At 38.8% G+C, this 71809-nt stretch overlaps 5 protein-coding genes and 1 long non-coding RNA gene across 8 annotated transcripts in view; 3 read left to right on the top strand and 3 right to left on the bottom strand.

Annotated features, from left to right (window-relative positions):
- Positions 1-23230: 23230 nt before the first annotated feature.
- LOC137102599 (uncharacterized) lies at positions 23231-27248 on the top strand. The gene is made up of 4 exons (XR_010911245.1): positions 23231-23318; positions 23475-23560; positions 24026-24138; positions 26847-27248. It is a non-coding gene; the product is annotated as an uncharacterized lncRNA (long non-coding RNA).
- Positions 27249-28497: 1249 nt separating this feature from the next.
- Positions 28498-34816, bottom strand: LOC137103060 (poly(A) polymerase type 3-like). Its single transcript, XM_067483072.1, has 12 exons — positions 34319-34816; positions 33239-33403; positions 32940-33006; positions 32758-32839; positions 32399-32508; positions 32265-32318; positions 32055-32166; positions 31870-31959; positions 30482-30620; positions 29913-29985; positions 29669-29789; positions 28498-29421 (listed from the first exon to the last, which is right to left on the bottom strand). The coding sequence occupies exons 1-12, from the start codon at positions 34324-34326 to the stop codon at positions 29303-29305; spliced, it is 1140 nt and encodes a 379-aa protein (XP_067339173.1). The 5' UTR covers positions 34327-34816; the 3' UTR covers positions 28498-29302.
- Positions 34817-39208: 4392 nt separating this feature from the next.
- Positions 39209-51323, top strand: agbl5 (AGBL carboxypeptidase 5). Its single transcript, XM_067481480.1, has 17 exons — positions 39209-39347; positions 40652-40946; positions 41100-41271; positions 41410-41573; positions 41701-41878; positions 42039-42217; positions 42650-43178; positions 43396-43565; positions 43734-43869; positions 44185-44402; positions 44497-44699; positions 45609-45785; positions 49224-49354; positions 49497-49549; positions 49756-49949; positions 50305-50438; positions 50554-51323. Exons 2-17 carry the CDS (start codon positions 40732-40734, stop codon positions 50629-50631), a joined length of 2931 nt encoding a protein of 976 aa, XP_067337581.1. The 5' UTR covers positions 39209-39347; positions 40652-40731; the 3' UTR covers positions 50632-51323.
- Positions 51324-52229: 906 nt separating this feature from the next.
- ost4 (oligosaccharyltransferase complex subunit 4 (non-catalytic)) lies at positions 52230-54244 on the bottom strand. Its single transcript, XM_067481484.1, has 4 exons — positions 54214-54244; positions 53495-53583; positions 52704-52841; positions 52230-52357 (listed from the first exon to the last, which is right to left on the bottom strand). Exon 3 carries the CDS (start codon positions 52838-52840, stop codon positions 52727-52729), a length of 114 nt encoding a protein of 37 aa, XP_067337585.1. The 5' UTR covers position 52841; positions 53495-53583; positions 54214-54244; the 3' UTR covers positions 52230-52357; positions 52704-52726.
- selenoi (selenoprotein I) lies at positions 53854-63736 on the top strand. Of its 3 annotated transcripts, none has more exons than XM_067481482.1 (10): positions 53854-54040; positions 55764-55832; positions 56333-56441; positions 57058-57129; positions 57836-58098; positions 59047-59155; positions 59246-59294; positions 59382-59610; positions 59716-59895; positions 60682-63736. In XM_067481482.1, exons 1-10 carry the CDS (start codon positions 53984-53986, stop codon positions 60787-60789), a joined length of 1245 nt encoding a protein of 414 aa, XP_067337583.1. In that variant the 5' UTR covers positions 53854-53983; the 3' UTR covers positions 60790-63736. The 3 variants fall into 3 exon arrangements, with proteins under 3 accessions (XP_067337583.1, XP_067337584.1, XP_067337582.1); XM_067481483.1 differs by having other exon boundaries at positions 57055-57129; positions 59382-59562; XM_067481481.1 differs by having other exon boundaries at positions 57055-57129.
- Positions 63737-71065: 7329 nt separating this feature from the next.
- Positions 71066-71809, bottom strand: part of LOC137102876 (hormonally up-regulated neu tumor-associated kinase homolog) — a 10238-nt gene continuing 9494 nt past the window's right edge. Inside the window, exon 12 of the mRNA XM_067482810.1 lies at positions 71066-71809. This exon is cut by the window's right edge and continues 515 nt beyond it. Coding sequence (XP_067338911.1) covers positions 71552-71809 — 258 coding nt within the window. The 3' untranslated portion in view covers positions 71066-71551.

The raw sequence follows: 71809 nt of genomic DNA, 5'->3' as shown, positions 1-71809 counted from the left end.
AAGTCAGCATTATTTTGTGCGTTCATTTAAAGTTTTGCCCAATTCCCCTTTCTCACACCTGGTGGTTGTTTTTGAAAATGTGCTGTGTGGAGTTCAAAGTCATTACCTTTTGGTTGTGTTTTTCTCAATGATTAAGGTGATACTAATAATTTGGTTTCCGTGCAAAACAGGAAACCACAACATTTGATTCGGAAAATTCTAGTGAAATTCTTACACGGCATATAATATGCATACCTTGTCAGCGGTGCAATATAATACCTCACTGTGAACGAGTGAGTAATTTTTCACCGCGTGAGTCTGTGAGTCTGAGCAGGGGAGTTATTCTCTGCCTGATAACTGCCAAAATAACAGCAGATAATTAGGCCCTTTAGAGCACTGGGTGTCTCTTAACAAAGGCACCTGCGTTTCCTGTGGTGTTTGCCGTGCACCCCGAGTGATTGTCATTTTTAATCTAGCACTCCCGCTGCGACTTCTCCAGCAGCAGCCTAGTCTGTAGGGTGCCAGAGGTACCTGCGTGGCAAGCGTGCATGTGCACAATGCACGCATGTGTGCAAGTGTATCCAGTTAGCCAAGCATGTGTCAGTGCATGCACATGAAAGCAGGCGTGTGTTTAAAAATGAACACCCAGGTGTAAGATACCTTTACACCAGTGTGTATGTACGTGTACATTTGTGCAAAGGTGCTGATGTACATCCAGTGTGAAACTATGGGGTGTTCTGGCGTCATTCTCATAATAGTTACCACAAGTTAAAATGGTTGACATTAAAAGTGACACCACAGCACAGGTTAACAGTCAGTCTCTGCAAAGGAAATCAGCTTTGTGGATGTGGCTCATAACATTCAGGACTGGCACCTTCACTGGCAAATGTTTGCAAATGTACAAAAGTGATTTTCATTTCATCTGAATGAAATAATTTCTTCTCAACATCCTCCCTCATCTGACTGCTCTGACAAGAAACAGACTCCCTCCTTCCTCTCTTCTTTTTGCTCTCTCTCTCTCTCTCTCTCTCTCTCTCTCTCTCTCTCTCTTTCTCTCCTCCCAATAAAGAAACAAACAGAGAGCCAAATAAACCCGTTGCAATTCCTCTCCAGTGCAGCCATCCACATCCTGGACTGTGCCAGGTTGGGGAAATTATTGGAATTGTTTACCCCCACCCTCCCAAACACCCAACCACCCACCACCACCTTCACACCACCCTCAAAACCACCACCAATCATACACACACACACACACACCTTCCATCTTCAACTCCCACTCCTCCTCCTTCTCCCCACCCCTCCTTCTTCTTCTCCTCTACAAAATGAGATGCCCGTGTCTGATCGCCTGAGCCAATTTGCAGACCCATGTGGCACCCTTCCCTTCAGACCTGGGCATTGTGCCTCTCGCTCCCTGGCAAAGAGGCGAGGAATTATTTTTATCCCCCAAACACGCGGATATACACCGATGATTTCAAATGCCTGCCTCGCACATTGTCGGGGATGATTTTGGCCATGTGCCAAACCTATTATATTGATCTCTCTTTCTCTGTATTTCAATAGCCACAGACAATGCAAATTTACTGCAGAACATATTAGGAAAATAAAAATCAGTCTCAGGCACGAAACTCACTGAAACTGATGGTATGCCTGTGAATGTGTGTGTGTGTGTGTGTGTGTGTGTGTGTGTGTGTGTGTATCTCAGTGTGTGATTGTGCAAAAAGATTTTCTCTACATTTTTCTAAACGTTTTAATGTGTGGGTCTATCTCCACGGTACAGTAGCATACAGTGTTTTAACTATTTAACCTAATACTAATACACTTCTAACCAAATGTCTAATTACTCTCTGAAATATCCTCATTATATCATTGGGTATCATAACGTTTGAGCCATTTTTTTTTTTTTACCTCAGATTATTGCGTTGGCATCTAGATCTTTCTCCTTGGAGTGCGTTGTTGGCATGTCAGCTCTGGCTTTGGTTGGAAACGATGAGACCTCCGATGTTTGCTGAGGTACACACGGGAATATTCAAATGTTGAAACTGGCAGGGAACGGTGCTGTCAGCTAATGAGCGTGTCTATGAGAAAATGATTTGGTTCTTTCCTGAGAGGGAAATCACAGAGAATGGCTAAATGGGAGCTCTCCGAAGAGACTGTGCCGAAGCTCGGCGTACAGCAATGAGACCATGTTGGGAGGCCGGTGGATTGGATGAACACTGCCTATCTGCCTCTGTGCCAATGTCATTATTGCTGAGGACTAAGAACGACCACCGTGTCCCTTTTGATTGCCATTAGAGAGAGCAGCCAAACAAAGAAGCAAACAAAAGGCCATGAATAGACTTGGAGTGGAGGTCATGCCAGCCACAGTGAGAGTTCAGTACAGGAGCTTTTGGTGTCCTCTAAACCAGCAATATGCCGCTTGTTTGGCAGCATGGTGTGCTTTAACAAGACAAAACATACTGTATCAATCACACACATTAAATGGATTGATCACACACAGCTGAATGTTTTCAATGAAGCCCTCTTGGCTGAACATACGAAGAGAGAATATCAAATGTAAATAGCTGCTTGAAACAGCTCTTCTGTGGGGAAACAATGTGGAATTGTGAAAAAAAATTCATTCCTACATGGATAATAATTGTATGGATGCTGGATTAGACACCTTGCAGACATTTTGATCACTGGGGGGAGTGTAGAGCAATGCTGTCATGATTAGGTCCTAATATTGTTTCCATGCTTATGCTCCTCGACATTCTCACTAACATGGAGATCAGACCAAATTTACACATTCCTTGTAATAACTTAACATGTTTTTGTATAATTCTATTATATTTATATTCATTTCTGACACCATTGGCTTATTACCAGTGGTTTTCCAAATAGTCGTAGTGAATATTCTGAACAAGAAAGGCAACACTTTTATCACTACAACAGCATCAGAATCAATATGAGGTGTTAAGAACAATTTACCTGCTTATGTGTCGCACTGACCTGGTTGACAGACCAGCCATGATGTCAAACAAATGTCTATTATTCTCTTTAGTGTCACCTAATTTGCTATAACAAGTTGAAAGCTTCAGCAAAGTGAGGAAATCATTCCCAAAGCAAAATACATGCATTACACGTATGCACGCACTACTCACTGTTTTAAAGAATTGGAAATATTTCTATAATTTATATCTAACCAAACTATTTAAATATAATAAATAGCTCGCCACCAATTGAGATCTAGATTAAAAAATTGCTTGGATCAATTAAAGGCCTCTTTTACAGTGTACATGATTTATTTTGCACCTTGTCTCCGTAGCTTTTCACTGTGTGTGACCCCAGCCACTGCTAGATTAGAGGGGTCACCTTCATCTCATTGCAGCAATGTTTTAAATGTGAAACATTTACAGCCTGGAATAAAGAAACAGTTAATGAGGGTTTTTGCTGACCTCTGAGGGTCTCTGACAAGAGTAACACCTCATTGTTTGGCCTTGAGTTTTCATTCGCTTGTTTAGAGAGATGCCATGTGGTAATTGAGGCCAAAATGTCTGTGGAATAGGAAACATCGCACAATGCACTGATTTCGCGTTCATATGTCTTTCTTTCATAAAAGATGACCAGGTGCAATAATAGCCTTTTAGAGTGTGAATGTAATTGGCAAGAGGTTGTTTTTGCATGTGTCATGGTAGTGCCAAGGTGTTCCTAGTTTGAATACACATATTTATCATACAAAGCACTTCATTTCTCCAGAGATTCAGCATCTGTCCTAGGGAAAAAGACTTTCTAGGATCAAGACAAGAAGAGGCTTATAAAATAGCCCTAAAAGAGCCATTTAATGCCATGTTAATTTATCCTTGAAGTACAGCTATTATTAAGAACAGTCATGGTGATAATAGCAGAGCTAGCAAACCAGGCTGCTTAATAGTCATAGATATTTACATATTTGACAATTATCAAGCAAAAACACAGTTTAATACAGCAATTTCTGTACAATATTTGTGTTTGTGTGCCGTTTCTTGCATCTGTTCTGGCCCAGAATCTCTTTGCTGATCCCACAAGACTCCTCTGGCTGGCGTCCCATCAGAACTTGTCTCTTGAATGAGAGACGGCTTGATGGTGCTCAAATGGAAAGAGTATTGTCAGAGGAGTGGCATGTGACTAATCAGGACTGGGCTCGGCTCCCTGCCTCCCAAACCATATTCTGCTGATTCAAAAGACCACTGAGACTCCATGGTAATGGAAAAGCATGATGGGGCCATCAGAGAAAGTCAAGAAATATTGTGGCTGATATTGCCTTGGTTGATGTCCAACACAATACACTGTAATATATCAGCAGAACTGTTGAAAGCCATTATGGGATTCATTATATGATGTAGATAAACAATTGATTGATCCACCCTGGTGTCAATAATCAGCAACAAACCAAGTCCCAGATCAAACATAGCCTTTGGGTTACTCATATCTAACCAGCAGTCTGTGATGCTGTTGTTTGTGCCTTCTGCCATATGCCACCCATCTCCCTTGTCTGTGTCTTTTTCTCACTCCTGTTTTATCTCTTCCTTTTCTCTCTCTGGTCATTCTCTGCCTTGCTCCGTGCCTCCACACACATAAAATGGAGGGCAGCGGTGAGGTTCCAATTCAGAACTCATTTGTGGTGCTGCCGGCCCCCTACCCGCTCAGCAGTTGCCGAGGGGACCCAGGGGAGCCCTATCACAGCTCTATATGCAAATGTCCTTGCACCTGGGCAACAGCGTGGGCATGCTGGGACTGGGAGCTTATTTATGCAAATCTCAGGGAGACAGTCACAGCACAACACAGAGCCGGCCACAGACACTGGTGGCCATATCTCCCCGCCAGCACAACAACTAGTGGAAAAACGTGGAAAACATGAAAGATATAGACTGAGTGGCAAAAGGGGGAGTGAGGAGCGAGGGTGTCAAGGAGATTGGGAAAATGTAAAGGCTGTGGTAAATAAAATGTATGCATGCTGCAGATGGATGCTGTATACAGGGATTTGATAGGCTGCTCTTGATAAATTTGAAGGCCATTAAAATATGAGGTCTTGACTGGATATGTGACAACAATGTAACTATTAAAAAAATCTAAACCGTTACCAAGTAAGAAACACTCATAGTACAAAGCTGCATCTTTTTAGTTTATGGTTTTTTGTTTAAACAGGTATAAATGAGCAGACACAGAAACCTTGCACACATACACAAGCAATACAAAGGTGTGTGTTTACTGCCACAACACCACTGACGAGAGGCAATAACGCTGAATGTGTTAAAGCACTCTACGGCGAAAGGAGAACAAAACCAATCTTTGTGTCTCAGCTGGCCCTGCCTCCCGACTGGGCCGCACCACTGTGTGAGACATCACACAGGAAAACGCACCCTCTCCGCACACAACAGGCCAAATTAATGTGCAAATGTATGCACAAAATTTTCAGGAAAGCTGAAATTACTTAGCCAAATGAGGTAGCAACACTCAAATTGTTGGGATTATGAATAATTACCACATGTTTTTCTGGAACTTTTCTCACTTTTCTGGGAAACAATTACTTTATTGTTTTGGCTGAAAAAAAATTCTAAGTTAAGTTACTGTTTTACAGTGGCTGTAGATATGGTGCTACAGTACTAAGGCCTGCTGTCATATGCTGAATCAGTGGATATACAGAAGTTGAAGAAGTTGCAAAACACACCCTTGGATTCATGATCTCACACCTGCAAGCTCTGACAAAAAGACTTGTTGATAACTTTTAACAAGGTCTTTCAAATAAAGGATTGCAGTCAAGCTATAAATCGAAGTAATGCCCCTTACTTCCATAAATGAGGTGTTTATTCATGGTCCTCCAGCCCTAGTTTGTTTGTCCCTACCGTTGTGCAGATTGTTGAAATGACAAATTTTGTTCTGTTGTTGAATTTACGAATGCTGTCTCTTGCAGTGGCCCTAAACAGTCAGAAATGCTTCATTAGAGTTGTGCAAACATAGCAGTTAGGTTTGGGTTAGGTACCTAATAAACAGTGACATTATTAGGTTTTGTGGTTTCCCTTTGTCACAAGATGTACATCACAGGATTCATGTGATGTAGCTTCAAAAAGCAACAGAAAGTTGTCCGCCACACCCACGTCCTGCTAAAAGTTTTCTGCGACTACATACTGCTATGTTCTGCTATGTTCACTACAGCCACTATGCGTCCTGGTAATTTTTCCTGCTCATACAAATGATCTACGTTGTTAGATTTTCAGGAGGACAGTGGACTTGTTTCTCTGCATTTAGTGGTAGGACTGGTTAGGTACTTCTTGATATCCCTGATGTCACCTGATTTCCACAATGTGTTGTTTTAAAGGGCAACCAATTTTCAACTTGCTTTCTATGGCTTTACTTTAGGGTGTAAATATACATTAATGCTTTTAAACGTCCCTCTGGCTTCATTGTATTAAAATTTTTCTCAGCTTCTAGCTAAAAAACTCCAGAATGACATTCTCTGGAGGAATTTTTCATTATTAGGAGTTCAGATGATGCCATCTGGAGGAGCTCTGGAAAAGCAGGCCATTACCATCATTACAACCTCCACAGTACAAGCAACGAGATTTTCTTATCTGAATTGAAGGTTCCTCCGAGTGATGTCATCTGGAGCCATTTATCAGCTAGCAAAATAGGGTCTGAGGTTCGCGCCCCGCTCTTCCCGACCACTTGTTGGAGTGTCCCCGCGCAAAACACAAATTAGGGCATCCGCCGTAAATCAACGAGCAGACAAATGATCCGCTGTGGCGACGCTGAACTCACAGGATAAGCTGAAAGGACAAAAAAAAAGTTTACATATACAACTCAAACTAGATCCAAAAGAAGCAAGTTCAATATCATTGAAGGTGTCCTTCAATGTTCTTATTGATGATACCTAACGATAAAGTTACATTCAGTCAGTGATCAGTAAATCCGATAGCTTGTTAGACCATATTAGTAACTTGCCTTATGCTTTTAATGAACAATGAAATCCAAAACACACAAGTTCAAGGGAAGCAGTTGTAAAACATAGCAATCCCCCTTTAATTTGGAGGATTAGAAAGGGCAAACCTGGCAACAGTGGGATGGCTTCATGATAATTATACCAGTGACTGGCATCGTGTGCTTTAAACGGCAGTGGACATGGAGGTAGGGGGGTCTCATAGCAATGTAGTTCTCCCAGAGAAGGATGCACCTGCCTGGGGGCTGACTGGCAGCTTTGATGCTCCAATCACCAGGATGCTGCCTCTCACCTTCTGGTTCAAAACCAGAAAAGTAGGAGAGAAAAAGGACTAGAGACAAGGTGGTTAAGAATGATGGCTTACAACTCTTTGTGGTTTGATTGAGAGCAACAACAACTCGGATATGACGTAAAGTGCATTAAAAAATGTAGATGAGTCCTTCATGAAAAGCAGATGAAAGGAGTCTTTGGTGATGTGGACCAAGAAAAAAAAAATGTCAGAGACGAAAATGACTTAAAGAAAGAGCTAGAAAGGGGAGAGGAGGGGAAGAAGGAGGGCTAGGATGGCTGTTGTTATTGTGTTTGATGTAGTGCTTGACAAGAGAGAGAGTTTAGAAATGCTTGTGTAGTGCGAGGCAGAGGAAGAGAGGGTTCATTTAAATGCATGCTCACTCAGGGCCCGTACGGAGTGGGTGTCTGCTGAGAATTCATCATGGCTTCACTGATAAAGCCTGAGCCTCTTAGCAAGGGGAAAGGAGAGACAGATCACTCTTTTGAGGTGAGATAGTTTCGTGGATGGACACTTGTTATGTAGAAATACATAACACTGACGAATATTACTATGGCACCTTCAGACCAGCTATCCCTCCTTCCTCTATCCATCCCTGCCACCATTTCCCCAGGTTGAATTCAACGAACTCTCTGGGGAACTTAAGATGCAGACTGCATCAGTGATTACAACTACACAACAATTATAGGTGGAAGGACTAAAAGAAATGCATCCATGTTGTCTTTATAAAGAACTGAATTCTTAAAATACATTTTTAAAGATATACACCTGAGAGTACGGCAGGAATAGAAGTCCAGTATGGGCAGGGATGATGTAATGGAAAAAGTAAAACTGTAATCAAACAGTAAACTGCGGGTCAAAATTAGAAAACAATAAGTTAAAGACTGGTAAAAATGCTTTCGAAAATGGGAAACTGCAAACTCAGATTTTAATTCTTTGTGGATTTGTCACTATGACCCATATTAAATTGCACACAGTCATTTGATCCATTGTTATTTCTTAGAGCCGATTTTAACAAATGAAACCATTAGCGAGAAGACTTGCGAAGTCTACTGGCTTTAATTGACACTATGTTTTATATTGTGTGACAACAGCTATTGTTAAAATCTATTTGATTACTTTAATGCACAAAGGGAGAATGATATATAGCACAAAACAGATGCTTACCAGTTCATCTGAGAGTGCACAAATTGAGCTTCTGGTAATCAGACATAAATGTTAGAAATGGGGAAAAAATATCTATATATTTTTCACTTGATGAAACCAAAGCGTTACAGTTTATTTCAAAGCAGTATTGTTAATTGTTGTATATTCAAAAGTCATAATTAGGGGGACATTTTCTTAATATCTGTACAGAATAGTGTACATACATGTACTGGCACACAATGTTTGATTCAGAGTGCATTAATCTGGACCAACATAATTTACCGATCTATCATTCCGCTTTCAATTAGCACTGATTTGCAAACCTATGCAAAAGAACAACGACACTATGTGATAAGTATTGAGTATGTGTGTTATTGGAATGTAAGATTGCATAGGAGTTATATAATGACAAATTCTGGTTTGAATATCCATATTTGAAATATCAGCAAAGGTTTCTCTGATAATACCTACTTTTATTAACATTTAGCATTTAATATAATTTTCTATGAAGTGTAGAAATGGGGACTTGGTGGCTCAGTGGTAGAGCATTGGGTTGGGATGCAGAAGGCTGCGGGCGTATCCAGCATAAAAAAAATATCCATATAAAAACCCATGCCAAATCGACACGTTCTGCTGTGGCAACACCCAGAGCGACAAGCCGAAAGCAGTTGATCATCTATGAAGTGTAGAAATGTATGAAATTTGTATTAAAATTCAGGTTCTTGTGTCAGGGATAATTACAGTGATTTAATACCTGAATTACAATCATGTTTGTTGTAAGCACACCCAAGTTACAACATGTGTAATGGCTTGCAGATTGCCCTCAATAGTAGAAATAAAACTCATCAAGAGTTGAAACTGAGAATTTGTTAAAAACCTATTTGGTGTTGGGCAATGAACTTAGGGACTCAGGAAAACTAAGTATGCAGTGACAAAATTTGTCAGTGCATATTCAAATGAAATTTAAACATCTATTATGCAAAAAAAACAACATTTAGAAAGAACATCAAGAAATGCAGCCTTCTTTTTGAGCCTGAGCACATTTAGAATGGACTAAGGCAAAATGGAATAGTGTCCTGTGGTGTCATGAGCCCAGCAGATGTTTCAAAAGTATCTGTGATGGTGTGAGGATGCATTAATGCACCTGACATGGGTAACTTACACATCTGTGAAGGCTTTATTTAATGCTGAAACAGGGTTTCGTCCAGATTTTTTTTTCTCTGTCTTGCTTATTGTTGGTAAAGGCAGTCGTCCACGGACCACAGGGTGAGTGGTTCGATCCCTGGCCCTGGCTATATGTCGAAGTGTCCCTGGGCAAGACATTGAACCCCTAACAGCCCATTCCCCTCCCCACCTGTTCAGTGCCGGTCCAAGCCCGGTAGAAATTGGGGAGGGTTGTGTCCAGCATGAAAAAAAACTGTGCATGCGGACAATGATCCGCTGTGGTGACCCTGAACTCACGGGATAAGCTGAAAAAAAAAAAAAACAGCAGGGCAGCTTTGTAGTAAAACTGTCTGGCCTGCCTGCAGCCTTGGTTTGGACCACTATGAACTGATACAACAAAGGAGACCCTGAACTACTGAGCAGCTGAAATCCTATATCAAGTAAGAATATGAAAGAAAATTGACTTTCAACACTAAGCTAACTGCTCTCTTCAGTTTCCAGACCCATACAAGTGTTGTTAAAATAGGTGTGACACAGTGGTTAACATGCTTCTGCCCAAACTTTTTGAAATGTCAATCCAGCATCAAATTCATACATTTTTCATAAAAACAATACAATTCCTCACTTTTAAAATGTGATATATTATACAACTTTCAGTCAAATATGGCTTTCAAATGATTTGCAAATTATTGTATTTTGTTTTCATTTACATTTTACACTGTGCCTCAATTCTTTTGCAAAAGGAAATACTGCTGTCTTTTTCTTATATCACATATTTTATGTGTTTCTATAAATGGATGTTTTTCCACGCACACATAATTTGTTGTAAAGTGTAAACAATAGATTGTGGTGTCTGTGGTGATGCAGAGCACGCAGACAAGGTTTTTAAGCAAGGATGCTTTGTTTTATCTTGTTTGCCTGTTTTTGCAATTAGCTTTTGAACTTCCATCATGTCCTTGGACAGAACTATGTACCGAAATGCATCTGGTCCTCTTTGCAGAAGGCTCCTGCCGCTGATCCCAGTGACATTTCACCACCAAAACAGTTCTTCCTTTCCTGTGTTTCTTTCCCCTTTTGTCATACAGACTAAAATAAGTCAAAACTAATCCAAAACCAATCTTCCATCTGCTTCCACTCCAATCTCCCAAAAAGGTTACTGATTTTTATGTTTTTTTTTTTTTTCCATCTCTAATGTGATAGACGGAAAAACTTTTGTAAAGTGCATGGGGTTTGGGGGCTGGCGTGGTGGTGGTGATGGTGAAGTAGGCAGCAATTAGTGTGGTGCTAATGAACTCCCTCTCATTATCAGTGAATCAACAGGCCCGTGCTAATTACGGTTAGCAGGACAGACTCCTCTCTCCCACTGCGACGGGCTTCAAGGTCCCTCCGGAGCTGCAACACACCGGATGGTCTGCCAGCAGCCACAGGTGCAAAACGCTCACTGCCAATGTGACAGAACATAACGCATACACACACAAACATGGGACCTAACAAATGCATACACGCAGACACCAGGGCTCTCTCTGTCATGTTGTGGTCATCTCATGCAGATGGCCCCACCACACAGCCTTTTTTTAAATATTTGTTCGAAAAGAAACCGCTGATAGCCCTTTATGATCCAATCATAACCAAATGAGAGAGGGACGACACAAACCTCCTAGGTGTTTTTACCTGTTTTTCCTTAAGTGAACCCGTTTTTCCTATATTTATGGTACTTTTAAAGTTTAGTAAAGCTTATTTACATTTTATAGCTATGATTAAATGCCGAAGGGACTACATACGGGAGGTTATGGGGCTCCATTAATCAAACATTTCATGTTATTACAATGTGTTGTGTGTCACAGATAATGACACAGAAGTACCCCCACATCTGCAAGAAGGACTTGGCTGCAGACAGTTGCATGTCAAGATGGACGACTTTTAATCTCAGCGAGAAGTTGTCGAATCTTTCCAGAAATTTGTCGTATCATTATCGCCTGGATCAATTGCTTTCCCTAACCTTAATCACTTGTCCTGATTTCCTAACCCATCTTCATCGCAAAGGTCCATCTTCTGCTGAAATTAGAAACTAATTCAGATACCAATATTGTATCTACTAGATTCTGTCGTGGTTTTTAGTCTGCCATCTTTGTCTTCAACCAGATACTCCAGCGTATTCCTTTCATAATTACTGGGCAGCTTAGCATCTTTAAGCTCATTGATTTGACATTATGATACATACTTTTAAAGTTTAGCTTTAACTTAACCACTCTCCTCAAGTAGGTTTGTAGCGCTATAAACATAGAGTACTTTTTTGGTTCAATATGGGTAATCCATTTAAATGAAACTCTGAAACTCTGATTATTTATATTTATAACACTGAGCAAATATAACATTAACACCGGTGGTCTTAAAAAGCTCAGTGTGGTCACTCTGAGCAGTCTGCAGCTACACAGCCCCACACACAGCAAAATGTGTAGAATTACACAAATCTTTTACTCAAGTAAAAGTATTAACCAGATTATCTACATTTTAGCTAAAGTACAAAAGTAAAAGTACCCCAGTAACAAAACGGATGTATTTTAAACAATACTGATTAGTAATTATGGTAAAACATGTACAGTAATAAATACAAAATAAGGGTCAAAGATCATCATAACCCATAATGGTACATTAGCATTTATTAGTTCATAATATTTTATTTATTACAAAAACCATATCATATTTTTATATTAGAACAAGGACGTGGTTTTAATGTTGTGGCTGATCTGTGTATACTAATGTTTCCCACATCTTAAAAATTACTTGCACTTGCAAGTCAATCATAACTGCTGAAATGTACATCCAAAACTGGAAAAACAAAAAGTTATAATAAACTGGCATCATCCTTCAGGCAGTACAGGTACTGCTCTGGACCTTTTAACTGGCATATTACAACAAATTCTGTCATCCTTCTTGCAACAGCGTCCCTACATTCTCTTGCTCTGAAAACAAGTGTTTTACAATAGACACAGCAAGATCCATTAATCAAATGCCACTTGTAAGCCAGCAGTGGCCCTCGCCTATCAAACGCTCTACTTACTGAAAAGCAGTTCTAACTGCAGTTCTAACTCCATTGATAAAGGGAGTAAACGCTTTTCAGTGAAAAGGCGAGCAAATACTAAAAAGATTCTTGGTGTCAGCCCACAGCATGAGCCATAAGATGGGACCTGGGCATGTAAAATAGACCCCCCCCCCTCCCTTTCCATCCATAACTTAAGCAGAGATCAGTGGCTAACACTCTTAATCCCAAGGGGGTGCTTTCTGAGCTGTAATTTAAAAATAGCGTTTTAATAACACACCACTGCTACAGTACATTAATCTCAGAATTAATTATCTACCCCACCCCCAGCCTATTTGCTTGAAAGAGGTTCTTTGCTGCATTTCTTGTGTTTTAGTTCTATTTATTCCATGAGTGAGCGGATAAAGAGATGCATGTGGAGCGTCTTGTGAAGAGTGCAGTAATTATGCTGTAGCTAGTATATTACCAGTACGTATATGAAAACAGCTGAATGAGTTAGAGCTGCAGGGTGTCATCGGCGTAAATGGTCAGTAAGGTGAGATATTCTTATGCAGCGCACACAATCTAACTCAAACATAAAGGAGAAACAATTCAATTAAGGAGTGCATTAAATCAAAATGTGAGTGTAATCTAAAGTTATTGTAGCAAACAGCTGCAGTATGTAGAATAACTTAATGTTCGTTTACATTTTTATGTGAGAAAGGGTTTTTAATCAAACGTCACTTCTAGCAATAGAGAATCAATTCCAAAGAGAAATTAAAAAGCATAACATGACTGGAAGCCAGGCCTAAAGGCACTGCAAATATTCAAAAACAATATTAAACTGTGATAAATAAAATATGAGCTTTCTTTGGCAATATAGCATTCAAGCGTCAGGGGACGTGGGCACTTAATGCAAGTTAATGAAACACAAGAATCATGTTTAAAGGCACAGCAATCAGTCTTTGTCGAAGGTGATGATCATGTTGCTGAGCCCTCTGGCAGAAGTTGCAGACTGACAAGAGATCAAGTTGAGCACTGACAGTGATTATTAGTATATGATTTGGGGATGTTAATAAAAACAAGACAAGTCCTTCTTGTTCTCTTCCCCTTTTGCTTCCTGTTTCGCTGATTGACTGACTGACTGACCTCTGTTGTCATAGCTTCACAGCTGACAGCGATCTCCGTGCATACATCACTTTGAACGTTCTCGGCTTAACAGCGGCAACGGGCGTGAACTCTGCAAGAGGCAGGTGCCCCCTGGTCTGTGTATCACAGATAACCTTTACGGCCCCTGCACCTTCCTGCTATCGCATCAGAGGATCGGAATGTGGTTAAATTCAGACACTGGAGAGACAGTCGGGGCTTGGCATACATGATTGATGTGGAGTTTGTAACATTAGGTATCATAAGGTGTAATATAGGAGATAGCGTGAAGTGTAAGATTGCGTTTGAGTGTGTTGAGGGAAATGGGAAACTGTTTGACACCTCTGGGTGTTTTATGGTTTCCTGCCAGTCTTTTTCTGCTCTGGATATCGGACCGTAGCTATAAAAACGAAGACCCGCTGTTAGTTTGTGTTATGCAATGTGTTAATTCAGTCCTCCTCTGTATCTACTGTATCTGTCTGCTGCACCTTTTGTCTGTGTGCTTTGTCTTCTCTGCTCTTAAAGAAATTCACACATGGAGAGTCCCTCTCAGACTTTCATGTTTCAATTAAGGTTTGATTGAGTTGGGAAATATACATGTCTTAGAACCAAACCATGACAACATGACATACATTTTTGTTGTTTGTGACATGACTCTACTAAGATTTCTGTGTCTCCTACATGACATCCTATTAATTTTGTTTATATCAAGGCAGGTGGTTGTCAGTAAAAGTCATTTCGTCAATCAATTTTTTTCGGACTGACTATTTTTCAAATGAAAAAATAAGTTGCTAATTTTGTCAGTGCTCTTTCTAGACACTGCAGGTTTAATTGCTAATTGTTAACTGGGAATGAATGCATTTGCATATTAATTAGTTAGCCCATTTGCATTTTTAATTTGCTGCCTTCAAAGGGGGTGAGATAAAAGGTCGCACAATTCTGAATAATTTAAATAATTTATGCTCCATTGGTGAAAAGAAGCTGAACAGAAGTGTTCTGCGGATATTAACCCCTGAGAGCTTTTACCGAATAAAGCACTCCAAAAATTGTTTTAACAAATCTAATTAAACGGAAAAAGGTCTGAATACACAACCACCCAGAGCACTAGGAGCTAGAGTGTGTCCTCGGGAACCAAAAACGCTCAGGAGAGAATGATGGAGGGTGTATGGATATGGAGGACGAGACTTCCAGCCCTCCATCCTGATATGAAGGCCTCTCATAGTCTTTTCATCATTCAGATTGATCAAATACCCCTACAGGAATGCTGATGGAGTCAGTGCTTGGTAATAGTAATTCTCTCTCTGAAGTTAAGCTGCTCTTTGCAACGTGTCCTACTCTATAAGCAATCAAAGAGATGCATGTACTGTGGTGGGCCCTTGAAAGTTAGACTAATTTTAACTGCGCATCCAAGTTGTCATTTTAATGAATGGACGTCAGCAGCACAAGTGCATTTATCAGATCATCACAGGGAACAACAAATAGACAGTATTTGTAGCCGCGCGTCTCTAACTTTAACTTTCTTTTTCTTATCTAATTGCTCAGGTGTCCATTGGAAAAAAAAAAAAATCTTTCCATTTTTGGGTCTAAGGAGCTGATATTTTTGCTCTTTCTTCTTCAACCAGGTCCCGACTGTATTGTGAGACTGTCTCCTCTCTTTTGTCCCAGTGATCTTAATTACAGGCCCTGGGCCCTGAGCAGAGAAGCCCATTTAAATCAGAACACATCCAGCTTCCATTATGGGCTTGGCATTTGGTCTTTGTGCCCATGCTCTTAAATTACATGCTGCCAATCCTAGTGGGCACGGGCAAGATGAGGAGCGGAGGATGGGTGAGAGATGAGGTGAAAGGGGGACGAGAGAAAGGAGAGAGGGGGCTGAGAGTAATAGCGGTGGGGGCCACAGGCTGCACTTGTCAACAGAAGACCCCCCCCCCATCACCACCGCATCCCTCACCACCATCCTCCCCTCTTCTTCTGCCTTCTTTATCACCAGATAACTTATGTAAAGTAGCAGATGAAACCCATTCCCATTCACGTCGGCCTGATTGTCAGAATAAGCTTGCATTCCTTTGAAAAGTGATTGACCGCCTGAAAGGGTACAAATTAGGGGCCTGTTCGTCTTTTCTTCTCCGGTCGTGGGGTTTATTTGCGGCAGATTCACCCAGGCCCAAAATTAAGTGAACTCAGGCAGGGATGAATGGGAGAGTTCTGATTGAATAATTGATTTCCTTTGTGTGGCCTGTGTTTAAGAGGGATAACTAGACATCCTTTGGAGTGTAATGATTGTAATTACTGCGATGACTGGTCATGTCAAATATGACACAGGAAAGGACTGTTATTAACCTTTATTCTCCACATTGAAAAAAAAAAAATAACCCGATATCCTCTTGTCTCTCCCATCTGCATATGGGTTTCACCTCTGGTGGAGGCATGGCTGCCGTAGGTTGAATGCATGGATGAACTCATTCCCTGTCATCTACTCCTGGTCCATGAAAGGTAGATGGGTAATTGACTGTGCAGTCAGAGTCACTGGTGTGTCGATGACTCACATGGCTAGTGAGCCTTGGGGTAACTCTCACAGTACAGCGCATTATGTTCCCAGAATTTAAGTGTAAAAGACAGGAGTTATAGCCATGTTCATGATATCTGTCAGATTCCCATATGCCTTGACCTCTCAAGCAGCACAGCCCGGATTGTGCTTTAAAGCACTTGACACATTTGAGGGACTCAGCGGAACAGACATTCATCACATAGTGATAAGACACAGTCTGCTGAAGTTACTGGACATGTGGTGGGGTCCATATGAATCATAAACCCCACCACTCATCTAGTGTCATTTTGCAACAGTGAGGGCTAAAGCCCAGCTTTACAGCTGCACACGCAAACTATACTGGTAGCAGATATTCTCACCTCCAAGCCTAAGGTTCGATGCAAACACTCTCAGTCTATCTGTCATTTGTAAAAATCAATCTTGTATATAGACGCTGTATTCAAAGATGATTTTCCTTCCCACTATCACATTTAAAGCCGAGGTAATTGATATTTTCTTGGCTACCACGTGCACGGGAATAAGATGTAAACACAACTTTGCCTATTAATGCACCTCCACATGCTTGCTGCCAAGGGTTGACCTATCTTCACATTAAGCAGCCATGAAACAACATCATCATTCAGTTTCGGTGAGTTGAAGATGTCTGTGGTAACTGACAACTAGCTGAGATAGTTCTCTCTATGGGTCCCGCAGTACAAGTGACCCCTTTCACGTTACACATTGTCATTTGAGGGATTGTTCATATATGAGCATGTAATTGTGCAGCTTCAAATTGGTTCTGGTCATCTGGTTGAGAGAGTTAAGAGTAAAAGGGAAACCCTACTTCAAAATTTAACTTGCAAGCAACTTGCTTGTTTAATTATATAGTGCAGCTCATTTTAAATTAGTAATTAAAAAGAAGTTTTTGTTTAATCTTAACTGCAGAGAGTCAATGTTTTACTTTTGATGTCACGTCAAGATAAATCCTGCTCTACAGATTATTGAACAAACTACTGAACTTTACTGAATGAACTAAAAGGCCCCTGTGGCAGCACCAGTTGTAATTCACAGGATCGAAGCCTAAATTCAAATAAAACCTATCTGGAAGTAAAAGCTCAAATGTTTAGAGTCTAGAGACATTGGAGTTTTTAGTTCCTAAGCAGTCACAGGCCTTAGTGCCCTGCTGTTGAACCTTTTGAATCAGCGCCGCCAGCATTGCCAGCTGTGGAGACGACTAAAAAACTTCATTTGCAACTTCATTTGAAGCTTTTAATTAGGTACCACAAGCACTACAGGGAAGTGTGACCAGTGAGTACCAGACAGATGGTAGCAGGGAAAGAGTAATACATTCTCCACATGACTGGGGTAGGGCATGCCATATCTATGTGTGGCTCTAATAGTTCATTTTAATAAACTGAAATCATTATTAACAGTATGGTTTTAGGGATGGTGATGTCACTCTGTGTGTCAGTCAGCTGGTTCACCACTTTGGTCCAGAACATAGGAGGTGTATCTCCTCAGGGAGGGGCACAGGAGAGCTGAAAGTGGGGGGAGAGACGTACAGTGGAGACGTGAGGCTAATGCTGTGCATCAGCTGAAAGGGACAGGTGCATGCTGATGTGTTCACTGCAGATGTTATGGCTTGTCAATAAAGGAAAAGCACAGATGAAACCCTTCCCATCAAGCATCCCAGTAAGCCACGCACAGGCTGTGCAACCTACATGGAAAGCAGTCGTTTGTAATGATATCAAATACACCTGTGCTTTACTGAAGCTGCCTTTTTAAATTTAAAATGGAATTTGCCCAGTTGTTTTGGTTTATGGCTGTAAAACAAATAGTATTTCTTTCAGTCTCATTGTACTATGTGATTAGTGCTAATTAGCAAAGTTGGCTTGCTAAGATGCTGGACTAAGAAGGTGATGGGGTTACATATTAAACACGTTGGTCCTCAGGCAATGTGTAGCTCAATGTGCCCCCTAAGTACAGCTCAACAGAAATTGTTCTTTAATTTAATATAATCATTAAAAATGCGATCCACCAATCACTAAAAGCCTAATCCCGTCAGAGAACTTTTAAATATGATTTGCAAATACAATCAATAATGAGCAAAAAAAGTTTGCCTTTTCCCCTCTTCACTCTGTAAATTAAGACACAAATTTAGTCTTGAGTTTGTTGCAACTGTGCCATCCTGCTGTTTGTGTTCCTTAATGACTTTCTAATTCCTCATCTGTGGGTAGCAACCCTCCACAGCAGACAGACAGAGAGCAATGGCAGGGTGCCATCCAGGAACAGGTGCTCCTCCATGTTGTGCTTATGGTGTCCGTAGGCCTCAATTACATCCTTTAGGTTGCTCTTAAATTGGGAGTGTTTCGGTGGCTTCAACGCTTCACTTCTGAGCTTAACTTTTTCTGCTCACAAACATGAGTAATGATTTACTTTGACAGATTTGGGCCAGATTTCTTTTTAACATGTTGGCAAAGTTAACTGTTTGCAACAATAGCAGGAAAGAGCAGCTGTGGGGAAGCTGGGGCTCAGGGGTTAAAGAAGGTTTCAGTTTAATCCCCAGCTCATCCTGCCTGTATGTTGAAGTGTCGTTAAAGGTCTTCCTGTGTGTCCCTCTTTTGATAAAAGCATCAGATAAATGACTAATTATAAATAGATCACATTTACCTGAAACCACTAACAGACTGTAATACTTGGACACTTGACCTTTCAAAAGTATTATGATTGATCTTCAGTCTACTGGAGACTATATAAGCAGCTTATGAGTTGCTTTCACAAGGTGTAATTATTTTGTTGGGCTTGTGATTAAAACTCAGTGATCTCAACCAGTTTTAGGTGACAACATCACCTCGTGTTGGTGGGTGTTTTACTCTATGAGCTGTGAAAGAGCATAGCACTGAATTTTAATTAGGTTGGTATTATTATATGATGGTGTTAAGGTTCCAAGAAAAAAAAAAAATATGTGTGTGTTTGTGTTTTGTGTCAGGATTTCTCTCCACTATAACTCTATAACTTCCTCCTGTATGTTCTCACAAAAGTAGTACATTTTCAGCTATTGACATATATCAGTCGAAACTAAGTGACTTCTTTAACCGTTAACATATCTTCATTTAAAGTTATATCAAGTACTTATCAAATGAAATGTACTCTTCACTGACATATCAAGCCAAAGCTAGTTACTATACAAATTCTCTCAATGTCGGCCTGTCATATAGCAGACCGCACTTGCAGTTAAGTAACAGTGACATTTTTATTTGTCAAATAATGTAGTTTTTTTTTTTTTTTTTTATCTTTTGCCCTGATTCATCACAGGCTATTTTGCAAGAAATGTTCTTGTGCATTGGCTACTCTCACCACTGGCCCCAGTGACCGTGTCTGTAACTGACAGACATATTTTTTCTAAGCAGGATTTTAAGGAGGTTTGGTGGATGCCTTAAATAGAGATGTTTTTCTTGCTATGTTGTCATAAAAGCTCTTGGGTTATTAACTGAATATTACATGTAATATTGTAGAGGCATTGAACAAAAAAAATTGCATTATCCATGTTCCACAAAAGTATAGTTTTACCAAAATGTAAATCTAGCAACTCTTATTGAAAGCCTGCTTGGTGGATTTCACATTTTAAAGTTGTATTTAAAAACTAGTTCATTTTTTCCGTCATGATGATATCCTCTGCCATCTCTCCTCGAATCAATCCCTGACCAGCTGAAATATGGCAACACAATAACTGAACAGTAGCAATGTTTGCAAATTTATTCACAGACAAAACACAACAAAGATTTTAAAAATACACAATGCACACAATAATCGAGGTTATGGAGTTTTTCCCTTGGTCAGCAGAAAGAAAGGGACAGGGTTGTCTTCAGGCTCATAAATCAATCAGGGTTACCTGCTGTAAGTGAAACATGGTTGTAAGAACTAATGTGACATTTACCAGAAGTGCCTTCAAAAAAGCAAGTCGAAAAGATACTGCATTTTCTATACAGTGCTAGATTTTAAAAAGAATTACTTTAAGGCATGTGCAGCCTGAAAACTAACTTCTCTACCACATGTCACATCTTCATTGTTAACATTGATTGTGTTGCTGTTTTTCAGAAATGTTACCAGGAATTAAAAGTAATTTATATCACAACTGTTTGATTTTTGCAAAAGTCACATGAAGGAAGAAAAAAAAAACAACCAAAATAAACTGACAACTGGAAGCCTTTTCCAAATGGATTATGCCAAGTTCCTGCAAGAAAGAACTGACACAGACACCCATCCCAGTAGCCACGCTGGTCAGATCACTCAGAGCAACATAACAGTACACATCCACTAGGCCTCCTCTGATCTCACCCGGGAAGAAGACAACACTTTCGTATCAATACCCTGTCATCATACAATGTGGCATCTTCCCCTTTGAAGGTACTGTATGAATTCTTGCAGTTGCTCAGATGTGAAACTCTAGCTTTTATCATCCTGTTTTGGGCAAGGAAGAGAAGAGTGGGAGATGAAGGAAGCGATTTCTTTTTAACTTGGACCCACCAAAGTGGAAAGAAACAGCGTGTTGACAGGTGTGTGAAAGGAGCACTGCTGGGTCAACTGGGGAACTTCAGAGACCAGTTTAAAAGGCTTCATAAAATCTCTGAGAAGGGAAGAGTAATAGGTTCCCAGGCAGCACAGCAACTATCAACACTTTTACAAATCAGAAGTTAGCTCCGAAGGCCAGTTTCTATGGATGCCTGCACATGCTTTTACCATTTATTAGTGTTTGCTGAGATTCAGTTACATAGTGTAAGGCTTGCTAATGTGCACCGGTGCCAAGTCTCCACCATAGAGTCTGAAGACAGAAGCCAGAGAGATTTGCTCCTTGTCCTAAATTACAAGCCAGCAGGAAACTACAAGTCCAATTCCACAGCAGGTGAATCACTCCTCCCATTAGCGTTGGCATAGTGCCGACTACAAATGCAAGATCTGTGGTCGTCAGGAGGCCCAGTTGGGACGAGACCCTCTGTCACTCACCGCGACACATGTCATAAACTCATTGTCTTGCCATCAATCCAGGGACCTAACCACATCCACAGCAGATGGAGGCCCAGCAGGAAGACAGAGGGCCATGCCCTGAGCCCCTGCCCACACAGAGTGCATGCAGTGGGAGTGCGATGGGCCACAACTAGAGGGGAGCCCCATACCCTATACCAGACCTCCTATTGATACACCTCTGGATGGAGTCCCAGTGTTATCTATGATTAATTAGAGACAAATGTACTCGTTTTGTACAGCGTTGCTGCCCTGTGAATGCAGACATTTAACCCACTGAATATCTATTTATCAGTTTCAAATCACAGGCTGCCTCCCAATACAGCCTCAGCATTATGTCAGCAATTACTCTGCATCACAACCGCATTGATCAGTCACGATGTAACATCTAAAACCACAGTGGGCAAAAACATTTCTCCCAAATTTAGCAGGGAAAATAGCAGTAAACATGGTCTACAAGGGGTAAAGATGTCTTGCCTTCCCTGAATGGGGATATATAATAATATTCATAAAGAGACCACCTACTGGGGGCACAGGAAAAACTGTTCCTTAGCAACAACATACACGCTCTTACAAGCTACATCTTGGGAAATTTTGACCGGATTGGGATGCAAACAACAGAAAAGCTTTAACTAGGCCATGTTATCAGGCTGCTCCCTATGGCTGAGTATCTGGGTGTCTCGTCTGGCACAAATCCCCCCTCCCAACTAATGACACATACTGCATTTTAACACAATAAAGAGAAATACAAATACGCTTGTATGCTAAAGCAAATCTCAATCCCTTTCACTTTAGGTGGTGAATGAGAGTTGTGTGAGTCATATAACGGATGCTCTAAACTCTATCAAGGCTAAAGGTCACATCTCATTTTCACACAAAGGTACCTTCTAAGATATTTAAAAAATCACGACAGTTGTACAAGTTACTGTAAAATAGATAGTGTGTATTCTTCAAAGGTCATAAATTGGTCAACCCTGCAATTTAATTCCTGTTTTCCCTCCAGTATTCAGAAACCATTTCTCATTAATGGCTGATGAGAAACATCTGATAGCTCAGGTGCATTAAAGAGGTCTTACACCTTTTTAATGTGATTTATTGCAAGGTCCTGTCTCTGACAATGCATTACTAAATGCCAGACATGTTACTTTAGAAAAAGATCGCAAAGTCAATGATGCAGGCAGAAGTCTATTTGAAACAAAGGAATTATGTTATATGTTAGCCTGACAATGTTATCTACTCTATCATGGATGATTTTTTTGATGCAGAGCTATATTACAGACACTAATGCATGAGGTCCCCATGGCAGTTGATGTTGTTAGAACGGTGCTGAAATCTAAAGCATAGTTGCTACTATCTTCTTCATCCAAAAAGCCCTAAAACAAATGCGTATGTGTAATGAGGAATGTTTGCTTCTCTATGTCATTAATTATGGTTAATCAAAGACAGCAGAAGACTTAAAAGAATGTTTCTTGCAGACGTCAATGGACGGGACATTATCTTGTGCAGTTCAGGGGAATTACTGACAAAAAACTAGTCATGTTTGAATTTTAAAGCTCAACATGATAGATCAACCTCACGAATCACACAAAATTATTATCCAGCACCTCACTGCTATTTTTTTTACCTTCAAACTAACATATTAAGGTAAAAACTGCAACCATTCAAAACGGTTATTTTCTTTTTTTAAACACCCAGCCATTTGTAAAGAGATTACAGAAAGTGAAGATGTTCCCTTTACCCCAATCTGCACCAGGGTTTGCTGTCACCAAGCGACTACTCTTTGAACAGTGTTGTCTAGAATGTGTATCTGTTGCTTTGCCACGGTCGTGGAAAAGGCCAACAGAATGGCTTCATTGCCCTCTTGTGGTGAAAAATGATGAAATTCCTCTAACTCTCGCAGTCTACCTTGCAACAAGTTTTTTTGTGGAATGTGTGTTGCAATTCTTCACTGTTTACCTGACAAGTTTAAGTGTGATGTGCTGTTTTACAGTATACACATGCTTGGTGGGGCCAGGAGGCATGTCAGACAGTTCAACAGTGGGCTTGTCCTGAAAAAGAAGGAACAGGCAGTGAGGTAAGTAACATTATACAAGTACTACATCTTTAAGCGTGACTGTTTTACTCTAACCGCAAGCTCAAAAGGTTGATAGTGAATGTGAAGTAAATAGAACACCTTAAAGCATAGTGTGGCATACCAGATCATATTTGACTTTCTTGGTCTGTGTCTCAGCCTCAAAAGTGCCAGGTCTGTTGGTGCTTGCAACGGGAGACTGACGTTTAATGAGTGAGACACCAGTAGAGGACTCTTCAGAGCAGGTGTGTTTTGGGTCTGGAGTTAGACTCTCATTGGCTTTGAACCTCTTAGATGATGTTTCTGGATGGGAAGAACCAGGTCTCTTTGTAGCCATTAGAATTATGGAGGGTGAAGCAGGATTGCTGGGTGCAGACACTTGAACAGATGAGCTGTTTGTCACAGGAACTAATTTCTGAAGAGAACAAAGAAAATGTGTTTTTATGTTGTGACTTTCTCTGCAAGGATTCAGTAGTTGCAATTCCTTTTGCACATAACACGTAGACCACATGTAGACATGTTATGTAGTTTTGGAAAATATACTGTGCTATTGTAGATTTTTCTGTGCATATGACACAAACAATAGCTAAAAATAGATAATAAAGTTAAACCAATCAGCAAGCAGGTCGTAGCATTAGATGCAAAAAATTGCTGTTATTTCTTCAGAAAAATTTTACAATTACAACTTGTTTTTCTGTCATTTTACAAAGTTGAGCTGTATATTGCAATGCATGAATAATGCGTCCAGTCCAACCTGCAGACACCAGCTAGAGATTCGAGTCCACCACAACCATCTATGGCAAACCTTTTTAACATTTACCAGGTAAATAGGATTTACATTATAGATAATTACACTATATTTATGATTAGTCAAAACTATAATTTAAGCTATTTATAATTACATTTTGACTAGTTAGAATGTCCCATTGACTTAAATGGGGAAACGTATTTAGGAAATCTATTATTCAGTTCTGACTATCTGTAATTTTAATTTCAGATATCTTTAATTACATTATGACTAGTCAACATTTAAATTTCAATTACAAGATATCATTTTTATGTTTTTGGATGTCTCAAACTAAGATATTATATAATTAAATTGTAGATCTTTAATGACAGTTTTAACTATTCAAAATTGTATTTAAGATATATTGCATTTATGTACTGCAGGGTCCAAATTCCTAAGATATGTACAAGCACATTACAGATATCTTATGAAGGTATTTATTGACGGTGTTTTAACATAAAACATGAAGAGTGACTATCAATAATTGCATTCTAGATATCTCAAATGGCATTTTATTTACTTAAAACTACAATTGTCTGTGAAAGAATTACCTTTAAAAATATTTAAAATTACATTTTGACTAATCAAAATTTCTCTGTCAGTGATGTCATGTGGGAAATCCAGATGACATCACTATTGTCATTGCGCCGTTGGAGCGTTATTGGGAGCATTAATTGGATTAATTGGAATTAAAATGGCAGATATCTGTAATTTTAATTCCAATTAATCTAATTAATGCTGTATATATGACTAGTCAAAACTGTGATTTAGGTTAAGACTCCGGCCTGTGTGTCGAAAGTAATTTTTATTTCATTTGCAGTTAAACCGTTTAGTGTCACACTGCTGCTGCTTTAGTTAACATGACAGTGACTCCACTGCAGGTTAAAGTGCAACATTATGCCCTGTCATATATTTAAAAGAGGCATTTCATAACATGATCTCAGCATGAAAAGAGGAGACAGGAAAAAAATCTAAATCTAAATCCCATTCTATAATGAATCCAGCTATAAAAATATTTAACAGATATTTTAAAATGGAGATAAAAAGTAAATCTCTACTGATTTGCGGAGTCAAAATCTCTACTGTGATTTTCCAAAGGGTAAGTTAGCAATTACTCACCCAAATGCTCTGTTTATCCCACTGCAGAACTACTTCCTTGTATTAGAATGGCCTGGCAGAACTCTTGGAAGTAGTTCTGCAGAAACACAGGTCAATCTAAGCAATTAGATTAATTAACAAAAATACTTTGAAGTGAATGGGCCTGAAATTGACTTTTGTATAAGGTTTGCACTAATATTTGTTTATGGGTTTGGGGAGTTCATCAGGATATTAAGAAGAGTTAGAGCAGTTTTAAAGTAATTATGTTAGAGAATTCCCAACATCTCCACATCAACAAAAAAGCGGCACCAAACAAGGTCAACTGCTGAAGAAAAAAGTTGGAACAGGGTGATGTTTACCATTGTGAAGCATCCCCCTTTTTTTTAACAACTGTCTGTAAACATCTGGGAACTGAAGAGACCACTCCCATTGTGCCGTTCTTGTTTGACGCAGGATTCTAGCTGCTCAACCGTCCTGGGCTTTTGTTGTCAGATTTTTCATAGTATGATGCACCAAATGTTCTCTATTGGCGAAAGGTCTGGACCGCAGGCAGGCCAGTTCAGCACCCAGACTCTTCTGCGAAGCCATGGATGCAGTATGTGGTTTAACATTGTCGTGCTGAAATAAGCAGGGTCTGCTCTGAAAGAGACGTTGTCTGGATGGGAGCATATGTTGCTCTAAAACCTCTATGTACTTTTCAGCATTGATTGTGCCCACACCATAGGCACTAAAGCACCCGGACACCGTCAGAGATACAGGCTTTTTTTAATTGTCCGCTGATAACAAGCTGGATGGTCCCTCTCCTCTTTAGTCCACAGGACAAGGCGTTCCTTTGTTTCCTAAAACAATGTCAAATTTTGATTCATCTGATCACAGAACAGTTTTCCATTTTGCCTCAGACCATTTTAAACGAGCTTCCAGAGAACACGGCGGCGTTTCTTGATCATGCACAGTGAGCTGTGTTCACAAAGCGTGTTTTCTGGAAGTGTTCCTGAGCCCATGGAGTGATGTCATGTAGAGAATCATGGCTGTTTTTAACGCGGTGCTGACTGACGGCCCAGAGATCATGGGCATCCAGTTTTGACCTTCGGCCTTGTGCCTTGCGCGCAGATTCCTCCCGATTCTCTAAATCTTTTGATGATATTATATCCTGTAGATGGTGGAATCTTTCTGAAATTGTTCAAAAAATTGTTGGTGCAATTTGTCCCAGATTTGTGAACCTCTGTCTGTCTTTACATTTAAGAAGCTGTGCATCTTTGAAATGCTCCTTCAATGCCCAGTCTTGTTACTGACCTGTTGCCAATTAACCTAATAAGTTGTCAAATGCTCCTCCATTTGTTTGTGATTTGTGGCAAATACTGTATTTTTCCAACCTTTTGTTGCCCCTGTTCCAACTTTTTTGATATGTGTTGCTGGCATCAAATACAAAATGAGCTAATATTTTCCATGAAATGGTAAAATGTCTCAGTTACAACATCTGATATGTGGTTTATGTTCTATTGTGAATAAAATATGGGTTGAATCATTGAATTCTGCTTTTATTTACATTTTACACATCGTCCCGACTTCTTTGGAGATGGGGTTGTAGAATAGCTGTGATCAGTTTTGTCAGTAACTTTCTCTTTATGTAATTTTGGAATTGTCAGATATTTCCTCGGAACAAATGCAACCAGTGGCTCCAAGACAGCAAAGGAAGTGGGAAAGCGCATAAGAGGAAAACAACAGTCAATCTTTATGTCTCTTTTCTCTCAGATAAGTGGACTTGAATGGCTTTAAACATGTCATATACTGTATGACTCTTTCATTTCAGGTTTTCAAAGCTATGTAAAACTATTCACTTTTATTAAAAGGTATTTTCTTGCAGTTATGACTCCTGTTTTATTTAGCAGGTGAAGAGAAACTAATGCAGCTTTGATTTTGGATTACTTCTGCACTAAGGGCTCATTTAAAACACTTCTTATTTTTTAAAAACAAAAATTACCTGTAAAAACATTTTATAACAACACATTGTTTTGTGAACTATTAACAGCTATTTCCTGGAAGCTTTAGTTGCCAGGTAATTTCTGTAATTTTAACAGAATGCAAGATAAAGTTGTACACTAGATTACGATTATGTTTTTCCTGTCAGAAAACAATACATTGCTAATGTTTTAAATACAATAAAACTCTGTAAAATATATCCAGCTTTATACTGTTATTCTTTTTACAGTAATTAAGTGAAAATTTTACAAGACTTTATTGGCAACTGTTTTGCCATGTACTGTAAACTCTACAGGCAATTCATTACAGTAAGACATTTTAACATAATAATATAATTTAGTTATGAACAAAGCATGAAATAATTTGGCAAACCTTGTCAGCTATATGTGATTTAGGCCAGCCTTTTCTCTGTGAGTCTGCTTGACCAGTGCTGACAGGTTGTGTGTGACAAGGTGGCACTGAGACAGAGACATGGCCATTCGACGCAGGCTTCAGATTTTCATTGAAAACCTTTTTGTGTTCACCATGAGACAGGACCGAGCTGAGGTTTTTCCTCTTCACAAATGTGGCTGATATGTTCATCCCTTCTTCATATATCTCACAACTCTGTGCCAGGCTGTAAACTGCAAATCAGACCAAAATTACAAGTATATGTGTATGTGTATTTTGTTTTATGTCATTAGATATTTATATATTTTGAAATCATATTGCTCCATTTCTAGCAAATTAAAGGGTGTGAAAGGGTAAATAAAACATACTTTTATGAGTAATCCAACTGAGCTCAGAGGTCAAGTCTATTTTGTGTTGTTTAAAAGCCTCTTTATTGAAGAGAAGTCCAATGAGCCAAATTGTGCTCAGTCCCTCTCTAAAACATATATATACAGGGCAATGAGTTGACCGAATGCAATGCACACAACTACTAAATAAGAATTAAGTTTCTATGTTCAGGAAGAAAAACAAAGCTGAATTTAAATGTAACCATGGCCTTGTCTGTCCTTACTTGTTATTGGCCTTATTGGGTCCAGTGAAGAGCTGCAGATTAACATGGGCCAGGGAAATGTTCACATTTGTCTCTAGAATTCCTACCAAGTGTCTGATTTTAGACTCCAACAGGCCAACCCTGATGGGATGGACAAAATAGCATTTTCAGAAAGGGGAAAACAGTGCAATAAAATGTGAATGTTTTATTCGTTCCAGTTTTACTTGAACTTGGCTTCTACTTTTCTTTTATCTGTGCACTCACCATTGCAGATGCTGTTCCTCTGTAGCTGACGTTGCTTGCAGTAAAACATAATCCCTTGAAACAGACCGATGGAATGGAATGGAATTCGTTTTTATTAACAATTAAGGAAAAATCACTACTAACAGTAGGCAACGGGGGGGATACTAGTTTGCATTATACAAGTCTTTTTTTTTTTTAATTTAAGCTTTATTTAACCTGGCAAAATAAATCCACACACAACCAAACCGACTATTCACTTGCTCTAAACAACAAACAGCAAACACAGGATGAAAGGGTCAGAATCCATCAAAATTACAGATGGTGATCTACTTATTAAATTATCTGACCAGGCTTCAGGCTATTTTCAATTAATATATTGTGCACATGAATTATTCAACTCCTAATTAACAATTCAGGGCCAAAAGATGGTCAATGTAAAATCATATAAATCCATTAGTGTCCCTTTGTCCAACATACTGCTTTAGGGAATCAACCACAAAATAGACTTAAATACAAATTAACACTAGAAAGCACAATGTGAAGCAGCAAATATTATTCAAACCCACATAAATCAACAAAATCATCTGAGTTTGAGCATGATACAATATTCAGACACAATAACATTACATTGTTGTTTTTTTACAATCATGCACATACATATCTCTATTAAGAAAATGACATCTCATATGATTCATATATATATATATATCTCAGCTTTCTTTGAAGGCACAATTGAACAGTTACAAATGGCTTAAGCATTGATACTGAGCCAGAGGACAAGTCTTACAGTTTTATCAGAAAAAACAAGGTACATGAGATAAATGTCCAAAAAAAACAACATCACAATCAACAATAAATTACAAAATTTGGAAGAAATATCTGATATATGTACATTGATTTTTATATTGTCATCTTTAGGTAGCTTAATACATACTTGTACTTCTCAAAAAAGTTTGGTGTTTCAAACAGTTTGGACCAGTTCGCATTATTCTTTTTTATTTCTTCAGCAATGACATGGCCTGTGTAAGAGGAAGGGAGAACGTAAAGTCAAACAAAGACCCATCATTTTGCTTGCAAATTTTAAATCCCTGAAGTTACGAGTTGGCTAAACTGTGCTAAGGTAATTCAAGATTACAAAGCAGTAGCTGAAATTAAAATCCCTAAACTTGATCAATTAGTTCAGCATTAGATAAACCAATAAGGTTTGCAGATTGTGTTATACCAACTTTGTTAGAGCAACACTTGGTCATTTAGGCGAATAAATACCTCGGTCAATCTCCTCTTGTAAAATGGCAAAAGTGGAGGGAGACACGTTGAATGAGGTGTTCTGCTGGGGATACACTGGGGTTATGATTGGCATTAAGTGGCGGCGATCACTTAGATTGACCTGGAAATGTAGAGCAACAGTTTTACAGCGTACTGTACCTGTGTTTGAAATTGGCTAATGGGCAAACCAAGATGAATCCAACGCTTGAGGATTAAATGCCTAATACAAGGTGAAGTTTCTTACCTTCGGATCCCAAAATGGAAGGTTGTATTGGCAGTCCTCTACAACCCTCAAGCGAATTGGAATTGGCCACTCCCTGACATAAAACACAGGTTTTCTAAACCAACTTATGCACAACATTTACAAAACATTACTTATTAGTTTAGGTATTTATTTTTTCAGGGAAAATACAATTAAACAACATTACAACTAAGCAGCCAATGTCATGTATTTAAGGCATATACTGTAGCACAAAGACTATTTGCAGCCCACAATTTTTTTTACACAGCCAATCAGCGGGGCAAAGTACCAAGAATGCAGAGATTATATAGAAAAAAAATCCAACAGAACTTATATATTTTAACAACACCTGGAGTTGATCTTGGCGTTGAACTCGGTCATTGCAGTGAGGGTAAACTTTATTATATAAGTGCTGCCCATAAACAACAAGAGATACAATGAGAGGGGGAGGGGCAACCAGACATTTATTAGACCTAATCATGGTCATGTACAATGACTCTGTCTACAGTGGATCTCAGTCCCACGTGATTATTAGTTAGCCCAAGGACACCAGAAGTGCTGGGCCAACTCACCACATTGAGTAGATCTTGAAGAATTTGATCACCAGGGTGGAAGCTGTAGCATTTGGATACGCCTGACAAATTCTGGCTACCAGTATGGCCCATGATACACCACCTAAGAAGCCCAGCATGTTGGAATAGATTTTGCGCCCTAAAGAGAAATAAAAAGGATGAGAAAAAAAGATTACGATTTCCAGTGTATACTGCCTCCTTGATAAGGGTTGGTTTGGCCTAATTACCCAGTGCCTGCTGAGTGTTTTCCACATAAATGTAAAGTAACTGCATCTACAAACGACTCGTAAACTGTCCATAGATTTGAACAAAAATTTAGTTATCGATATAGTAATTTTTGTACATGTGGAGTCACAGTAATGTAAAAAGTAATTTCAGTAATGGCTGAAATAAGCTCAGAATGCAGTTAAAGACCCACAGAAACTTTAATAGGAGGAAAACATGAGGGTAAAAGTCGGTGGTTATGTTGTAGCATTATCAAGTTATTTGCACCTAATTTAATACAAACAAACGTAGTGAATGGTCGTGAAAAATCCAACAGCGCGCTTGCGTGTGTGGCTGCCTTCCATCAGAAGGAGAACAAAATAAATTGCCTCAGTCAATAAATCCTATTAATGTATGAACCAGCAGGGTCCACTCTGTCGCATTTCTCAGCACCGTAACACAAGAACCGGCTTTGCACTGTTTTACATCTCTGCATCCATGGCAGAGAGAGAATGATCGGCAAAGTGAATTTGACACTTCATTCAATGATCCCCAAATTGAAAGTACATTTTACCACAAATTCAGTTGCTTTAGGTCTAAAAATAGACCATTAGTTCCGGGTTTCCGCTTTAGCTGTGTGCGCCCCTGCACTGTGAACACAGATCTCGGCAGACAGGCCAAACTCAGCACATCACGCCAAGGAGTAAAATTACTGCATACTGGCTCGGATTGAGCTGTGCAAATGTCTTTTAAATAAGGCTGTAAAAAGAGGAACTGACATTATACCTGCCCCTGGTTTAGTGAACCAAATCTTACTATTGATTAGTTTTCACTGAAAAAAAACTGAAAAAGTTATAGATTATAAAATGTGTAAAGTAATGTGATTGCACATGTAACGCTTTGATTAGAGATGTAGTGGAGTTTAAAAAGTATAGATATTTGCTCTTGGATGTATTAAAGCAGAAGTCAACGCAGCCATAATAAGATGTTATAAAGTACAGATGAAACGAAGTACTTGTACTTTGTTCCTTTCCACCACTGATTAAAAACATGAAAATATGAAATATTTGGAATGACGGCAGAGCACAGGGCAGTCAGGCATTTGAGTAAATGAGTAATTTTTGTGTAGGTCATAGTCCCTTTAGTTACAATCAAGCTTAGCTAGTTCTGCATGATGTACTTACGTTTGGCCCACAGCTTAATGAATCTCAAAGTGAGCCTGAAGTTAAACACATTAGGCACAAGACAGAGGATCTCCTCCGTAACTCTGTAGCCTACAAACACAGAATGAAAACAAGGTTTAAAATAGAAACAGTCAAACCACAAACCAGAAATGTTGAGCAGTTGTCCACTTTAATCTGATGGTTACCATTGAAACTCCTGGCACAGTGAATATCTATGTTTTTCAGCACCTTGTCATCCAGAAGGTCTAGGTTTTGGGGGATGCGCTTCAGTTGCACCCGGGCAAATATTAAGTCAATCTTGAAAATTACAGACACCACAAAACAATGATTAGAACATGTGCAAAGTGAACTTACAGCAAAGTGGAGTTTTTAACTTATTTCTCTACAAAAATTACCTCGATGCCATCATAGGACAGTTTGATAACAGGGACAAATGCTTGTTTGATGGCCTAAAAACAACAACACTGTCAGTCAACTGTACTGGGGAGAGAAATGGTAATGTGCAATGTGAATCACTTATGTGACCAACCCGTATTTTTTTAACCTCCTCTTGAGCTTTTAGTTTCTCATAGAAGGAGGTGAAGAAATCATTTCTCTGAAGATACCCGGGTCCAACACAGAGGACATCAATGTCAGAACCTGTCAAAAAAGCACACATTAATACCGCAATCTGTTCTAGACCTTTGTCTTCAACATTTATTCTAAAAAGTGTCATTTGTAAAAGCGATTGCTAGTATATGTATCCCAAAACAACTTCACACATATTAAAATACTGATTGCTTTTTAAGAATCACATTAATTAAGGTCATGAAGCACTATAAATACAAGTTTCCACAATTCTAGCAGGCACAATACTAAGAGATGAGCAAAATAAAAATCTCTTTATACCCTTTAATTGAACTCCAAGGTGGTAGGAGCCAAAGGGGATGATTCTGCCACCAATGTTTTCACTCACAAATTCAGGTACGTTCTGAAAATCCAAACAAGCATGAAAGGAAAAACGTGTCATCCACGTGATATTATCCTTTCAAATAACTGCTTTTCAAACAGCAGAAAGTGAGATTTCCTACCATCTCTTCAGATATTTCTTTGAGCCACTCCTTATAAAGTAACTCCAGTTTTTTCAAAGTCTTCTCTCTGCAAATAGGACATAAACCTTTTCTAACACTTCTGAAGCAAAGCATGCTGTGGTTGCTTTTACTTGCTGTCAATCATTTGTATTATGCCCATTCATCACTGTTTAACTGATTACTGTTTTTACTGTCTGAAAAGGTGGAACAACAGCTATGATATTATGTTGCAAAAAACACACAAACATACATGAATATTTTTTTCAGTTTTAGTTAAACAAGAAACATATCTGTAAGACCTGTTCTGCAGCTCCAGTTCATCCTCAAATATGTTGTAGGATTTCAGGGTTTCAGTCAGTGTTTTTGTCCTATTCAAGTCAGCTTCTTCAGGCAGATCTTCACTGATAGGACTAGTGATGCCGTATTTCTTTGGCATATCTGGTGCAGCCTCTGCCTCTACTGGACTGAAAAAAAGCATATTGGTGCAATGTTCATGCAAACGATTATGCTATGTGATGTTATGTGTGCGCCGTGAAAGTGTTTGAGTTGACTTACCGACACATACACTGATACACACTTATAAATGCGAATGAGTTTGTATTCATTTAAAATATTTTGTTTTTCAAATAATACATTTTTACCAGTGGTTTAGTCGACAATTTGTTTCTCTCCTCTGTAGAAATCAAACCACTTCTGGATTTTCTTAAAGATTAAATCTTCTTCTGTTTACTTTATTTCATACCAAACGTTCCTATTGAAGCACCGCCAAAGTCTTATCCAAGTCTAAAGCACTGTCACTTTACTTTTGTATTTTAAGTAACATGCAAATAAACTCCTTAGTACATATTTGGTTTGAGTAAAAGTTAAGTTCATTTATAAGGAACTGTGTACAAGTAGAAGAGATGTATTGCAGCAGATTTAGATAGTAGTTTATTTCCATCTGCAGTCTTTGGGCAGGTAGGCACAATAATCACCAGACAACTAGTACACAGCTACATTTCATAAATATGACTTCAAACTGCAGAATGCTAAATACTCAAAATGAAAATGTTTTCCATAGTAGAAAATGAATTCATCGTACCAACAACTGGACAGAGACATAATATGTAACTGTGTCCAAACATCTACACAAAAATCATTTAGTGCCATTAGCTCTGGTTTCTTGAAAACCTAGATGTAATGCGATATGTCTTGGGCCTGGAGTTACTGCCACACAGACTGAGACACACTCACCCAGCTTTCCCATGTGTTTTCAAATAAAATCTTTACATGTACCAATATGCAGCCAAAACATTTCCAAACGTTACAATAACTCCAAGGAGAACAGAGACATGGAAAACGCAGGCTACTGCTGAATTATCTTTAAACCACTTACTTACCAGGCCATGGGTGCAACGATTAAGCACTGTTTCGTTTATTTAAAAAATTCAAAACTATTTTGTTTTCACTCAGTAAGAAAGAAAGAAATCACTCTTAACTGCCGTGCAGCTCTCGCACACGCTCGGTTGCGAAGTGAAGAGTGGATTACAGAACATGCGCTTTGATCATAGAACGTGTGCGTAACCATGGAAATTTGCTGACGCACATCATTCATTTAAAACAATTGAATTTTCAAATAATTAATTTTTACCACTGGTTTAGTCGAAAATGTGTTGTTCTCCTCTGTAGAAATCCAACCAGTTCTGGATTTTCTTAAATATTAAACTGGCTCCACACATAAGTGTTTAAGCGTATGATCTTATCAGCAAAGGAAAATATATGTCAGCTTATGCGTTCCATAATTAAGGGATATGATTGGCATATCTGCTTCTGTTTACTTTATTTCATACCAAACGTTCCTATTACACCGCCGCCAGTCTTATCCAAGTCCAAAGCACTGTCACAAGTCTGCCAGCAGGTGGACCACTTGTTATGTCAATTCAGGTTTCCCAAACAATTAAAATCAAGTAACTGTAACTCACATTTTCTACTAAATATTATAATATATTGTTTAGAAAATGATGAATCATCGATTCCAGCCATTAAACTATTGCAGCCAGCAAACGTGTATCACTGTTTTCTTTGAGGTAAATACATACATTTCTCTTAAGAGACAGTGAAAATGTCAAGCTGCACTGGATAGATGTTAAAGTGGTTCTGACTATTAGCTGCACACGTTCAATAGGTCAAATGACAAGTGGAAAGATACTGATCACATGACTCAACTCTACAAAGACCCCATAAAGCTGTCTGAAACATCATTCGGTTTATTGTTTGACAGGCAACAACTTAACCATTTAGTTTCAGACTGATTGTTCTCATCAGTTAATTCCAGCCACAGCAGGCTGTTTAAAAAAAAGTTTGATGGTATCACTACAAGTTACCTGTAGCTGACAGACAACATATGTGACTGGTTGGGAAACACAGGGCTGTTTTGACACCTCAAGAGCCAGAAACAGTTTGCAAACTAAGAGCAAAACACAACATATTAGACAGTGAATATTAGATTCACAGCCATCTCCACAAACATTAATACCACCTTTTATTAATACAAATATTATTGTTTTAAATAATGAATTAATAAATTCTGATGTATCATTATGAGTTGGTCACATGTCAGCACATAGAGTGGTTAAAATCAGATCCACATTTACCAACCGTGCTCTTTGACTTATTTTTGACTTAAGTTACATGTTTTACTATAATTGTTTAACATGCCTTGTGTTCTTAGTGCAGTACTTTTACTTTTGTATTTTAAGTAACATGCAAATAAACTCCTTAGCACTTATTTTGTTTGAGTAATAGTTAAGTTCATTTATAAGGAACTGTGTACAAGTAGAAGAGATGTATTGCAGCAGATTTAGATAGTAGTTTATTTCCATCTGCAGCCTTTGGGCAGGTAGGCACAATAATCAACAACAACTAGTAAACAGCTACATTTCATAAATATGACTTCAAACTGCAGTATGCTAAATATTCAAAATGATAATGTCTTCCATAGTAGAAAATGATTTCATTGTACCAACAATGGACAGAGACATAATATTTATGTATCTGTGTCCAAACATCCACAGAAAACTCATTAAGTGCCATTAGCTCTGGTTTCTTGAAAACCTAGATGTAATGCGATATGTCTTGGGCCTGGAGTTACTGCCACACAGACTGATACACACTCACCCAGCTTTCCCATGTGTTTTCAAATAAAATCTTTACATGTACCAATATGCAGCCAAAACATTTCCAAACGTTACAATAACTCCAAGGAGAACAGAGACATGGAAAACGCAGACTATTGCTGAATTATCTTACTTACCAGGCCATGGGTGCAACGATTAAGCACTATTTCGTTTATATAAAAAAAAAAAATCTAAACTATTTTGTTTTTAATTAGTAAGAATGAAGGAAATACGTGCAGCTCTCGCACACGCTCGGTTGCGAAGTGAAGAGTGGATTGCAGAACATGCGCTTTAATCATAGAACGTGTGCGTAACCATGGCAATTTGCTGACGCACATCATTCATTTAAAACAATTGGTTTTTCAAATAATTAATTTTTACCACTGGTTTAGTCGAAAATGTGTTGCTCTCCTCTGTAGAAATCAAACCAGTTCTGGATTTTCTTAAATATTAAACTGGCTGCACACATAAGTGTTTAAGCATAAGATCTTATCAGCTAAGGTAAATATATGTCAGCCTATGCGTTCCATAATTAAGGGATATGATTGGCATATCTTATTCTGTTTACTTTATTTCATACCAAAAGTTCCTATTAAACCGCCGCCAGTCTTATCCAAGTCCAAAGCACTGTCACAAGTCTGCCAGCAGGTGGACCACTTGTTATGTCAATTCAGGTTTCCCAAACAATTAAAATCAAGTAACTGTAACTCACATTTTCTACTAAATATTATAATATATTGTTTAGAAAATGATGAATCATCGATTCCAGCCATTAAACTATTGCAGCCAGCAAACCTACATCACTGTTTTCTTTGTGTTAAATACAGATGTTTATTTTTAGACACAGTGAAAATGTTGGAATGACTGTAGGAGCCTAAATGCACTTTATGCTTAGTTTATTAGACCAATTTAAGTTCATAGGTAAAACTGTCATTTACATAATCCACTTTCTTAAAATAAGTGGAAGAAATATTTACTATATTTAGTTAATATAAAGATATTTTTTTGATTTCTTGAATGGAAAATATATTTGGATGATTTCAAATTCCTTTATACTAAGAAGAGACTATTATCGTTATTTTGTACTAAAGTACTTTCATTGCGATAGACTTGGAAGAGGGCAAGTCAGGTGACGAGTCACGGAAGTGAAGGACTGTGGGGCCACACAGTGTTTTGACCTCTGTCTCTCTTTTTCTCTCACATTTTCTCTTTGTGTCACATTCGAATGATGTTCTGCTGAGAATCCCGGATCATGATGTCTGTTCTGTACAAATTTGGCGTGTGTCTAAGCAAACATTTAAAATTTTATCAAGTGGGCCTGTGGATGTGTGGATGTGCAAAGAGTGACATGAGAGCATCCAGTCTACATTTTTGGAAATGAAGGACCTATGGCTTCAGCCAGGCTGCACTGAGTAGATTTTAAAGCTGTTCTGATCATTGCCTGCAAATGTTCAATTGGTCAGATGACCAGTCAAAAAATAATGATCACATAACTCAACTCTATAAAGTTTTTTCAAAAATCTTTCAGTTTATTGTTTTGGTTTGACTGGCCACAAACTGCTTAGTACTTATTTTGTTTGAGTAAAAGAGTTTAATTGAAGTGAATATAGTTATATATAGTTTTTTTTTTTTTTTACCTTATATTGATAATGACACATAAATTATAACAGTTAGATATTATGCACATAAAACATTAAATGTTTTACTACCTGTACATATACATAAATATACACAGTATTTGGCTGAATGTCCCTTAGCAAGTTTTACCTTTAATAGATGCTTTTGGTAGACACAAACAAGCTTCTGGCAAAACTCCTGTTGGATATTTGACCAGTTTTCATGGCAGAATTGGTGGAGTTCATATAAATTTGTTTGTGGCACAGACTGGACTGTTAAGTATGGTCCACGTATTTGTTATAGGTTTGAGGTCAGGTCTTTGCTAAAGCCATGCCAAATAAAACTTGCTTTATCTAGTCCATAAGATGCTTTGATAGTGTTTGGAGTCATTGTCCAGTTAGAACATGTAAGTATGTCCAAGTTTTATCGCTCTAGCTGATAGTTTGAGGTTATGTTGAAGAATTCTGAGGTAATCTAATTCCTTAATTACTCCATCCAATCTGTGTGATGCACTAGGTCCACTGCCAGCAAAACAGCCTCAGAGACTATTGCTTTACAGTAACTGCAGTGCTCTTGGGGTTAAATTCCGCACCCTTACTCTATTAAACACCTTGGATACACAATGTCTCTTGTACAATCATTCAGAAAGAAATGAAAGCCCAATATTGACATAATTCAAAATGCGGACAATGAACCGCTGTGCCAACCCTGTACTCACGGGATAAGACAAAAGGACAAAAAATAAATGAATAAATAAAATACATGTATGTGAATTACTGTTTTGAGATTAAAATTTTGTTATTATTGTTATTATTTTGTTATTATTAGAATTTTTGTCGCTTAATGGTTCCATGATGATCAATAGATACAATAACATGTTCCTTTCTGCTTCAGCCATTAAAGCCTTCGTCCACCCTGTCACCATCACGTTTTATGAAAAGAAACAAATTAATTTCACAAGTTAGAAAAACCTATTTTGTGAACTCTTAATAAATACAAGAGATCCAAATATGTTTTAAACTTTGACAATAATTAGTTGTGGTTATATTTTAATAAGGAAAGTGAGTGCAACAATGACAGATTCCTCAGGTAAACGAATGTTTTGCACTAATTTATTTATTATTTAAAAAAAACTAATTATTAAGAGAAATGAACAAAAATGCAAATGCAATTTGCTCATACATTGTCTGCTTACCGCTAATCTTTAAATAGTGCAGGATGTTGACAACATGCATGTTTCGGAGGTTTTTTTTAGATAAAATTCATATAAATTTAAATTGATATAAAGGTAAATCTCCCCCAATTCTGAAGTCTCAAAAGCATCTCATAGTGATATTGACCTGCTTGTTACTGTAATCTTTTTACGTCTGTGTGTAAATGTAACTTAAATGAGTGATAATGATGGTAATTACTTTCACAATGTGTTTCTCGCCATTTTTCTTGCCTGACAGAGTTTGTAACAAGCAACAAACACTCTACTTGTTACTGCAGTAACAACGATGAGCTACAAGGGATTGTTCAGGCAGCACTCATTTCTACGGAGAACCCTGAATGCAGCATATTCAGCAATGAACTGAGGGTTGAGACGGACGGTGAAACAAACCAAAAATAATGGACATCGATGGAAAATAGCCCGGTAAGACTAATAATTGATCTCTTTGCATAAAATAGTAGGTGAAGCAAAACTGGAGTGATCACGTAAAGGCCAAATATCAGTGAATTCGCTAAAAAAAAAAAAAAAAAGACGACTAACCACTGCTAGTCTGGTGGCTAAGTTAGCGTTAGCTTAAGTAGCGTGAGAACGCATGCTAGCCTTCTTAGACGCAGACGTTAATATTGTTGCCACTGACCGTTAAGTTAGCCTAGCAACAAAGATTAGGTATCGTTTGGACATTTAATGGTTTTAAAGGAATTAGCCTTCTGAGCTGAATGCTACGCTTGCAGTGGTCTCTCCACACCCCCTTCTCTGCTGGATTTATCGGTCAGCTGTTGTTGTTATTGCACGGGAACAGAAAGCCATTGTGTTTTCTGACAGTATAGAGGCGCAGTCGATGTTGTAATAAATGCTCAGCAGCAAAACCCTGCATCACTATATCGACGAAAGGTTTACAGCAAATCCAAACATCTAGCCAACGTTAGGATGTTACTGTAGAAAATGCTGCGTTGACTTTGGCCATAGGTGCACGTTCTTTAGAGGCCTTAGGTTGTCGCTATTAAGTCATGTGTTGACTTGCATCTTTGTTTATGGCATCTTTGATCACATGTTGACATTTATGCACCCCGAGATAAATGTATTAACACTTAAGATTTGATTATGTGTAATGTGAGTGTGTAAGTAACTTTTGTATGGATTTTATGTCTTATCTGACATCAAGCGATTCCACAATTATGTATTTAGATATATACAATAAATATATGTGTATATTACTATAATAACGATGTTATATCAAGCACATTTCAGATAGTATGAACTATCTATAGAATTTGTCAAAAGAATGACATATTTTGGACATATTTGAAGGGAAATTTACCAGTCACAGTACCTTAAGATATTCACTGTGACCAGTCATGCATATCTGTCTGCAGGTCATCTGCTAAACATCCAATTTTGACAGGCGGGGCACAAAAGTAAATTTGTGACCCCCATCAGTTTGTTTAGGAGGCACAAAGGTTTTTGCGTGGCACATGGTCATTCCTTGTTCATAGAATAGGGATTATAAAACCAGTTTAGAAGTTTCATTCAAGTTCTATTGTTATCCTAGCAACATCTTTCTTTCGTTCTTTCCTTTTGTCTTTGCAATACAAAGGTGTGCTATTTTGGGTTTGTTTCAACAACCCGTCACTAGTTCTTCTGTTTTTATATATATACTAGAAGCCGCTCTTCTTTTTTATTATTTTTATGAGTCTAAATATAAGTGTGTTTATCAAATTTTATAACAGGCTGCCTATGTGAGATGTCTGACTTGAAGTTCAAAGAGAACGAGAAGGGAGAAAAGTGAAAGAAGCCAGAGTTGAGAACAATGGAGGCTCGCATTGGTAATATTGTGTTCAGCTCGAAGTTTGACTCAGGGAACCTGGCACGTGTGGAAAAGGTGGAGAAGGGCAACTTCAGCCCTTCCTCTGACGCAGCTTCCAGTGGGAGTGTCCCCTTAGGGTCAAACCTGGCCCCAGACTATGAGTTCAATGTGTGGACGCAGCCGGACTGTGCTGGAACCGAGCACGAGAATGGAAACAGGTAACAAAACCCCAGCTTTTGTACCAAGTATGTCCAGACGAAGACATAAAATGGCAAAACGTCTCTGTATATGTTTTATGTGTTGCACATAACTGTTACACTGAACTACAATACATATAGCTTTCCAAATCATCAATTTTTTTTAAATTTCAGGTCATGGTTTCACTTCAGTGTGCGGGGTCCAGCACCTGGGAAAATACTGAAGATAAATGTCATGAATATGAACAACCAGAGGAAGCTCTACAGCCAGGGCATGGCTCCTCTTGTTCGCACTCTACCTGGCAAGAACCGGTGGGAGAGGATACGAGACAGACCCACGACTGAAGTATATCTACAGACATTCTGACTTTGTCTGGCAGAGGATGTGGGCAACAGGAGCTAATAAAGCAGAATACTTTCAGTGTGACTTTAAAATCTTTCTAATAATATGCCTCTCTACTTTTTTTTTTTTGCTGCCTTACAGATTGTAGATAACCAGTTCATTCTCTCATTCACTCACCGGCTGTTGGAGGTTCGAGGGGCAACCACCTACTTCTCCTTCTGCTACCCCTTCTCCTACAGTGAGTGTCAGGAGATGCTGCAGCAGTTGGATGAGAGCTACCCCAGTGCTCAACTCAGTCCAAGCAGGTAGAACTCAACACAAACCTGCCACACACATACAACTTCTATGTGATTAAAATGATCTGTGACATATTTGGGTTGCTTATTGTGACCCTCTCTTTTCTATCAACCTTTTCTCCTTTACTGCTGCCAGTGCACCAGACAGTGTGTATTACCATAGAGAGTTGCTGTGCCACTCTTTAGATGGCAATAGGGTGGACCTGCTCACTGTGACCAACTGCAGCGGGATGCTAGAGGAGAGAGAATCCCGTCTGCCTAAGCTGTTTCCTGACACTACCACTCCAAGACCGCACCGTTTTTCTGGCAAAAGGGTATCACCACATCACACCTATACACCATCTGCATTTTCTTTGATAATGTGAGACCATCAGTGGCTTTTAATAGCAGTTATGAAGGCTGAGGCTGATGTGGAATACCCTGTCAAAGTGAGCAAGCTGATGCTTGGCCCCATGTGTCTCTGTCTGCCTACAGGTCTTTTTCCTCAGCAGTCGGGTGCACCCTGGGGAAACCCCCTCGTCATTTGTATTTAACGGTTTCCTAAACTTTATTCTACGAAGCAATGACCCCCGTGCTCATGCGCTTCGCAACATGTTTGTGTTCAAGCTCATTCCTATGCTCAACCCAGACGGTGTCGTCCGTGGCCACTATAGGTAAGATATGTACGTCCACTCACTGACCTCACAACAGCAATATTAGCTAAAGTCTTGTTTTGTAGTTACATAGTTTAAGAATGTTCCTTAGTTACAGTGGGACATTGACTAAATTATTTTGAATATGATCAGTGGTATTCTGTTCTGGTATTTTTTTCACTTAATGTTTTGTTGTCATAGCTGTCCTGTTATTGTCTATGTTCTGGTCTCACATACATTTTATAAGCACATTACAAACCAGAATATGCATGTGAAAATCTGCTTTTTTGTTTTGTTTTGTTTGTTATTGGAAAAATCAGTTTTCCCATTTCACAAAAGCTGGTTTTCTCATATACATGTCAGGACATTTAAGAACTTATTTTATTACTGAAAGGCAAGTATTACCTAGTTACGTAAGTGCATGTAGACAGCGTTTGTGCTTGTGTTTTGCAGGACTGATTCTAGGGGAGTGAACCTGAACAGACAATACCTTAACCCCAGCCCTGAGCTGCACCCATCTATCTATGCAGCCAAAACACTGTTACTCTACCACCACACACACAACCGCCTGCACAACACACAGTCTAGCGCTCAATGTAACAGTCCAACAAGCACTCAGAGCCCGCCCCTTCACACCAAGCCCACTAATCAACCACAAGCTCCTCCCCTTACCGCTCTTGAAGTGAGCTTGAATCAGCGTAATGCAGAGAAGGACGCAAATCCTGCCAAGCCAGTTCCCATGGTGATGGAAGAAAATGTCTGGGTCACCACAGAGATGGAGAAGGGTAACCAAAACAGCTCATCAAGCTCCTCAGAGACAGTAGCTTCTGTTACTGTAGAGGTAACAGTCCCACAGATGGAAGAACAGGAATCCATTCCACCCCTGGAGGGAGGTGTGGCTTATTATGTGGACTTACATGGCCATGCCTCCAAACGTGGATGCTTCATGTACGGAAATAGCCTTCCTGATGAGAGCCAGCAGGTAAAAACGGTTACATTTACTTAGCGTCTTTTTTTAAGTGTTTTGGGAAAAGACATTTAGCTCTTTAGCTATGAGCTTCTTTATGTTTGGTAACACACTATTACATTTGTTGTGTGTATTTTTGATTTTCTGCATATAGCAGCCACAGCAGATGGGATTCTCCCTCAATCATTACCAACATCTCAGCTGCTGTGCTTTGTGTTTCTTCTCTCTGCAGGTAGAGAACATGCTCTATCCAAGGCTGATCGCTGTGAACTCTGCCCACTTTGATTTCCAGGGATGTAACTTTTCTGAGAAAAACATGTATGCACGAGACAAGAGAGATGGCCAGTCTAAGGAAGGCAGTGGGCGGGTGGCCATTTACAAGGCTATAGGGCTGCTTCACAGGTCAGTTTCAGTGGATGCACCCCACATCAACTGTTTGCAGGAAATTTTGAGTTTTGAGTTTGAATGTAAAAAAAAACAGTTTACGTGGGCGGATATTTAATAAATATTTGCAGAAAGCAACAGCTGTAGCAACAGTTAGTGATGTTCCTGTTATCATCTCCAAAACAGCTACACTTTAGAGTGCAACTACAACACGGGGAAAAGCATGAACACCATCCCACCTGCCTGCCATGACAACGGACGGGCCACACCCCCTCCACCGCCTTCATTCCCTCCCAAATACACTCCAGAAATATTTGAACAGGTAGGACAACACAGGTGATTTCTTCGCGATTTCATGTCATTCAGACAGGAACTAGTTTATTATGTATTGCAGATGTCATGGGTGCAGCAATGAGCAACATTCATTACAAATGAATGAATTACAAATTACATCCCAATTTATTTACTCCCTGTCATCAGCTATTTCAAAGCTGCTTATTGCTGCCTGAATGTTTTCTGCATTGTGGTTTTATTTTTATTTTTTTGTTTGTTTTACTGCACAAGCTGTGTATATGCCATAATGTACCAATCTAGTTATTAAGATAAGTCACTTCTGAAGTAAGTTATTGTGCATCAGGTGGGGCGTGCTGTGGCTGTCTCAGCCCTGGACATGGCAGAGTGTAACCCGTGGCCCCGGCTGGTGCTGTCCGAACACAGCTGCTTGACAAATCTCCGAGCCTGGATCCTGAAGCACGTCCGCAACACCAGAGGCCTGAACACACACATACATGCACACCATCTGCCAAAAATACACCATAATGGCAGCAAGGCATCACCTCCAAAGAGCTTCAACAGGTGAGTTTACATACACATCACTTCACTGAACCCAAAAAGACAACACACTTCCAAAACCTTGGTCACGTGTCTCTGTGTTTTATCACCTGAGCAGCTGTCTGTCTGGCTCGGCATCAGAGAACACCCTCAGTCGTGTTCGCTGCAACAGCCACAGTAGCAGTAGCCAGACGCCCTCTCCAAAGATGCACAGCTCTCCAAGCTTTACTTTTGGCTGCCCCCCGACCCGAGGTCACGCACAGCACAACAGCACGCACACTGGCGGACGTGGAGGCAACAAGACACTCGGTCCAGTCAGGGGTAAGTTGATCTATTCACCATCTGCCTCCATTGCTGGTTGCTGTTATCTGTCACTCTCTCTCTGTGTTCATGCTGTTGTTTCCTTTATCTCTTAGAATCACATATTCTGCCTCTTAATGCCTCTCTTGCTGTCAACCTCTTTCTGCTGATTGTGACACTCCCCCATCATCAAAAACCTTGTCCTAGTTATTTAAGGCAGAGTTGCCTGATGTGGGAGGGTCGTCAGCTGATGATTTTCACCTAAGCCTTTCTGGCTATAAAAACTTGCCCATGTCATTTGTTCTCTGCTTTCCTACAGCTGACATACATCTGGCATCTTCTTCTTTTACTTTGTAGTTTACTTTGTGTTGATTTCAGTTTAATAAGTTAGTCTTATTTTATGATAACGTTTACGTGGACTCCTCCTTGTCACTTTACCTGAACCAGTTTGTGACACTGGAGTTGGTACAGGTCAGTGTCTGAGTTACAGGTTAGCTTTGGGTGGTGGTGGTGGTGTTGGTGGTGATGGAAAATTAGTCCCAGCCTTATGATTAGCTTGATTTTCGAAACCTTAACAAATAGTTTAATGTCCTGCATGGCCATGCCCTGTGTACTACATGTATGACCCCTGCATGATCTTAGCATGACACCACCCATTGCTGAGGATGAAACCACATGAAGCTGTTTCAGAGCACTAAGGTCTAATTGGATATTTGGGTAAAACAATCATTTCAACCTAACTCAAATGCAGATAGTTTCATATTATTGATTTGTATCTCATCAGGAGGCTTACGAATAACATGTGGTTTGTCTTAGTAAATTATTCTCAAGGTGAAAGGCATTTTAAAAACATAACCAATTTGTGTGTGTGACACAATCCCCGCATGTCTTTGAGCCGGTGAATGCATGTGTTTGTCTCCCTTTCTATAGAAGCTAAGCCTCAGGAGAAGAGACGCCCCCCTCACCACCGCTCCATCCTACGGTCCCCAAGCAACAGCCACACATCCTCCTGCCCCCCACTCTCACCCCCTTCCTCGTCCTCTTCCTCGTCTTCCTCAGTGTGTGCACCAGGCTCTTGTCCCCTCCCAGCCTCCGTCAGCATGACAGGTCTGTACTCCCTCCAGCCTCCCAGCCTCTCCACCTTGCTCCCTTCTCTACAGGCTCTGCCCCGTACTGGGCTGCTCTCCAAACTGAGCCCCTTGCTCCTTCAGAGCCTACCACCAGCCACCAATGCTCCAACTGGGCCCACCCAAGACTGAATTTAACGAAACCTGTGTGTTTGTGTGTGTGCGTTTGTGCTGGTGGGTGGTGTAGGTGAGTGTAAGCTCTTAAAATTGTGTTAAGTATCAGACAAGAGGTGCATTAAATGATATCAAGAGACTGTCTTTATAGTCATTTGCACCAGCCTGGTACTCCATGTATGCTAAAACCAGTGCAAATCACTCTGGTGTGTGTATGTGTCTGAGTGAAACATCATTGGTGCTAGCTCTTCTGACTTTTCCCAAGTTTCACTTTTTCCTTCTGCACATTATTACATCCATCTACAATATTAGCACCTTAGAACAAATAATACACTCAAGTGTTTCTCATGACTAAATGTGATAAAAATGTTTTGTCTCTTATTACTACTGGGTAACACACAATGCCATGACCTATACCTTGTGGATTATCTTCACCAAACAATGCAGAGTGGTTAGTGTGTGAACGTTATTAGCAAAGAATGGCATTTTCTTAGCTGCATACAGTAATGTCAATTGTACTCTACGACAGAATATATAAGTAGAAATTAGCATTAAGTAATACTATTGGAAAAATTTAATAATGGATTCAGTACATGAATAAATATCTCCTAAGTATGTATACAAGTAACAAGTTCCGAAGAATTTCCATTTTACTGTGCTGATAACTGAGAAAAAGCCAAAGCTGTTCAATTTTAGATTGTGTTCTTCTCACAGAGTTACTGTTAAAGGGTAACTTCAACTTGCTTTCCATTGCTCAGTTATGGCATGTAAATACAGACATAGATGTAATTGTTTGTACCCTTCTACCAAAAAAGAAAAAAAAACCTATAATTTTCTCAGGAAATATCTTGAAAACTACCAAAGTAATGTAAGAAAAAACAATTCAATCAGTCATGATTTTATTGAACAAATCTTTCTAGGCCATTTTCATTTGTTGTATTATTTAAAAGATTTTGTTGAATCAAAAATATAAGTAAAGTCTGATTATTTAAGTCAATTTCAAGCAGAGAAAATTGTGGGTTTGTGTTTTTTTGGGTAAGGTTATTAACAATTTTGTCCATGTCTATACAGTTAAGTGATAAAGTTAGTACCTCCTTGCGGTGAATTTGCCAAAAGAGTAATACAAAGAATGATGAAAAGTGTGTAAAAATTCAGTTCATCTTTTTAATAATGTGGTCATAAACACAGACAAACACACTACTATTACTATTATTTGCCTTCATTATGTTATGTTTCTCTGCTTCTATTGGAGAAACTTAAGCTACTGTACAATAGGAATAAGATTTTTATACCTTGTTGCACTTTATTTTATTTTATTGTCATTATTTATCACGTTCATTTAATTTTATTAGAAATGGGATTTGCTCAATTAGACTCAACAGAGTGTGGATTGTATTTCTGTAAATATTTGTGATTTACTAATCTTATCTCATTCAGTGTATTTGTGTTTTACTCTGTAAAACAGTTCAGCTGGCAGGTTCATCACCTGTTCTGTTACCTTTTGGTGTTAGCTCAAAGTAGGACAGAACATTTTAAACGGTCTGTTATTTCATTTTTGTCTGTTGGGTCACTGACTGATTTCTGTAGTAGTTATGACACCTGTATCATTCCAGTGTCAGACCTTGGTCCTGACATGAGACTCACAGAGTAGCCTACTGCCAGAAGGCTCTGTTAACCTTTACTGGCATAAATCCTTATCAATGGTGGATTAAGGGTTATTCCATTAAATCGTTTACCAGCAAGCAATATCACATAAAATGTTTTTTTCCAGCTGTGTAATTAAGTCAAACTTGGCGTTGTGGCGAGTGGAATAAGATTCCTTTATCAGTTTTGGTGTAAATTATGTGTATGTTTTAATTACATTTCATCAAATGGGTGAAGAAAATATTCACTATTTATTCAAGTACATGTGTGTATTTCCTTGTGGAAATTAAATTTCACATGTGTGTAGTAGGCTTTTGGAGGTTTAGAGCTATGTTTTGTGGTTAGAGGTGAGAAGTGACCTTGTAGATTTGGTCTATGTTTATGCGTAATAGATCCGTTGTAGAATTATAGTGAAGGCATCTGTAATTCAGTCCTTTGTTCTGTCATCTAGGTACTTGATGGTGGTCTGTGTTATAGATGCACTGAAGATGCAGAGGTGGAATTTCTGTGACCTGGAAAGGTTTTATGCACAGCAGAAAAACCAGTCCATTGATCTGTAAGATCAAAATAGCTTTCAGAGTATCTGGCCTTGCCTCGCTGTATCTGTTGTCTGTTGCAGTGCTGTTTCACTGTAGTTATAGTCTGCCTTGCTCTGTTTAAACAGTCAATCTAAGAGTCTCTGCTTATGTTTCTTTGTTTAGTTTTTTTTACCAGAAAAAATAAAAACTATATATATACACATGCATATCTATATACGTATGTATATAGATACATTCATATCTATATACATACGCATATAGATAAATATATGCGTGTGTATATATATATATATATATATATATATATATATATATATATATATATAAAATTTGTTTGTTTTTTTGTTTTTGTTTTTCAGTGAAAGAGAGGAGAAATTCTTTTGTAATGAAGTGGCTTTTTAAATATACAGGTCTAAGACACTTTACTACTAAACAAAAAAATAGATCTCAAGAGATAATGTTAGGATATTAAATAGACATATTAGGGATTTAATGGCTATTTGTGCTGTGGAGATATAAAAGTGTTACTCCTTTCATGGTATCAGTATAATGATGATTTTCATGTAGCCTATGCCCGCTGCCTTTCGCACACAGTGAAGGATGTATTCCATTTTAAATCAGTGCCCTAATAAAACAATGGGAGAGCGTACTGTAGTTTTATTCTGCTTTTTCACTGTGAACTTTGATGTCCTGTTTCCAAGTTGTTTCCACCCTAAAGTGTATATATATTCATTCAAAATGACTGAAAGAAGCTTTAGGTGGAAACAACGTATGCATAGTCACATTCTCACTAGGTCTTTCTGCTTTATGAGAATTGTGCTGTTTCCTCCAAAGTGGTGCTAACTTTCTCTACCAGACTACAGTTTAGTGTTTGTCTGTGCAACATCATTAGGAATATCACCTTCTTGAATGTGCTGCTGTCTTTTATCACCTATCGGTTTAACCTCTGGAATAAAAACTATCCCTTTGTGAAACAACTACTGTGTATGAGTCCTCTGCTCTCTGTGTGTATGTGTACTCTTTATTATAGGGTGACAAAGTATAAAGTGCTTGAAAGAAAGACCCACTGTTGGTCCCTTCTCTCTATTCCTTGTATTCATGTGTTTTCATCTGGTTAACAGGCCTCAGCTGTCCAGACTTTCAGGCTAGTGGATCCAGTTCGACAGGTTGGTCCAGAATGCCTTTCCCCACGCGTCAGCCGCGTGTGGGGAGAGGTGGTCGCCCTCTTGCGAACACTCATCAGCCCATGGAGGTTAGCTGACCCTGCTGGTTTCTCATAAGAGAGCAAAGTCTTCTTATCTCCTTTAATATGAGTTTGTTATGTTTTGTATACAATATACAATATACTCTTGACTTATTAAGTCTCACTGTCTCGATGTCTCCATCTGTCACAGACAGCTAAAGAGTTGGAGTCTGAACACATCCTTTCATCCATCAAATTTAGCAAGTGAGTCCATTCTTACATAAATCTTGGAGCAGGTTGTATGTCACATTGAGCATTATAAAGCCAAACAATGGCTAGAATTGTTGTTTGGAAAAAACAACTCTGAACAATAATGAAGAAAATGATGAAAAGTAATGCTTCCGCATTGTTACTTTTTTTTTTTTTTTCTCATGAGTAATAAAAATTACAACCATTTATTACTTGCCCAGGTGTGACCTGCAGCCTCATATAAGCCGCATCCCTATTCGGAGGGTGGGGTCAACTGATGCCCCACCCACACATGACAGTAAAGCATCCCCTATTAGCAAGAGTTCATCCTCATTTGGGAAAAAAGAGGAGTCGGCTACCATGAAGGTCTGGAAGTTGATCAGACCTGGTCTTCACCGGCACCTGTCACTGTCAGGCATGTATACATCATTGTGCATCCATGTTGCCATGACCTTTAAAGCTGCACTAATCAACTTTTTTATATTAGAAGTTGATCATACAAAGAGCATAATCGTCCCGGTGTCTTTGAGTCTTTTAATTTTGCTTTACAGCTTTAGTGTTTTGGTTTTCTGCAATGTAGGAATTTCACAGTTGTGCTTTCACCCCTGAGTTTGGCTTCAGCAATGACTTCCATGCAGTAATCTGTTATAGTAGATATTTTTTATCTTAACGCTTTTTGAAATCTGCAAGACGTTGCTGTTTGGCTTCCCTCTTTCAGTTATGTAAACTGCACTACATAGTCAACATTACTGTTTTATTTTACTGTATAGGTGTGTCGGGGAAAGAGGGTGCCACACAGCTGGCCCCTCAGGCTTTAGTGAAGAAGAGCACAGACAGACGTTTACACTACAAAGGAAATGCTGTCTTAGAAACCTTCCCAAAGAGGAATGAGACACTGCAGCAGGTGAAACCAGCTTTGCGTTGTATCAAATAGCACTACATAACATTTCAGTTAGACAATTAAATGAAAATTAATAAATCAAATGACTCAACCAGGCTGTACCATATTGTCTTCAAAGGTGGAGGAAACTTCAGGGATGCCTCCGCCTGAACCTGTGAACATGTATGAAACAGCGACCCTGTGTGGAGAAGCCTAGGAACTGCATGGAAGGGGGTGCGGTCCTCTATGTCTGTATTGACTTAATATGATTGACTAGTTTACCATATTGTAAACAAAACTTTTGAAATCTTGAGGAAAGGAGTGGACGTCACTCATCACTGCAGGTTTATTGGAGGCATATTTATGTGCAATATATTTTAACAATATTCAGATTTTCTATTACTTGCACTGTGAATTCAGCAATGCTATTCAACACAATTATATGTAGGAGCTGTCCAGTACTGTCAGTGAGCAGCTAAGCAGCTTTACTGGAGCAGCCAGGGGTTAAGTGCCTTGCTCAGTGAAACCACAACTTTGGCTGAAGTAGGGAAGAGGCACACTTTCCCCATCCAAGATTTCAAACAGACCAAGACTTAAACTATATTTTAAAATGTTAAATATTAATAACCCTTGTAATTTAAGTCCTCTACATGTCCCTTACACCAAAATGTTACTTGTACTCTGACCAATACTGTTTTGCTCTTATCCGTATACTGTATGATTTTACAGTCAGCCACTTGTAATATTACAGGGTTGATTTTATTATGAGCACAAGCATCTTTACAATCTTATTTTCCTTTTTGGATCTAGAAACCTTTGTGAGAGAACTGTAACTGAATTTTTCCAGAAGTTGTATGTGCTTTGTCCATGCTTTGTGTACGATACCCATAAAATGTTTTCAACCCAGCCGATTATTGGTCGAGTGGTTACTTCAAATCTTCCTGCCTTTTTTAGTTTAGTTTGCATGTCTTCCCTATGCCTACAAAGGCGACCTGTTCAGAGTTTAACCTGCCTCTCTACCAGTGACAGCTGGGATTGGCTCCAGCGCCTGTGACCCAAACAGGACAAGCAGTTAAGATAAGGGATACATGGTATTCAACCCCTGTTAGGCTTCTTTACCAAACTCAACTGGTCAAAAATTACACGTTAAAGTGTATAATCCTAATCTTAAATTTACTAATCTAAGTAGTAGAAATATTAAGTTAACTCCATATGTTTTTAACTTTTAAATACACTCAAATTGTCTCTGGTACCATTATGATTCCATAATAAATACATCTGTAATCTCCTCATTAGAACTTGCTAAGAAACTCATGACATGTTGTGAAATGCTTCTGCACCTTGCTCCAAAAGACTTGTAGAGTTACAAACTCTTTAACATACACCTGCAAACACAGACCGACCCTGAATCATTACCTATAATAGACATGACTTTGAATACTTGAGTATCAAAAAAGTTTTATATTTTTATTCTAATGCTTTGATTCATGTAATTATTTCTTGTTACTGTTGAGTCACCCACTGTGATTGAGCCTAACATGACTGAGACCTATAGTGGGTTGGTACTTTTAGAGGCACTACAGTTTTTGTACTGAATGCTCCACAGTCCACTTTTGATTTGTTTATATAATCAAGTCAAATTAGTTTATGTATGGCAACTGCTCTTGTCTTACATTTTTAAATGCAGCGAGCAAATTTATATTCAGTGACAAATTGACTGGTTTTCCAAAATAAATATTTCATTGTTGAAACTTTGAATTATTAATCTAGTATGCATGAATAGGTTAAAGATTTTTCCTGAAACAGTGATACAAATAGAATTCAAACATTTTTATTAGAAAAAAAAACACCCAAACTGTGCAATCTTAGTGACACAAATTCATCTCTGAAAAATGGAGAGGAGCGGAACCGTTGGTTCCAAGGTGACTTGACTCCCACCGCACCTGTTGATGGGGGAAATTATTCACAAGGGTTAAACCTTGAAAATAAATCTTACAATACAGTTAGCAACTTTTTAGTCTTTCTGCTATCAAACCTTTACATTTTTTTAATTGATTTATTTTGACTTTTTGTTTTTCAATCTGCACAGAAATGCTTGCGGCACGTTAGCTGCTACAGTAACATGGAAATTTCCCCACTGTGGGACAAATTAAAGGGTTATCTTAACTTTTAATTCTGTTTCACACAATAAAACACTATATTTGCCGCTGTTAGTCATTAGTATTACCGTAATAAATGAACATGACTAAATGCGATAAAGCAGCTTAGGCAAACAGAGATTGCACTCACCTTTCCAGACATCTTAGTTGTCTCTACTCCTGTTTCTTGGGGTTATTGACGGCGACGTAGTGATACAACACAACCAATAAGAACAACGACACGCCAAGCATGTTGGCAAATATGGCCAGCTGCACGTCTGTCACCATTCTGCAAAGGATAACGAAATTTAATCAAAAAGTGTGAAGAGCCGAGGAGAAAAAGAAGTGGTGCGCAAATAGATTATGACACTATGTTATAAATAGTCTAAGATTTGCTAAAATAACTAAAGGCGTGTTTACTTGTATTCATCTGTACATTTTCAAAAATGTAATACTGGTTTTCACACATCTTAATATATTTTATTAACTTTGATTCTCAATACTAATTTCTGTTTTGACATTACATCACGATGCTTATTATAAAAAACGTGTTTTTGAAGTTATACACTTAAAAGGATATTCGTGTTCATTCATGGTGGCAAACAGTGATACGTCGTTATTATTTACTTATAGCTTTTGCAGATAAAACTGAATTTTTGAAAACATAACAAGCAACATAATGTATAAGAATTAGAGGATGGTTTGACTAAAATAACCCTGATAAATCAGGTTTAATAATTGTACTTAACATTAATGTTATGAAGACCGTCAATCTGTGTAACGTTAACTTAGCTAACACTATAGCTAAGGTTAATGTTAGCTAACGCTAAAAGAACTGCCATTGGCTGAGCTAACTGTTACTGAAAATGCTACAAACAAAGCATTAACAATATTGCTAAATTAAAACTATTTCTATGTGCTTTACCTAATGTTGGTACTCACATTAAGCGCTGAATTATCTTTTTACTCTCAGTTCAATCAGCCCTTCAGGTCCACAGCAGCAAACAGGTTAATCTGTCGCTCACTTCCGGCTGTAGAGGAAAGCCACGTCACAAATAAAGAGCAGTAACAGAGCAGACATCTACGGTAGCATATTGCTGCGACCGTGAGTTTTTTTTTAATCCGTAAAAAACGACAAAGATGCTTTTCTCGTTAAAACGAGGACTTTTCTCGTTTTAACGAAAACATGTCGTTATACGAGATACTTTTCTCTCAAAGTCCTCCACGCCATTAGTGGCAGTAGTGAGCTGCAGGTAGCTGCTTGTTCGAAGCCCGTGGGAGTGGCCCAAATGTTTCGACATCGCCTCACCCGGCGTGAACGACAGCGGCTAAATTAGATGATACTCACTCGACTCGGCAGCTAGCGTTGGGCATTTGTATTTCAAAGGAGGGATATTTGTTTATCTCATCGTTGAGCCAGACTGTACAACTATGGTTCTTTACGAATATGTCACTCAGGAGCAGCTTGCGGGCTTCGATAAATACAAGGTATGAATTATAGACTGTAATAACATGCTAGCGGGTAGAAATGACAGTGTGTGTGTGTGTGTGTGTGTGTGTGTGTGTGTGTGTGTGTGTGTGTGTGTGTGTGTGTGTGTGTGTGTGTGTGTGTGTGTGTGTGTGTGTGTGTGTGTGTGTGTGTGTGTGCTAGCTGTCACGACCTGCTGGGCGCTTCTCTGGTGATAAAAAGGGATGTGAAGACAGACAGATTTAGATTAAATCATACAGGCCAAGGGCGAAAAATACCCCTATAAAATAAAAGCTTTAAAGTCGTCCAAAACGGCTTTGTGTTTATGTGGTTATGCCTGCATGATCTCTTTAGGGTCATTTGATGATGGTGATGAACATATACTAATATGTACACCATATAAAGCTTGGTAGAACGAAACAAATTATCTAATCTTTTAATATTGACGTGTGCATAATTTCGCTGAAAGGTCTAAGGCACAGTGTTGGTGCGTGGTACTGTTATTTTGAAAGTGACGGCCGGAAATGTCCTGCAGTTCTTATAGACTGGTGCTCGACATTGGCGCAAATGCGCTAATAGCTAGCTAATGGTTCCTAGTGTCCGTCCGTGTTGGGCTATTAAATAAGGTATTAATTAATAAGTGCATACAGTTCTGTGAACTCCCCTGGTGCTCCCTATTTGTAGAGATGGCCTGTTATTGAATGTTTGCTCTTGTAGAAACCAAAGAAGTGATAGAAAGATAAGTAGCTGCTTTAGTGGACAAGTAGGTGGGAAACCCCTCAACTTGAAGCAGTAACTTGCACAGATGGGGAGGGGGGCAGAGACAAGTGGAATCACTCTTAAAAACACTCGTGAGCATAACGTTATGTGTTATCCCCTGTTTTTGTAGGACATTCAATAGTATTTAGCACTCACTTAGCATCAGTGTGTCTATACAAGAATATTATGGAGGACTGAAAAAAGGAGTGGCAGTAATTTCAAGAATTTCATGAGACAATAAAGTATTGATGAGAAGATCATTTGATTTGGGCATCCTACATGTATTTGCATCAGTATGACTTGGAATGTGTCATTGTCCCTGAAGTATATAGACAAGTAAAGTACAAGCTGATTCTGAGAATTTAAAAATTTTGTGCATTTTCATTTCTTGCTATATTTTGCATTTGCTCTGTCATGTTTTTTGTCCCTAAAAGATTTAAAGGTCATTCAGGCTCACTCTATAATACCCTCAGTCTTTAGTTGATTACCATAGGAACTGACAATCAATCCCTTTAGCTGTTCACCATGAGATGCTTTTTTCATGTGGGAGGAAGCCAGTGGCTGGCTTCATCCCCCACATGCTCCCACATGTTTTGGCTACTATGCCTCCAGCAAGTAGTGCTGGAGAGGGATTGATCACATCCATTGTTTTAGATTATTTTAAGAACAAACCCTTTGACATTGCACAATATCGTGTCTACAATATCAGCCCTAGAGACCATTTATAGTGTATTAGCTCCAGTAAAGATGCATTATGTTGTTGCATTCTAACACGATCATCAGGTCTGACTCAAGTTACAGAGTCTGGAGTGAGGTTTGCTTTGATCTGCATGACAGATCAAATACCAAATGATCCAGCAAAGATCTTAGATGAAATTTGTTTACACGTCCTAGTTTACTTGCAATGAGAAGATGAGGATTAAATATAAAACAGTATGTCAATTACATTCTGATTGACTAAATCATGTGTTTGTTTGTTTTTAGTACAGTGCAGTGGACACCAATCCCCTGTCCATCTATGTTATGCACCCTTTTTGGAACTTTGTGGTGAAGGTGAGAAAGAGCTGTTCATTCTGTTTGTGTGTCTGCATGTCCTACATCATTAATGATGTTTCCTATTACCCGCTGTGATACAGTAACATTACAGCCTTACATGTCGCCACTATCTTTTTCTTTACTCAATGTCAAAACAAATTAGTCTCTGATTGATTGTTTTGAATAGAGCCATCAAGTACTCGATAACACGCACAGAATGTTTATCTCGTAGATCGATAAAAACAGTTTGCTAAGACAAGGGAACATCTATCTACTTATTTAAGTTAAGCTTTTATCTATTTTACAATAATCTCTGATTAACAGCAGCCAGATATAAAATAAGAAATTCACATCATTGTCTTCAAAGTCCTCTTAACAGATAGGTAATGTTCAAGAACTGCGATAATAAACACAGCCTGATAATTGAACCTGTTTTTATTATTATGAGAAGATAATGTGCTAATTTATTGTTATCCACTGTCTTTTTTTTAATTTATTTTTGTTCTCTCCCTCAACAGTTTCTGCCAACATGGTTGGCCCCAAACCTCATTACATTCACAGGCTTCATGTTCCTTGTGTTGAACTTTGTTATGTTGGCTTACTTCGACTTTGACTTTACTGCATCTGGTAGGTCCCCTGCTTATTCTCCCCTGCCTGTGTTGTTCTAGGCCTCAGTGGATCGCTGTTTACTTTATTTTGTCCTAAAACCTGCTAAAAAGTGCCCCATCTCTTTAGAGCAAAGAGAGAACCAGCGACGTGTACGTTTTGTTTTTTATAAAGGGCAAAGTCCATCACTTACTGAAACGTGACTGTCTGTGTTGGCACAGGATAAGTGAGTCATGACATACTCCATACTTACACACACACACACACATATATACACAATGAACTACTATTGGAACACAAATATTTACACTGGGCTTTATAATGTATTTCACTTATATCAGTTGCCAATAATTAGTTTTTCTATCTATAGGCACTTACAAACAAGAGCAAACACATAACTTGTATTGTAACCTCTATGAACATTATGAAAGTGGGTCAAAGAGATTGACTTGCCTTTTATGAGTAAACAAAATATTCTATAAACACGTTAAATATTCACCTAAACTATACTTCTTTCGTTATATTCCAGTTTGAATAATCGTCTTAGTTTTAAATTAAACTAGCTTTATTTGCTGTTCCTTTTTGATTTTGTCTCTGTGTGGTGTGATGTATTTTTGCATTATTTGTGTCTCAGCAGCAAGACATGAACATGTGCCTAGTTGGGTCTGGGTTGCTGCAGCGATCTTCAACTTTTTGGCCTATACACTTGGTGAGTTGTAACCCCTGTAACACATGTGTGTTTTTTTTCTCCCCCCACCCTCCCTGCTTGTCCCCATCAGACTTGGGGAAGATGTAATAGTCTGTACAGTGCTTAAAATCCTGGAGGTACAGAGATTGTTTTTTTTTTTCAAACACTATTTAGGTGCTTTCAAGGGTGTTTTGGTTTTTAGCATTGCTTTCCAAATATGAAACTTTCTAAAATTATCAGCATAAATGTAAAAGTGCTCACTTCAGTGATGTATTCATTCATATTCATATATTCATATATTCACGGGCAGTTAGTAAGTGAATGTAACTACAGTCAAATACGCACTGATTTATTTTACTGTCATATTCCTTCTCTGTTGGTGTGTTCAGTCATGTATAGACATGTAGTCTGTGAACCAGACTGAAGTCAGTTTAAAATCTCGATGACCATTTTGTAATGCTTTAAAATAAAACCTCTTTCTATATGGCTTTTCTTATGAGGATGTGTGTTGCAGGTGACTTTCTTATGTGGACGAAGTGCGTGTAGTCCATCTAACAGGTTGCAACAGTGAATTCAGTGGTCAGAAGTAGAATTGTGATTGTTTTTAATGACAGTGTTGTGAGAGTGGGCAGCTGCTTGGGGTGCGTGGAAATGTGAATCATTTAAACAAAGAAACTCTTTAGTGTATGTGTATGTAATGACAGATCTGTGGTTCTGTCCTGTATAGATGGTGTCGATGGTAAACAGGCGCGACGCACCAACTCTTCAACACCACTGGGGGAACTGTTTGACCATGGACTGGATAGCTGGGCCTGCATCTTTTTCGTGGCAACCGTTTACTCCATTTTTGGGCGTGGAGAGAGCGGAGTGGGTGTTGCCACACTGTATTACATCCTGTGGGTGGTGCTGTTCTCCTTCATCTTGTCTCACTGGGAGAAATACAACACTGGCATCTTGTTTCTGCCCTGGGGATATGACATGAGCCAAGTGGTGAGGACACATGCTAACACCGTTTACAGCATTTTTTTTTTTTTTTTTAGAAGTAGAAACGAGCTGCATCATTTTCTAGAAGGCTAATAGCGATTTGTTAGCTACACCGTTAAGTGCCGTTAGCAGATATTTCGCAGCTTTAGCTAGTGAGCCAAAAGAGCTCACTTTAGTTCAGTTGGTGCTAAGTGCTTAAACGTGTCTTTTGTTGATTATAAAATAAGAAACTGAACATGCACTTGATTACTATGTATGTGACATCATGTCGTACATAAAAGATTAGTCTGCTAACCACTGAATGATCCATGTAGGCACACAAAAATTGTTCTTATTTTGTAAAGCTATAACGAAGCTGCTTAGCTACACATTTATGGACGAACCCTGCAAGTGTGATAGTCATGTTGTGTTGCATTAAACTGGAAATAAGTTGGCTAGAAGGGAAACTGCACCAACCCCAAAAGATGGAGAAATCCACTAATGTTAGCCTAGACTAGTGGCATATGGGCATCACAGATAGGAAATACAAGATAAGGGATTTGCAAGTCATGACCTGTGCTTTTTTTAATGTCACGTGTAACCTTACAAAATAACAGGGCATTAACTTTGGAAGTAACTTGGTCACTGTAGGCAGTAAGCTAGTTAGGTCAACATGTCAACTTGTGTATTAAGAGCCGTCAAAAATGCTGTTTAATTAATTCTTGACATTTCTTTCTAGTCTTTTTCATGTAAAAGACGATTTAAACAAGAAGGCACCATCAAAACTCTTGAAACTGTTTTGTTTTTACTATAGCTACATTCACATCTGCACTTGGATGCAACTAAAGCCTGCTGTCAGTTACATTAGATTATATATGACTGAACAAAAGCTATTTTGAGAGTCCTTTAGAGAATTGTCCGTGTGACATAGCAGCCTTTTAAGGACTTAATGTCTTGGGTTTCATCTCCTACCAGACGATCTCCCTTGTTTACTTGGTCACTGCTGTGGTTGGTGTGGAAACTTGGTACCAGCCAATCCTGTTTCACTTTCTCTATAGAGACCTTTTCACCTTCATGATCATTGGTGAGCCGTGTGTGTGTGGTCTTGAATACCCTAATACATTTATTCACTTTTTCTAAGCAGCTAACTTCATTAAATTTTGTTGATTTTCAGCCTGTTCCTTTACTGTGACATTACCCATGAGCCTCCGAAATGTCCTGAAGTAAGCACAGCTTTTATTAACATTTTGTTAATTTGTGGAATGATGTCTACAGCTCAGAATGTTTTACCTTACACTTTGGTTTTGCAGGGCTTATCGCAACGACTCTCTAAAGCACAGCAGCCTGTATGAAGCTTTCCTGCCCTTCCTTTCTCCCGTTCTCCTCTTTATCTTGTCCACCACTTGGGTTGTGTACTCTCCATCTGACATTCTTGAGCTACAACCCAGGATTTTCTACCTCATGGTGGGGACAGCATTTGCTAATGTTACGGTGAGTGTGTTGACACACACAAAGACAGATACATTTGCTAATGTTACGGTGAGTGTGTTGACACACACAAAGACAGATACATTTACTTTTGACAAATGCAAGACAAACTCACATTTCTGTATTTATTTGTCTTTATTTGCATTTGTCTTGCAGTGCAAGCTAATTGTGTGTCAGATGAGTAACACACGTTGCCAGGCACTTAGCTGGCTGTTGCTGCCCATGTTGGTCGTGGTTGCATTAGCAGTCACCGGGGTGGTCGCCAATGAGACGCTACTGCTATATCTTTGGACAGCTGCTGTCATTCTAGCACACATACACTATGGTGTATCAGTGGTAAGAGTACACACAAAAAATTCACTTTTTGGATATGTTTTAAACAGCCTGGGCACCATTCAGAGGCCCTCCGTGCCAGCAGGCAAGGCAGGCAACTGCGTGGGGCCCCAGGCCAGTAGGGGCACCCGAGGACTGACAAACGTTAACTATGTACAGCAATGACTGTGTGCAAAGTTTGCAACAACACTACCTGTCGCAGACCTCCCTAAGAGGACCCTGACTGACAGTCCGTTGCAAGTAGCCCATGATTCGGTTTAAACAAACCAGTCTAATGAAACAACAAGAGGAGTTATAATTCTGGGAGCAAAAAAAGAAGAACAGGAGAAAAAAGTAGGATAGTGGTAAGTGGAGCATCAGAGGTCGATTTGTTAGTAGAGCTAACAGGCTGCAAATAATCAGCTAACTTGGGCAATACTTTTTCTGTGGTAAACTGATGAAAGCTGTGTCCAACTAAGCTATCTGTAAAGCTAAGAATCCTAAGTTTTCCTAAGAAATTTGGACAAATGTACTATAAATCACTATGATGTATTACTGTGAGTTATTGTGCTATGTGCAGTGCGGTGCAGTGTTGTATTTTATTGTATTTTCCATATCTTAAGCATAGCGGTTTTATGATGCATACATTACATACATAGTGCCCCGCCAGACTTTACAATTTCCACTAGTTCCTCTACCAGTGTTTTAGTCTTCATTTGTTAAGTGTTTTAAAATCTAATTTTGTATATTACACTTCCACACACCTGAATTAGAATTAGGTGCGAGATAATGATGCTTTTTCATTGCTAGGTGCAGCAACTCAGCAACCACTTTAAAATCTTCGCCTTCTCCCTGAAGAAGCCCAGCAGTGACTGACAGGAGGAGGAACGAATCGGCTTGACAGGAGCAGAAGTGTAGACTCCTTCCCTCCTCTAATTACCGGCACTTCACTCTCATCACCGCAGATAACCCCCTCCCCCCCCCAATTCCATGAGGACACTGCAAGTGGAATGGACCTTGGCCCTCTTGTTCACTCTTTGATCGCACACATATTGGCACACTAGATACTCACATACACATATTCCTTGCTAACCAACTCAACTCTGGTGTCGGCGATGGGGCGGGCCCAGGGGCTCTTGCTTCCGTTATTGATGATTGGCTAAATTAGTTGAGCCAATGAAGTGCAACTGTTTCCTACGGAAATATGCTTCAGTCATGAGGACAGGAGCCCAGATGAGCCTTGCAAACACACACACATATATACATACACACACACACACATAAATACTGCATTTGTGCAACTTATTTATATCTTGTGGTAGGTATCTCAATACAAACACAGCCACGCACAAAAACACACCCAAACAGTTGCACTCATATAGTATTATGAATGTATATGCCTTGGGGAAATGGCATTTCAGTTTTACTCTATTAACATTAATGCCTCAGTAAGTGTTGTTTCAAACTTGACCAAATGCTTAAACTCTGGCCACATGTGGTTCGCACACCAACAACTGTGTCCAAAATTTAAATGTCAGGTCAGCATTTTTTTTTTTTTAAATCATTGGATGATTTTTAGTTGGAAATCTCATTTATGACATATGTTAATATTTGTAAACACACTGTATGTTTTAAGGGGTTTGGGGCATTTCATTTTCAAACTGAAGTGAATCTTTAAAAAGTTATGATTTACTCCTGTAAAACATTGTATTGAATTGAATTTCCCTCTAATTAATTCCACATTGAGCTCTAGAATGACAACAGTCATTCAAAAGAAAAAAGAATTGACCAGGGTAACGTCTGACCTTTTTTAAACTCGATTAACCATCCACCTTGACCTCTGTCTGAGCACTGGGCTCTTAGCTCCCCCTGTCTTCTGAGGTGTCGTGTCTTTATGCTGATTCGTTCTTTGTTTGTGTTTTTTTTTTTATTTGCATACATTTATTTGGTATCATTTTATGTAAATGTTGTATTGGCAATAGTGTGTGGTTTAGTTTCGCAGCGCTTGAATGAAGAGTGTGTCCAAAAACCACTAATGGAGCGGACTCACTCTGAGGAAACAAGCCGTGACACAGGACGCCTCAAACGCCGCTACACCGCCTGGTGTCACACTGCAAACACACACAATGTCGTCACACATTTTATGTTTTTTTTTTTTTGTTTGTTTTTTTTCATTTGTTTAGTTTTTTCAGTCTGTTAAACACTGTGATTTAACCTGTGTTTCGATGGTGAAGACAGTAGTGGCTGGAGATGGGACGTGGTCTTCACTGCAGGGCCAAAAAAAGATGAGAATCTGCCATTATCTTCAAGCCTTTACTCATTTTTCCTCCTTTCTCCAGCACGTCATAAACCGTTTTTCATTTTGTAATTTAGAGGAAATATGGTTTACTGTATTCAGACTCTGTCAAATCCCATTTGGCCTCAGTGAGAAGTGGCCAGTCTTGTTTACATGTACAAACTTTTCCTGTTTCAGATCCCCTGTATCTGTTGACATAAAATAGAAGAAGGTCCCAGGTACAGTCAAGATTCATTTCAATTTTGGCTCGGTGGAAACCTAAGTGAAATATATTATGAGTCTTCACTAATAGTTTCAAACCTTAATTTGAGTGTGCTGGGGTGATGCTCATTACAGGTGTCCCTGTCAGCCATAACGCATCCGTCTGATATCTGCTTCTCTCTGTTTATGAAGAATACATGTTGAAATACAAGCCCTGTACTTGCCTTGTGCAAGTTCATTTTGATGTTGTCAGTCTGTACATGAAGTGTGCATGTGAATAACCAGTCATAGTGGTAATATAGTCTCATACAGAATAGTTTGCTGCAGACACTGTAAGTGTCTCCATGCATCATCATTAAAAGGTAAAAGAGATAATGACACTGGGGCACAGATCCAACTCTGCCATACTGCCATAATACCCAGCATTATAGCCCATGTTGGTTCAGCACTGCAACTGTGGCTTGTACAGACAAGCATGTGACAGGGGTTTAGTTTAACGCGTTCTTAAAGAACACAGCATCACTGACTTTCGAGACTGAGGATTATAGTGACTGTGACTTTTGCCACCAGCTCAGTTTTTCTGGTGGGTACATGCACTGTCTGTGCAGATCCATGTGTACTGTTAATGTATGACTGTATATTAGTCTATCTATGTAAATACATTTATTATTTCTTCATTTAATTTTTTAAACTGCAAATGTTGTTATACAGCAGGTTGTTTTTTTTTTGTTTCCCCAAACATAGGACAGATACCTTGTTAACCAGAGGGATGATGCCAGTCAGCAATTTTTCTTCTGTTCTAATTGTAATCTCCAAAACCTCAGACTACACAAAACTGGAGTAGCCTCTTTTTTTCCCCCAAGTTTGCTGCTTATTTGCTGATTGGATCATGTTTCAGTTCTTTTCTCTGGGATAGTTTGGAGATCAGCTCTGACTCTCAGTACGTCCACCCCAGGCTCCAGCACTACACACAACTATAAATGCAACAAGGAATTTGACAACATATTAAAATCATCAGTCAGCTGGTTGAGGGGAAATGATGGTGCCATTCATTCAAACCAAAACAAACAGGCCGAAATATGGGAGACAATTAAACGCAGGTCTTTCATCAAGTTGGCAGGTGTTTGTCTTTGTTTTTGTTTTTTAAGAAGTAGTGTGCTTTTCAGTTTCAGACTACTTTCTAAGTAATAATTTTTTATTTCCCCCCTGAGTCAAAAAACTAAGCTGTTTAAATTGTTACTAAGTTGATGTATAATGCTGCTCTGGCAAACACTCCGGGGCTTCAGTGTGGTATTTGTTCTGTTGTATTTAACCCACAAAAGGAAGGACTGTCCAGAAACAAATAAAAGTAAATTTTCTTTAAACATGTTTTTGTGTCAAAGACTGAAACTTGAGTGTTTGTGATTAGATAATTAAAGGCTGAGTAAAGTTAAAGTTCATTTAATTTCATTAGAGACCAGCATAGAGCATTTTGGAATCTTCTCTATCCTGCAGTACCAGTACTGACTGGTTAAAGTACTTACTGTATGTCTAACAATTTACAACTAATAAGTAATTTTATTTCTCCACTTATGGCACAACGTGGCATAGTTGTGTATGACCGCGACCTCTTCTTGTGCTTGTGGTCCCACGTTCTATGTTGGTGCAATTAGCTTTTTGATTCCGTTTTTCTCAATACACAAATAATCTATAATTTATATGCATGTATTTGCATTTCTTAAAAGTTAAGTGTATTAACATGTTTCCCTAAACACGTCCGTATTTACCAAACTAACACATTACCACTAAAACTGGCATCATTATTCACATCCCAGAGAATTAAGACACTTCTTCCCCCCAAAAACATCTACCTCACACATGTACTGCAACCTAACACACCTTTACCACCAAATGAAGGCACATACAGCAGCACATACTTTAAACACAATCCTAAATTACTAAAAATGTTTAATTCAGATTTTAGCTTTAGGACTATTTACATGTTGCTACATCATCTTTAACCAGTGATCAGAGCGAAGTTATTAAAAGCTGCAAAGTTCCATTAACATACGATAGTAAGTTAATCTTCTACTTAGGTTTGTGATAGATGTGGACTTAGCACAAGTACCACATAGTTCTCCTAACATCTATAATCAAATAAAGTTGTTGATAATGGATTTGGCTGGTGTTTATAATTTATCCAAGTAGTATTGTACTGGAATACAGTTCTGAGGTGTTTCTGCTTTACTTAAGTTTTTGCACCTTCTTGAAATTCTGTGGTTTAGAAAGTGGCTGTATAATAAATACATGCAATGTTTCGGCCACCTCATTAATTTAAACTTAAAAACGTACCTTTTAAAAATAATAACCTTGTAAAAGTAGAATTCATGTCAGAACTGCTGTACTGCATTGTGTTAGATTGTACAGGTGTGCCTAATGAATTGGCCTGTGATTGTACATATTTACTGTTTATGACATTAGATGGAGATTAATAATATAAAATACAGATTAATTCTAAGTGTTTTTATCTGATTTGAATTCACAAACTATCCAGAATCATGTATCGTAATAATTCTTAGAGTCAAAACAGTCTGTAATCTTGTAAAAATCACTTCCAACGTTACCAGCTGCAGATTAAGTGCACATAAATATTTATATATAATATAAATCAGTCCAAAAACATGTATCATGTATAATGAGTACTTTCACCTTTGTATTTCAAGTGCCTTTGTAATTTTCTTGCAGGACAGTATCAGTTTTAGGACTGTGGTAATGATACTTTTAAGTAACTAATCTGCATAAAAATCCAGACTACAAAATCTGTATGCAATACAAGTCTTTATAAATATTAAAAACAAGTAATATAATATCCAACTATCCACCCTTTTCACATTTGGAAAGAAAATGCATATTTTCTGATCTCTGGCACAGTGTGTGGTTTTAAAACCAACTTAAAAATGGAAAGATACTGTTTAGTGTCAAGCTAAATCACATGAATCTCATTCCCATAGACTTACAGCCAATAACAACAGAAACCATCCACTGTATGTATAACAAACATTAGGTTAAATCTTACAATCATACAAATGTAAAATATAACATAAAGCGTAAAATTTAATGTTAATTTTATTTTGAATTTTTTTTAATTAAATGTATTATTAAAACCAATGCAGCGCTATGTCTTCCAACAACTTCAATACAAAAACAACCTGCACTACAGAAAGTCTTCAGCAGATGGGGTTGTAGATCAAGACATGGTGTAGCTAAATGCTTTTACTGTGTGTATTCTGCATGTTGTATTTGAGGCTTTAGGAGTACAGAATTAAAAAATTGTGTCGCTTCAGGTCACATTTTTTTGCCCAAAATGAGTTTCACAGGTTACACAGCAGTTATGATTTTTACAGTCCTCATCATAGTGAGAATGTTCGTTGAACTTAACACCTCTGACTCATGAGGTTCTGCTTTCTGTTACAGACTTCATTAGTAATTGATTGTCTCCTTGGCCACAAGTTTGTCTGGCAGAAAATCCTAATGAGTGTGTGTTTGTTTTTATCATCTTCTCACTCACCGCAGCTCTTAACCAAAAAAACCCATGGGGATCATATGTCAGGCACTTAAGAAGAAGTAAGTGAAAACGTTCACAGAGAAATCCAAAATCCTCAAGGAGAAAGAGACAGAGATCATCAAAGCGAGAAACTATGGAGGGTTTGTCTTTAATAAACTTTGTATATCAAAGAGTCAGTATGTTTGGAAGTGGGAGGCCAGGCATGTAAGTCTTGGATCTGCCCTCTGTTGTGAATGTGTAGGTGCTGAGTTGTGCCTGTCAAAACACCTGGCAGCAGATCGTGTGCGCTTATCTTGACAGCATCAGTTTCATGTAGAAATATGACTCTGCTTGAGCAATGATTCATACAAACAATGTGCTGTGAGCAAGCCAGAGGGTTGCTCATCCATTAAATATGTGAGCCACCTTTTATTCTGGGATCAGCCTAATGAGGTCCACAATATTTTAAACAGTTGTGTGACTTAAGGCTGACGTCAAAACATGCATAGGTTTGGTTTACTGGACTGGTTTTCAGATTCAGAAAATTCAGATTCCATGTGCTGCATAGTCAAACAAGTTTCATACTGTAGAAACCCTGGAGAAATATCTTTGCTGGGGAGAATCAGTAACATTTGTTAATGGTTTTCTTAAAAAAGATTAAAAGACAGAAAGTGTCTGTGGTTGATTCTGCAGCATTGTGAACTTCCCCGTCGGTTGAGCCATTTGTCATTGTGCCCAAAACAAACTTTTCAAAGAAGTGAGCACCAGACTTTTGTGAGTTTATGATACTGACAGCATACGTTTGAATTACTCTTTAAAAGTTGGCACAGCCTTCAGTTAACCAGCTAAACATTATACGTTAATGAATGATTTACTAATGTTTTATGGAAGAATTATAAGTCAATATAATAGTGCATATGTGTGTTAATCTTGTTTTGTATGTTAAACTGCAGAGCTTCTGGACCTCAGCTTTTTTGTTAATTTGTTTTAAATTGTTTTTTTTTTTTTATTTACAATTTTATACCCTTTATCAGTGCAAAGGTCACATACTAACACTTGGTCCCCGGTTCGACTCCCAGCCCACTGTTGCCTTTCTGTGTGAAGTTTTCCCCGAGCTTGCATGTGTTTCTTCCAGGTACTCTAGTTTCTTCCCACGGTCCAAAGACATAAATGAAAGGTTAATTAGTGACTCTCAATTGCCTGTAGGTGTGAGTCTCTCTGTGTTGACCCTGACATAGACTGGTGACCTGTCCAGGGTACCGTTGCTCTGACCCAGTGACAGCTGGGATATGCTCCAGTCCCTATAAAAACCTATTTGTTACAACCTATAGACTCTTTTTGAAGTGTTACCAAAGTCCTTTTAATAAGGCCTCGGCTAACTACTCAAACTCAATACAATATGTAGTACAAAAAAAAAACACAGTGTGCTGTAACAATTGCTCCTGCTTATTAAGAAAGCAGATCCACAGTCCTGATTCAGTGCAAAAATGCTTTCCAAGGTGTATTTACAGCGAGGCTTCAACAGTCGGAGTTATCAGGAGGTTATCTTCCAAACTTTCCAGTCTTTTTAGTATCAAGTTCTTTTTTATGTTTTCATGATCCCCACAGACACTGCATGCTGAGCTGAGGAAAAACAGCAACACAAAGACTGAACTTTGCACTAAAAAGACTAACTCTGGACACTACTTGGACATGTTAGTTATCTTCAAAGTCCTCGAGTTTGAAATGTTTGAACTGTGGAATGCTTTATGAAGGGACCCATTCAGGCTCAGTATGAACAGGAAAATGATGACAGCCAGCAAAAGTTGTTTCAATGTCCCCGTAGGCATCAGACTATTCTGTCTAGTACAGATTTGGAAAAGTGTAAATCTATCTTTTAAAAATACACTGAAAACAAAACAATTGTTCGATTACGTAAGAATTATACACAGTGGCATATAACAAAGTTCACCAAACCCAGTTTCAACAATGTGACTGTGCCCTCAAGGACACATTTATCAAATCCTTTCAGTAATGGGCCAAATAAATTTCATTTTGTGCAATAACTGATCATGACCCTGAGAGAAGCTCCAGCTTTTACTGCCAAGATTGACCTTGATGATTTTGTTCACCTTGGCTTTTTCTTTTTCTTCTTCATTTTAAAGTGACACATCTTTGAGTGAATTAGCTGGTGTTGATCCTGAACTGACAGTTAATCAGAGGAAGCATCAATTAAACAGTGTTTGGCTCGGGTTGCTGCCCTGTGGTGCTGGGCATTTTGTGTGCCGATGACCCTCATGACACACGTACACACAATGTGGGGTCGAGAACCTGGAGGCTAGCTCGCCACCACACCGCCCTGGCCCGCACCCCCCGCGACGTGCACTTAATTATGGATGACCATCATTAGAAACCAGACACGCCGGAACACACACATACACAAACACTTTGATGGGCACGGCGATTATTCTCACAGACACCCAAGACTATTGAAGTGCTAATGGGGTAACACCATCCATTTATTGCATAACCACTGCACCGCTAACCCTGTGGCCTCGAGGTGACCACGAGGGCGCGTTTTCTATGACAATACCGATATTAGCCAATTCAATTTTCAGATGATGATATCTGATAAATGATACAATATCTCACATGAAATTAAAATTGATTGAAGTGTACAATAACAACTTGTTATCTACTGTATCTGAAAATGAACGGAGGGGGCAGCTGCTGTTGTGCCATCTCTTAATCCTTTGACTGTTCTATGAAAGAACAAACACAGAAGACATCGCTCACCATGGATAAAAGTACTATACACTTTGAAATGATTGTATCCACAATGTCCCATACACACACACACACACGCACACACACATACAGAAACTGAAGGTTTTACTTTTCACGAGCATAATTTTTGTACATCAGTTTGGAAGTGTGTGTCATGTCCTCATCTCCATCTCCATCTTTTGTCTTTTTTGTCCTCTTTTTCGATTTTGTGGTAGTGTTATCAGTTGTCTCACTGCTTTGGTCCAAGCTGAAACATGTGGACATCAAATGCATGGGTTGCCTTAACACTCTGTACACATTTCTGAATCCCAAAGGATTTTTATGAATCTCGGACCCATCATGACATTGACATTGTGGCTTAGGTAAAAATCCTCAGCTATTGGACTGACTGCAATGAACAAGCATTTAGTGAATTTAATTTGGCAATCAGAGAATTGATGACCTAAAGGGGAAGTAGGAGAAACTTAACAAAAAGAAGTGGGGCATTTAAATCAAACAGTCCAGTAGTCAAATCCATGTAATTAACAAAAGGCAAAAATTAGCTTGAACTAACTGGACTTTGCTGAACTTTGTAAACAGCTGTTAACCACTGCAAATTCATACTTAACTGGACTGAAGACCACGCAGATTTACAACCTCACAGGTGAAATAAGAAAGACAAAGATGATTTAACTCATCTTTCGTTGGATTTAAACAATCTTTGTGTTTAAGGCTTCTCTAATAATTAACTAGCTCAGCCCTAAAACAATAAACATTAGATGAAGCATTTGCCAAGAAGCCAAGTCCAGGCATGTTTTATGTCTTTTATGCCAGTAGCAAACTCATTCAATCATACAAATGACTAACTCTCACTGACCACAACTGCTCGTCTCTATAGCATCTTCCCTAACTGGGCGTGAAACTTTGATGCAACTCAATGTACATTCTGTCCTATCAGCAAGTGAAAGTGGAAGAATCTGAACCAACTTTAACTGGAGGCAATATGTCTCTGTAATCAATGATCAAAGGTGAGAATACACCTCAAGAAAAGAGAGGAGAAAGTATCTCTATCTGTAGAGTTCTCCAAGCTTGGCCCTAAGGTCCTAATTGTGCTGCTGTACACTGCTGCAAAATCAACACTCAATCAGGGCGAGAATATGATTTCTGAGATTTCTGAGAAGTACTGAGATGCAAGCTATGAGTGGACTTTGACTTTTCTTTTTTAACTGATAACCAGCTGTAATCACATGAAAATATATTTGAAGTCGCCTTTTCATGTCACGCTCACATGTAAAAGCATTGTTCCAGTAGCCATGGATCCATCCTTACTGTATGTGAAACGTGCATTATTAATTGTTTTTCCATACCTTGTTTTTCCACTTCTTTGGTACATCACATGCACCATTCACATCCAGTTCTCTCACACAGTGGACAGGATGGTGTGTTTAACCCAGCAAACTGGCTGTTTCCCTCCTTTCCTTTATTGTTTTTTGTTTGTTTGTTTTGTTTATTTGGGGGGTTTCGACCCACAGCATCGTTGCAAATATTTGTTCAGATCACTTAAGTGACATGATTACACAGAAATGAACCCAAGTGGGTTCTGGATTATCGTTTTAACATTAACGCCCTTGTATTTCTTAAGGCTTACTTACCTTGGCAAGTAGACAGTTGCCCAGCTGTTCTTGTTCAGTGCATTACCATTGTGCAATGTGAACGTGTATGTCTGATACAGCATCAGAGCTTAGTGGTTCATATCACTGTTAAGTAGCCAGAGAGGTAACTGGAGTGGGGGACGTATCCACATCAGTGGGTTCAATCTGTCCTCATTGGGCACACGCAGAACATGCACATCACCAACATACGCACACAGAAAAACAGAGGATCAGGTAACAGCCTCTGAATTATTTAGCAGTCATGAAGAGTGGCATGAAGCAGCAACCAGATTCTTCCACATCTTTTCAGTTCACCTGAATATTAATAATCAAGAGAGTGAAGAGACAAATGGGATATTAGGAAGATGTTTGTTAAGACGACTGAGATCAAAGTGTTCAGGCTTGAAGTTTTAAGGACTCCGGATACCATCACAGCGCTAAGGAATTGTCTTTGTATATATATGTAATTGTATGTTAAGATTCTCATGTTTGTTTTGGTCCTTGTTCATATGCACCACTACACCACCACTACACCACTACAAACTGTAATGCTGCTCATCAGTTTGCCCGGATCATCATAACTCTGAATCCAAAACATTACAAAAACTGCTAGATAGGGATTGATTAATGGTCTGTGTGTATTTGTGGATATCTGTGGATCTGCATGTGGAACCTGATTAAATTTAGCTGCTGTTTGATATTATAATGTTAAACATGTGCATTTTATGAGGTAGCACTTTAAAAATGAAAGTCACACTTAACAAAAAGTTAAGGTAGAAATGAGGATTGAGTTTTACTTCCTTTTAATGTTAGTACAAAATGCATTTAAGTAACCGTAAAAACTAATAAAGTAGAACCATAAAGGTGTGTGTATGCTTGCACTTCACATTGTGATGACTAGAAAGTAAAAATTCAGGAGGAAAATGGCTCCTAATAGTGACCACAAGTAAACTGGTTTTGGCACTGCAGCATATATAAAATATTGGAGTTTTGTGAAAGAGCAATGCATAAATAAAACAGTAAACGTAGAGACAAACACAGCTTTACAGTCTATTAATAGCTGACATTTGCATATTTCTGCAAATGTCAATGCACAGTTCAGTATTACTGTATATCTCAGTGGTCCATGGTGCAATTTTCTTCCTTTCTTCTATCTACTGTCCCACTTGTACATGTGCAGGTCACCACTTCTAAACTGCAGCTGGTCTCTAACATAATTTCTCTCTTCTCTCTTTCATCTATCCACTTCCTGCCATGTGTGTGTTAATAGTCCATGTTGTGTAGCTGGTTCTTCTTTTCTACTTTCCCCTGCAACACTGATGGAAGCAGTGGCAGATTCAGGTCTCCCACCTGACGCTGGAGAGATGACCGTATCTGAACTGTGTTCCTCTTGGCTCCGTTCATCCCTCCTCCTGCCATCCCTCTCTCTCCTCCCGCTACAGACAGGTCTCTTCTCTTCCCCCTCTCCTGCCTCAAGCTCTTGATGACTAAAGTATGCTGTCTCTGCGGGGGGAAGGCAGG

The sequence above is a fragment of the Channa argus genome, chromosome 17 (assembly GCF_033026475.1).
Source record: "Channa argus isolate prfri chromosome 17, Channa argus male v1.0, whole genome shotgun sequence".
Taxonomy (NCBI): Eukaryota; Metazoa; Chordata; class Actinopteri; order Anabantiformes; family Channidae; genus Channa; species Channa argus.
Note: the sequence above shows the minus strand (reverse complement) of the source record. Positions and strands in the feature narration are given on the sequence as shown.

What these genes read in the sequence shown, in the direction of transcription:
- LOC137103060 (XM_067483072.1), bottom strand. An exon ending in CATTAAGCTGTGGGCCAAAC is followed by an intron (nt 30,621 to 31,869) that starts GTAAGTACATCA and finishes ATTTCTCTTTAG; the next exon opens with GGCGCAAAATCTATTCCAAC. An exon ending in ACAAGAGGAGATTGACCGAG is followed by an intron (nt 29,422 to 29,668) that starts GTATTTATTCGC and finishes CCTCTTACACAG; the next exon opens with GCCATGTCATTGCTGAAGAA.
- agbl5 (XM_067481480.1), top strand. Translation starts at nt 40,732, where the DNA reads ATGGAGGCTCGCATTGGTAATATTGTGTTCAGCTCGAAGTTTGACTCA. An exon ending in GCTCAACTCAGTCCAAGCAG is followed by an intron (nt 41,574 to 41,700) that starts GTAGAACTCAAC and finishes TACTGCTGCCAG; the next exon opens with TGCACCAGACAGTGTGTATT. An exon ending in ACACTCATCAGCCCATGGAG is followed by an intron (nt 49,355 to 49,496) that starts GTTAGCTGACCC and finishes CATCTGTCACAG; the next exon opens with ACAGCTAAAGAGTTGGAGTC.
- ost4 (XM_067481484.1), bottom strand. Translation starts at nt 52,840, where the DNA reads ATGGTGACAGACGTGCAGCTGGCCATATTTGCCAACATGCTTGGCGTG.